Source organism: Echeneis naucrates, chromosome 21 (assembly GCF_900963305.1).
Source record: "Echeneis naucrates chromosome 21, fEcheNa1.1, whole genome shotgun sequence".
Lineage (NCBI taxonomy): Eukaryota > Metazoa > Chordata > Actinopteri > Carangiformes > Echeneidae > Echeneis > Echeneis naucrates.
Genome location: NC_042531.1, coordinates 1,001,508 through 1,073,000, shown reverse-complemented (window position 1 = coordinate 1,073,000; position 71,493 = coordinate 1,001,508). Strand labels below are relative to the sequence as shown.

At 45.8% G+C, this 71,493-nt stretch overlaps 2 protein-coding genes across 2 annotated transcripts in view; both read left to right on the top strand.

The window, feature by feature from the left end:
* Nucleotides 1-17,449, top strand: part of mao (monoamine oxidase) — a 20,960-nt gene extending 3,511 nt beyond the window's left edge. The window contains exons 2-15 of the mRNA XM_029530919.1: nucleotides 3,792-3,886; nucleotides 4,526-4,663; nucleotides 9,517-9,621; nucleotides 9,693-9,784; nucleotides 9,869-10,010; nucleotides 11,257-11,406; nucleotides 11,991-12,150; nucleotides 12,360-12,456; nucleotides 12,897-12,950; nucleotides 13,027-13,084; nucleotides 13,238-13,335; nucleotides 13,656-13,767; nucleotides 14,028-14,090; nucleotides 14,179-17,449. Of these exons, the coding sequence (XP_029386779.1) occupies nucleotides 3,792-3,886; nucleotides 4,526-4,663; nucleotides 9,517-9,621; nucleotides 9,693-9,784; nucleotides 9,869-10,010; nucleotides 11,257-11,406; nucleotides 11,991-12,150; nucleotides 12,360-12,456; nucleotides 12,897-12,950; nucleotides 13,027-13,084; nucleotides 13,238-13,335; nucleotides 13,656-13,767; nucleotides 14,028-14,090; nucleotides 14,179-14,334 (1,520 nt within the window). The 3' untranslated portion in view covers nucleotides 14,335-17,449. The remainder of the gene's footprint in view (nucleotides 1-3,791; nucleotides 3,887-4,525; nucleotides 4,664-9,516; nucleotides 9,622-9,692; nucleotides 9,785-9,868; nucleotides 10,011-11,256; nucleotides 11,407-11,990; nucleotides 12,151-12,359; nucleotides 12,457-12,896; nucleotides 12,951-13,026; nucleotides 13,085-13,237; nucleotides 13,336-13,655; nucleotides 13,768-14,027; nucleotides 14,091-14,178) is intronic.
* Nucleotides 17,450-40,812: 23,363 nt separating this feature from the next.
* On the top strand, nucleotides 40,813-69,082 carry LOC115062079 (uncharacterized). Its single transcript, XM_029530698.1, has 2 exons — nucleotides 40,813-41,666; nucleotides 68,970-69,082. The coding sequence occupies exon 1, from the start codon at nucleotides 40,813-40,815 to the stop codon at nucleotides 41,473-41,475; it is 663 nt and encodes a 220-aa protein (XP_029386558.1). The 3' UTR covers nucleotides 41,476-41,666; nucleotides 68,970-69,082.
* Nucleotides 69,083-71,493: the final 2,411 nt, after the last annotated feature.

Sequence of the window (71,493 nt, the reverse complement as noted above, 5' to 3'; positions counted from 1 at the left end):
GATTATCTTGTCTTATTGTCTGCGTGAAAAAATCATATCATTATTGCAGATTTTTATGCTTTGATAAATTGTGCAGCTTCATTAATGCTGGAAGAAAAATCTGAAGCTTCTTTTGAAACTGTCAAACTGCCGCCGTGACGGCCTCTGCTGGATTCAGCTGCATCTGGATCCGATTTCCAGGACCGTCACACACCAGCAGCTCAGATGCAGGATGGATGAATGAGGACGGAACATGATAAATCAAGCCGGACTTCAGACTCCAGAGCAGCTTCCTAAGAAACCCTGAAACCTCTGATCCGTTTCCGGGTCACGGGGGGTTCTGGAGCCAAACCCAGCTCACCCTGTCCATCACAGAGACAGACAGACCGACGGACAGGATGTCTTTGGAGGCCCCAGGAACAGAACCGCTCTAATTTCACAGACAGAAGCAGGACTGCTGCGTGCGGCTGAACCAACACAGAACAGCAGAATCTGGTGATGACAGATGTTTGTTTCCTCACTGCTGTAAACACAATCAGAGGAGGGAAACGCCCCCAACGTTTCATCAATCACACACAGACACACACATCGATCAGAACACACTTCATTTTATTATCTGCAGCCAATCAACGAACTGATGGAGACTACAGCAGCTTTGGTTAAAGAAGGTACACGTCGCCTTTTTTTACTTATAATTAGTATTGACTAGCATCGATGCCTTAGGACTGTGTGTGTGTGTGTGTGCGCGCACTTTCAAGTGTGAGAACACTAAATTGGATTTTGTGTGTATTCATGTTGAATTATACAGACTGAGTCCAGAAGCAGTGAGAGACAGACAGGGATTTCCAAACACACACACACACACACACACACACACACACACACACACAAACACACACAGTTTGTTCCTGCCAATGGCCTCCATCTTAACAATTACTGTTGTCAAGGAAACTGTGTCTGTCCCCGTCTCTCTTTTTCAGCGAAGAGGCCTGGTGATGAAGAGGAGTGTGTGTGTGTGTGTGTGTGTGTGTGTGTGTGTGTGTGTGTGTGTGCGTGCTGTTCAGGCTGTAATTATGTGTTTGCTTCGACATTCTAATTTGAATTGCGTTGGTTTTATCCAGGATTGGACCTGCAGGTGTTTGAGCTCAGAGATGGGGGGTTAATACGAAATGTGTTTTAAAAGTTAACAGTGGACTGTCTCATGTTGTAAAACAAAACAACAAAGGAAGTTGTGTAATTGTATATTGTATTGTATAAGTCAGTTTCCTGTGTTTGTTTGTTTTTTTTTTTTCCTTTGAAACATTTCAGAGGAAGCAGACAATCAGGTCACCCAGAGCCTGAAGGTGCTGCTGTGGAGGGAATCGCAGCGGCAGATCCAGTGTTTGTGAAGCAGAGAACGTGTTCAGAGGTGTTTTATTGATCAGCAGTTAATCATCTGTACCTGCAGAAAGGCTGCTGAGATGAATGAAGTCAAAGGAGCCTTTAAAGACCTCCGAGGAAATGAGAGCCTGATTAAATGATAGAAAGGTGACTTGGAGCTGCTGGACGTTAGCAGTTTGTGTTTAATGATCAATCTGATCCGATTCAGATTCTCTCTTCTACTTTTGTTTTATTTTCTTTCATGCAGCTCAGTTGCTGTTGTCTGATCCCTCCTTAAATGCATTAAAGCATAAAGAAGGGAGGCGGCCAGCTGAATGCTCGCCGCAGCAGCTGCGCCTCAGATGACAGGAAGACTGCGCTTCAAGGCTGCCGCATCTGTTTGATAAATATCAAGCATGTCTTCAGGTGCAGAAAGAATCTGGAGGAGGAGGAGTTTGTCTTGTTGCTCTCTGATTCCTGGTGGGTTTCCTCCAAAGATGGCTGACCTCTTTCCTCCGTCCGGCGGCCATCAGCCGTCTTCCTCCTGGCTGTGATGGACGGGTCAGACCTGTTCAGAGGCTGTTAGTGAAAGTGACTTTAAAGTTGAACCGTCCAGATAAATGAGCATAAACATGGTTCTCCTGTCACTGGAGCAGAGCCCGCCCTGCTGCGGTGTGATGTCACAACGGAGCAGTCACTGCCACAGCCTGGCTCAGATTTTTGGAGATTTATCAGCTTTTCGGCCACATCTAGGTCTGAACCATCTTCTGGACCTCAGTCCGTCAGTCCTCTGCTCCTCCTCAGACTGAGTCCAGAGGCTCTGATGGTGGCGTTTCTTTAAGAGAGGTAGAACTTTGCTGCCCTGAAGCTGCACCGACGTCTTTCAGTGTCACGTCTGTTTGGATAGAAGCTTTTCCCTCATCCTTCCTCAGGAGCGGCCAGTCCGTCACACGTCTGCGGTGACGGCAGCTTGACCAACCTTCTCACTTTTCCTCTTTATCTTGGTGCCCTTGGTGTTCCTCCCCGCCAATACATGAGCTGAATATCAATCATCTGTGTCCTGCAGTTCAGTTGGGTTCAGGAACAGTCAGCTGATGTTCCAGCAGCCCAGATCTTTCTTTGCTGTTTCTTTGTTTCATGGTGGGAAGCTGGAGGTAAACAACGGGGGCAGAGGGGGCAAACAAAGCTCAGTCTGGGTCCTTTGAACTGATCTCTTGGTCGTATTTATTCAGCGTCGTTTTCCATCAAAGAAAGAAAACAAAGACGGATTCATTGATCCATTAAAGTCCCATCAGGACAGCAGCCTGCTCTGTTGTTGCTTTTATTTTATTTTTCTCAGTGATGGCTTTAGGCATTAACAGGAGATGCAGACAGATGCTCTTTGTTTTCCGAGACAGACTGACCTTTTGAGCCAAGCTCAGGTAATGGCATCAATTTAACAAGAAGATTTGTGAGCATCCTCTGGACCAACTAATGCTGGCAGGCTGGGTGTGTTTGTACGTGGGGGGGGGGGGGCTGCAGCTGGATAAAACAGGACAAACTGTTTATTTTAGTAAAGGCCCGGCTGCCTTTAACGGACCTCAGAGGGATTTGGACGCAGACAGTAAGAGGTGAAGTTTGGGAGGAAAGAAGAGAACTTCGGGTGAAGGGCAGAAAAACATTTGGGTTTATGGACTTTACGGTCTGGTCTGATGTGTGTCCAGCTTTGTGACCACAGGTTTAATGTCAGTGGTGAAAAGGCTCCATTTGGAAAGAGGGAGGCGCCACGTTGGACTCAAAGCGAGGATTGTCTTCACTTTCCCCTGACAGCTTTTAAACTCTCCTGGTTGAACCGTCAGTGCAAAATATTGTTAGACTACAACTACCAAGATGCATTTGGGTAAAAAAAAAAAAAAAAGTTAAGGAGGACAGAAATGATACAACCTGCAGATTGATTCATCCAGGAAGTGTTTTTAACTCACTTTCAATGGACACGGCAGCTGAGGCTCATGGGTAGTGTGGCATCGTACACAGACACATTAACTATCAGAAACAAACTCAGCTTTAGTAATAAGTGACGTCATAATCTGCTGATGTGAAAGTCTTTCTCTACTTTCTGCTCTGTCGTCTCTTTTACTTCACATGATCAACAGATCAGCTGATTAGCTGTTGTGTCCCCCCCCCCAGCCTCCCAACCTTCCCACAGCTCTCTCAAAATCCTGCCAAATAAAAACACAAATGCGAAGTAGTTAATCCGTTTTTTAATCCCCCTTTCAAAGAGACAAGAACACAAAGGCAGACAGGAGTAGTTTGTCTGGAAGTTACGTAACCAAACGGCCTCGCTGAGACACAACAAATGCTCCTTTCCAAGGAGCCATGAGGCTGGACGGCCTCCTCCTGCCCCCCCCACAGTGTGAATACAACAAAGGGAATTGAGTCGAAGGTATGAGGCCTGACTCTCTGTTTGTCTGCAGGGTTAAGTGCAGCCAAGCTGCTGAAGTCCCACGGGCTGAACCCCGTAGTGCTGGAGGCCAGAGAGCGCGTCGGAGGACGAACCTTCACCGTCCGGGTAAGAACCAGCCGAGTCCCAACAAACCACAATGAAATGCAAATGACATTAAAAAGACATTAATAATGCAGAAATCTGACTTTCCTCTGCTACACTTTTACATTTGAAATGAATAGAATAGATAGGACTGATACATGAAATGGGAATCAGACGCTTCAGAAAATCTTTTATGCTAACTGGGAGAGCACAGTTTGTTCCCAGAAGGAGAATTTCATCAGATATCACGATGTGACAAACTGGAAATGACCAAACAAATGCAGGAATAACTGGATTACAGCGCTCACCGACGTCGGTAGCTGCTGATATGACTGATGATGTCACCAACATGTCACCTCTCGTCTCCTAAAGCTCCTGATGTCTCACCGGAGCGCTAATGTAGTTATCCAAACAGGCAGCTATGTATCCCAGAATGCATCGCACACCAAAAGGGAAACAGCATTACACTCAAAGCTGGAGCAGTTTTTTATGTCAGTACCTGATCTGGACTGAAGTAGATGTGAGCTTTGAATTGGAGCAGAACTTCAGACTGAGACTGATAATAAGACCTGAGAAGAATCGAGTTCAGAGACAAATGGCGTTTAGAAACATCCTCGAAGCCAAATCTGATGTAGAAATTCTCCTCTGTTGTGTCTTTTTCAGAATAAGGAGACGAAGTGGGTGGATCTGGGCGGGGCCTACATCGGACCGACCCAGAACCGCATCCTCCGACTGGCCAAAGAATACAACATAAAGACGTACAAAGTGAACGAGCAGGAGAACCTGGTGCATTATGTCAACGTGAGTGCCTCAGCATTTTGTTTTTATGGCTTCGGCCGACGTCAGGTCCGAGCGGGTGGACAGATCCGGGCGTGATCCAGACGTGTTTTCCAGATATCAGATCATTCAGGTCTCCTCTGACGGCTACATGTTGTTCCTGAGAGTCTGTGAAAATGTTCTGACTGACAGTTTATTAGCAACACCAAGCTAAAACTGACAGCAGTCAGCATGAAGGGAATTCATCACGTCAGTCAGCTCAAAGCGGTGAACCGCTAATAATCAGAAGTGACAGGTGATGGATGGAGGAGTGCGATCCAAGCTCAGAGCAAAACCAAACGTTCCCGTCTTCGCTGTGACTTCCTACATGTCCTCCGAGCAGCGAACGCCACTCTGCTGTCCAGCATCAGGGGCTGGAGATGCTAATCTTTGCCTGGGGGGGCTCTGTAATGTAGTTTCTCTTCAATCTGAGTGGTCGAAAGGACAGCAAGAGCAAACAAAGAAGGCAGAAAGAGCAGCCATCGCTCTGCCTCTCCTTCTGCTCTCCTTATTCTTTGCTCTGTATCTCATTAGTGTGGATGCACCGCTGTTTTTAACACAGTTGTTCTTTACCTGATTTGATTTGCTGGCATGTCCACCAGCCAAAGTCCTCCTACTGTTAATCAGTGGATCTCTTCAGATGGCCGGCAACCTTGTGTGTGTGTGTGTGTGTGTGTGTGTGTGTGTGTGTGTATGTGTGTGTATGTGTATGTGTATGTATGTGTGTGTGTGTGTGTGTGTGTGTGTGTGTGTGTGTGTGACAGAGAGACCTTATCTCTGAACAGGCTTTGTTCGAGTAAATAAATGTCAACTTCAGAGATGGACTTTGAGCCTCTGGATGTAGACACAAGCTCACATAGACTCAGACTAGAATCAGAAGCTTTTCCTGTTCTTCATGATCCTCAGCCCCCCCTTTACATGCAGGAGGGGCCGGAGGTTAGAAATAACTATTCATTTGATCAGTTCTATCTGTTTTTAATCTTATAATTTGAAGTTTATCCATCTGCCATCTTGTTTTTAGAAAACAGTAGAAACTATATTTGGAGGAGAAGGTGGGTTCGACCTGCTCTGAACTCTGGCCTGATTGGGTGGTACAGTCTGTCAGTCACACATTAGCCCTGCCCCCCTAACCCTTCCCATCCTTCCTGGTCTGTTTCCTTCTCAATGAATAAACCCATCAGGAAAACATTTACTGAGGAGGAGGAGGGGCATTTTCCCATAGACTTCAAAACAACCTGACTTCTGTTAAAACCAGTAGAGTCGCCCCCTGATGGTCAGGAGATTGAAGGAAGGTTTAAGGCCCTTCAGACCAGAGTCCAGGTCCAAGTTCAGAGACAGTCTGTGGCTCTGGGTTTTCGGTCAGCTGACCTCCGTGTCCTCACGCCGTCCTCACACTGATGTCACACACATTGACCTACTTCAGCAGGACTGTGAAATCTCACCGTCCTGACAGCCAGACAGAGCTCTGACTCCTGACAGGGAGCTCCTGTGTCTCCTTAGCTACTATCTCTGCAAGATCCACTCAAACACACACACACAAACGCCTCTCGTAGCCTCCATGCTGGTTTCCATGGTGGCGTTGCTCATCAAAAGCTGCTTGCTTCTATCACTGTCAGACACTGTGTGGTTGTGCGTTCATGGAGCTCTGTTTAGTGTCACTGTTCTCTCAGCTGACTCTGCAGAAACGCTGCAAATAATTAGAATCTTTGCATCAGCTCTCAGCTGAATGAAGCTCCTCATTAAATTAAAACCACCGTCGATTCTGGTCAGCGACGGGTTCATTCAAATTCCCGAGCTGAGCAGAGCAGAAAGGCAACAGAGTTTATTATTAGCTGCAGTAACCTCCGACATTCATGCGCTGGACACACTGGATCATTGTGATGGCGTGGCGTGATCTCCAGATTTGGCGGCTCGCTTCTTCTTCTTCACGTTTCCGGCAGCAGAAATAAACAGAGAAAAGCGGTACAGCAGCAGTATCACAGAAAACGGGCCGCTGCCGTCCGTGTTTATGGAAAACACAGGTGGTTGAATTCACACTGATCTCACTGATAGTGACATTACTTCACAGGACAGCATGTGAGCTGAGCGTTGGTGTAATTAGGGCTGTAGCTTCCCACCAAGCCGCATAGCTAATCAGCTTTTGTGTGGCAGATTGTAATCCAGAGGGCCAGTTCTCGTCTCCCTTATCAGCAAACTGCTGGCTAACAGGCAGCTGCAGCTCTCAGCACAGGATTCATTAATGAGGCAGCGCTATCAGAGACGAGGAACACACTGTCCCTGTTTATTAGACATTGAGAAAGAGCGGCACATTGTCCACGTCCACTGCTGTGAAAGTTTGAACCCTCATAATTCTTCACCTCTCACTGATAAGGAAGGAAGCATGAAGTTCTGTCAGAGAGCGTGATTCATTTCAGTTCGAGCAGAGTTCATCTGGAGGTTTACCAAAGCTGACAATATTTCTGACCTAAATGTGAGTTCATGGAATACATCAGGAGTATTTACTGCTCGGGTCCACACGGTCTGAAGGTGGATTTGTTCATAAATCTTTTTATGGAGAAGTTAACACATAATGCTTTGAGACGCTGCGGTGAAAGTATAAAACAAAAGATGTTTATTCGAGCTGAAAGCAGCTCTGCACATCTCCGTCTGTATTCACCGGCTGCCGTCGCCATGGAGACAGATCTGTTGTTCGACAGATGCTGGACGGCGGGAGCTGAAACACTGTCATCACTGTGTTCGTTGTTTTCCTGTCAGACTCCAGAGTGAGATAATTAAAACGCTGCAGCGCTCGAAGGACAATGAACTGTCCATTTATTCCTTTTTTTTTTTTTTTTTAAGATAATGAATCAGTAAACAATATTTAATCGACACAGAGGTCATAAAGAAACAACTTCCAAAAAACAATAAAGGATCTGTGAGCCTTTTCAAACCTTCACTTTATTTTTCCAAAAGTTAATCCCATCAGATTCGTATATTGTTGGATGATGAATGGGTTTTCTTGTTTCCTCATGTTTGGTGACTCTAAATTGGCTGGAGGTCATTCAGGACACGATGTTCTGAGTTCATCACAGTGGATTTACATTTGTTTAATCTACCTGCAGTTGGCAGGTTCGATTCCGACCGGCTCACTCTTACCAACAATAATGTGTTTTTATTTTAACACCACTCTTTATGGAAAAGTCAACTTCTTAACTTCCAGATGACAGCTGCAGAACAGACACACAGTCGTGTTCAGGTCGGTTGTTGTGCTCAGCAAAGAATCTCCAACAATACAGCAACAGATTACATAACAGGCCAAAAAGGGATACTTTACATAATAAGAGGCCATTATTGGCTCAATGCTGTTGTCAGACTGACCCCAGAACAGCAGCAGCAGTGATTCACTGTGACAAAGGCCTCATTATACCGAACCACCGGCTGTTTCTTTTCATGGGAAACTGGAGTTTAATGGGGTTTAAAACAAAATGACTTGTCAATCTAAATGTCAATGACGTTGCACTGCAGAGACCATGCTCATCCTGCAGAGCTCAGACATGACGAGTAGACGGCAGAAAAAAGGGGTCTTGGATTGGACTGGACTGGGATACGTGGAGCCTTTAAAATAGCTTCAATATCCAGCTTTATCCAGAGAGTGAAACCTCTAAAGGAGCTGCTGGACCTTTTCCAGTGATGGAGAAATGAGGCACTTGGAGCTGGTTTGGTCCACAATAGACACAAAGCACAGCTCACTCAAACGCAGCCAACAATTAGGTTTCTTTTGTCTCCTTTTCCCGCCCATTATAGGATGTGGTTAAAAGGCTTTTAATGTGAAAGTGCAGACAGAAAATGGGTCCTTAAAGACGTCCCACATCTTTTCAGTTCAGGGAAACATCTGACATAAAGTTTCTACATTAAAGTCCAGAACAAAGCTTCTAGTGTTTGAAGTTGAAGGTGTGAGATTTTACTTGTGTGAGTTCCTGCAGCTGCTAAAGACTTTTGTATCAAATCTAAACAAAGTCTAAACAGTGAAATGTTCTCCTCAGATATGCTTCTGTTCTTGTCTAACTCTCTGCTAACGTGAGTCGGCACATGTAACAGTGATGCCTATAAAAGCATCCACACACACAATCAATCAGTTGTTTGGCTGTGATATGGAGATCCGAGCTTCAGACTCATAAACGGCCACACTGGTTGTAGGTGCCCTGATCAGGACTGACTGGATCTTTTAATCCACTGGAAGATGTTGCGCAACTGGCAATGAACCAAAGTGTTCCTCTGGTTTTGACACACCTTTCTGGATGGAGTTCAGTCATTATGACTAAGCAGTCTGGAGGTCAACAGATTTGGGCTTTCAAAGGCAAATGCTGTCCCTGTTGGGGTTAATAAAGACATTTTTTACGATTCACAGCTGTTTAAATCGGAATAAATCCCAGAGCTCTAGTTTGTGTGTTAGAAAATGAGCATGTTTTAATAATGACGTAACTTTAGCTGAGAAAATAAAACCATATATGTCTGAATGTCAACGGTAAAAAGCTAGTTGTCAGATTGTTTCCTCTCAGGTCTGTCTGAGATCTGGTCTTTTCTTTTAGATAAAAATAAAACCTTTTGGGCTAATGTACCACAGACCATATACTCCTCCTCTGGATGGACTCCAGCCGGAGCTTTCTCTCAGAGTTGGACCAGATGTGGCAGTTTTTTAACTGGATGTGGTCCAGATTTGGCCCGGGCCCAGAAAAGTCCTTCGCCTTTTATTCAGCCAATCAGAATGACCCTCAAACCTGCTACAGAACCAGGCGTTTGTGTGTTCACCGAGTGTGACCTTGTTTGTGTTCTTAATGAGGACGCTGTGTGTCCAACAGGGAAAGTCGTACCCGTTCAAAGGCTCCTTCCCTCCCATGTGGAACCCCTTCGTCCTGATGGACTTCATCAACCTGTGGAGGACGATAGACGAGATGGGCAAGGAGGTAAAAGGACAGTTTGCTTTTACTTTTCTCCAAAAGTGTGGTTGCTGCTAATCTTCCCACTTGTGTTTCAGATTCCCAGAGAGGCTCCCTGGAGAGCTCCGCACGCCGAGGAGTGGGACCACATGACCATGCAGCAGCTCTTTGAGAAGATCTGCTGGACCAGGTAACACAGATTCACCTGCAGTGAAGAGACAGAAGGCTGAACGAAGGCTTTGGGTGGTGACGATGATCCTTCTCTTTCTTCCAGCACCGTCCGTAACTTCGGCAAACTGTTTGTCAACGTGAACGTGACCTCTGAACCCCACGAGGTGTCGGCGCTGTGGTTCCTCTGGTACGTCAAACAGTGTGGAGGAACCATGAGGATCTTCTCCACCTCCAACGGAGGACAGGTAGGTCAAAGACTAGAAGCTAAAAGATGAAATAAGAATTTGTAAATCTTCATCTTTATTTTACAGATGCTGTATTTTTTGTAAAGTTTGCTCTTAATTTTGTGATATTTTTTTATTTAAATTAAAAGAATATTTTCAGAAAGGTTAAATGCACTTTGGAGTTTATGACAAATAAAATGTCACTGTCTTGACTTGAGTTTCATCTGTAGTTTTAAGCTGTCTTGGAAACTTTTCTTCAGGCTGACAGTGACGGACAAAAGGAATGAGTGAATGTGTGGAGCAGTCTGTGAGTCAGCCCGAAGACTTTCACTTTGGTTTCCTGCCGGCATAATGATGAGTTGGACAAAAGCTGGTGGCGCCGCGCACTTTGTTCATCGTACCTTCTGAGGCTGAGTGGCCCGTTGCCATGGTTACTGAGAAACTGGGGTTGTGTTTGGATAAACAGACGATGCTGCAATCTCATTCCAGACACGCACACTTGTTAATGTTTGTTAGTGTGTCTGTGTGCATGATGTTAAGTTTAAAGGTACTGTATCATCTAAAGGGAGACGTCTGCTTCTTCGTTTTATCTTATTTTTTTGTGCTTTTGTGGGTTTTTTGAGACTTTTGGAGCTTTAGTATAATTAGATTCAAAATAAAAGATTCATCGATGAGAGCTGCTTTAAAGGTCCATCCGGTCTGGAGGCAGACCTCCAGCTGGTCTCTGGTCCTAAGTCAGGTCCAGGTTCTGTATTGGTCCAGTTAAACTCTCAGCGGTCTCAGATACTGAACCTTAAAACCAGCCGTCAGGAGTTCCTGAACCTTATGATGTCACAAGAAAGAAGTCACCGCCCTCTGCCATGCCTTAAGCCCCGCCCACTGCGGGAGAAGTTGGAACAGAGGACCTTTAAAGTGCGGCGTTATATAAGTTGAATATTTTCCCCTGAAAGTAAACAAGATTCATGTTGTCGTAGATTAAACAAGACAAGCACAGACTCACCTTACTGCACTGCCAGGACCCATTTAGGTCTATTTACCCAAACGCCACAGTGGAATGTTCAGCATGTGTTTCTGATCAGGGAAACAGAGATGTTGACGCTGACCTGGTGGAAAAGGTCGCTGTCTATCTAATGTAGTGTACCACGGCTTTCTCCGCCTGCAGCAGCAGCCATTAGCCCTTTTTGGTGATTTCATGATCTGAGCAGGGTCAGGACGGCCCTGAGCTCGGTGGCTGATCGCTGCTCTCTCCATCATCATCCTCCTGCAGGAGAGGAAGTTTGTGGGCGGCTCGGGTCAGATCAGTGAGTGCATGGCCAAAGAGCTGGGCGATGGAGTGAAGCTGCAGTCTCCGGTCTACAGGATCGACCAGACCGGCGACATGGTGGTGGTGGAGACGCTGGACAAACAGACTTACATGGTAAACATCAAAGCAGCAACACAATGACACAACATCGTTCACTTCACTGTAATTCAGTGGTATCTATACTTCTCATTTCTACTCCACTGCTTTTATTGGACATTAGCAGTTCAGGTTTACATTTAAAATTTGATTTCAAATGGTGCGGTGCTTCCTCACATCTGATTGGACTGTGCTTGTTTTTTTTTCATTAATCGTTTCACACCTACTCAGATTTATGATCTTTATGAGAGAGAGAGAGAATTAACTGACTAATAATACCATTTTTCTTTTTTCTGAATTTGCCTTTTGCTTTTCAAATGTGTATTCATGTATTTTATGTTTAGTGCTTTGAATCTCGCTGCAGCTGTTTTTATTTAACTATTGTTGGTGGTTTTGTGTTGCTGAGTCAAAGACAAAAACATACACACACACTGTTGGTACATGTTGTCTGGATGCAGCAGAAATAAATTGGTGAGATAAAAGTGCCATCTTCTCCACCAACTCGGTCTGAAGCTCCAACTTCATCTGGTTATCTGCTGCCATCCTCTGGCTGCTCCGGACGCAGCTCACACCGACCTGCTTCTGTCCTCCCTCTCTCTCAGGCCAAGTACGTGATCGTGGCCACCCCCCCTGGTCTGAACCTGAAGATGCACTTTAACCCCGAGCTGCCGCCGCTCAGGAACCAGCTGATTCACCGCGTCCCGATGGGCTCGGTCATCAAGTGCATGGTTTACTACAAAGAGAACTTCTGGAGGAAAAAGGGTGAGCGGGAGGAACAATATCAGACCCACAGAAAATAACTCGGCTCAGTCAGACTCAGTCAGATTTAGTTTGAAGCCGCGCTGCTGGTTTTTCCTGAATCCCACTCATAGATGACCAAACTTCAGTTCCTCCTCCAGAGCAGCGTTGTCTATCTATCATTGATTATTTCCTCTGTTGTTGTCGTTGTTGTTGTTGATGTGTGTATTCAGGTTACTGCGGCAGCATGGTGATTGAGGAGGAGGGCGCTCCCATTGGTCTGACTCTGGATGACACAAAGCCTGATGGGAGTGTTCCTGCTATAATGGGGTGAATACAGAACTACAGCCAGTTCAAAATGACATTAACACGATAGAAGTCAGGATGCATTGAAGTGTATGGGCTTCTGCTCTTACAACACAAGTGGCCCTTCTGTCCTGACGTAGTGAAGCAGATAATGAGTTTATCTCTAATCTGGAGAAATAGCAGCGGTCTCAATACGGATCAGGGGCAAACGAAACGAACATAATGAAGCTCAATCAGAGTAAACCCCCCCCAGTCCACTTTTATGTGATTCAACCAAGAGGACACTATTGATGTGTGGAAGAATACTCTGACGCTGGGAACAGTATTTTTAACAAACATGACTAAAGGACAGAGAATCTCAGGACGTCTTCTGAAGGTTGGACTTGTGTGTCCAGATGTGTGGGTGTAGTTCACAGTGGTGGTTTCTTCAGTGGATCATTTTCTGTCTCTTCTCCGTCTTACAGATTCATTCTCGCCCGTAAGTGCAGAAAACTGTCGGGGCTGAGCAAAAAAGAGAGGTGGGTGACGTCAGAGCAACTGTGTCAGACTCAGACTGCAGGACCGGTCTAATCCAAACTGTCTCTGTGTCCTCAGACTGAAGATGATCTGTGAGATCTATTCCAGAGTTCTGGGCTCAGACGAGGCTCTGCATGTGCGTTTCAATCACACACCAGTGTGAACAAATTTACAACCAACTTTGTTTATTTCACACATCAGTCATCAAAGTGATGAACTGTTTTTATCAACTTCTGCAGCTCCTCAGTTGACTGCAGGTTAACTTCACCCTTTCACTTGTGTCTTTCAGCCGGTGCACTATGAGGAGAAGAACTGGTGTGAGGAAGAATACTCTGGAGGCTGCTACACAGCTTATTTCCCCCCTGGGATCCTGACCCAGTATGGGAGGTGAGCCACACACAGACACATCTACAGATGGCAGATATTTAGGACAGTATTTTAACTCAGCTCTTTTAATTTGAAGGCTTCATCCATAGGAAGATTTATTATGAGTTTCTTAAACTAAAAACCATCTCGGGGTAGTTTTCTATCTCCACTCTGGAGCTGTAGAAACAGCCAATCAGGAGAGAGCAGCTGATGGTGTCTCTCAGAGTTTATTTCTGCAGTTATTTTAGTTTACACACATAAACCCAGAGATGAAATCAAAGTCCACCTCTGAAGCTCATAAATCAGCTGCGACCTCAGACGCTCTCTGTGTTTGTCACCAGGGTGCTGAGGGAGCCGGTCGGCAGGTTGTACTTCGCCGGCACTGAGACCGCCACCGAGTGGAGCGGCTACATGGAGGGGGCGGTGCAGGCTGGAGAGAGAGCCGCCAGAGAGGTCAGAGCGCCGGCTGCCTCCAGTCTGTAGATGTCATGTGCACACAGATTTTATAGATGCTGCTCCTCCTCCGTGTGTATCTTGAAAACATCCCCCCGCTGATGGATGCTGCTTATAAACCCTTCATGCTGCTCAGTGATCCTGCACCACCTGCTGCCTTTCCCTTTATCTCCCTCCATCGAGTCCTCGCCGGCTCTGTTTGCCAGATAATAAATGATGTGAGTGTCCTGACTGACCCCGCCCACTCTGTTCTGCTGCAGGTCATGTATGAGATGGGTAAAATCCACCAGAGTCAGATCTGGCAGACGGAGCCTCAGAGCGTGGTGAGGACCGTTTCTCGAAAAGTTTACCTGCTCACACAACACAAAGGCTTCAAAAATGTAACCGCCTCCTTCCCTCCTCCCCTGCCAGGAAGTTCCAGCGCTCCCCTTTGTCACCACCTTCTGGGAGAGGAACCTGCCTTCAGTCGGGGGGTTCCTCAAGTTCATGGGCGTCTCCACCTTCCTGTCCGCCGCTGCCGCCGCCGGCCTGCTGGCCTACAAGAAGGGCCTCCTCCCCCGGTGTTAACCGCCACACAGTCACCTCACTCTGCATCTAAAGTGGGACGGGAGCACGTCAACAGACACTCTGCTTTCTAGTGCACTACTTTCTGCTCCACATAAACGAAGTAGTGAACTATGGAGGGTTCAGGGTGTAGACTGTTCCGCTCCATCAGCCACCATCACTGAGCACAAGAGCGAGTGAGACAAACAGATACGAGCTGATTGACAGGAGACAGGAGCGAAGTCGACTTTGGGTTCAAACTAATGAAGGGAAATAATGAAATAATCCAATTATCTTTAAGTCACTATCACTATTTCATTCATTGCCAACAACATTCCCATCCCAGATTCTATGAGAGTGAAATAACTCGTCATGCTCTCTGTGAGTGTGAACACATGCTTTGGTGAGCATGCATTTGTGAATGTGTTTGTCAGTTGTGTGCACAGTGTGCGTGTGTGTGTGTTCACTGTGTCTAATTACCTCTGCTGATTTTAGGTGCTGATTTATTCTGGCCAAGCAGCTGTGGCTGTTTGCTGAGATCTAGTGACGTAACAACAGAGTTGTGCCATTTTCACAGTGGAGGTTCAGGGATGAAGCTGGTCCTCTTCTACGCTTTTTTCTCACTGTCAGCTAATCCCATGAAGAACCCCAACCAACCATGAATTGATCCTGTTATCAGGTATTCATCTGCAGCCTGATATAGCTTCTTCCTCCGGCCCACAAAAGCCACATTGTTTTTGGAAACCTGTTAAAAACACAGCAGTGCGTCACGGCGTGGCACCGCTTCACTACGACCAACGTGGGCGCTGCTGTTTATTTTACGTCAGTCCCACACACACACACACACACCGTCCTGCTGCTATTAATACTCACAATGCCTCAAATATGGATCACTCCATTCAGGGACGCTGGTTTATAGAAAATAACACGACATATTTGTTAATTTGGAGGAAACTTGAGCAGAAACAGCATCAAATGAACAGAAAAACTGGATGTATTTAATTTTTTACAGCTCAAACTCAGTGACACAAACTTCACTTCATATAATCATCATTACACTGTCAGTGCTGAGGCCCTGCCCCCGATTTCTTGATTTTTGGGCTTGAATTCATCAATCGGGCCTCTGATTTTTGACCAATGAGCCGACAGACTGTTGGTACATTGAGCTGCTGCTGTTCAGGACACACCATCCAAACAGTGTTCAAGTACAACACTGTTAGTTTGCAGTAATTTGGTCCCTCACAACAGGCCTGATGATGACACACCACCATCCGCCGCGTAAAGTAGTCCCCAGATACAGTCCGGTCCATTTAAAGGCACGGCTCCAGTTTTTGCCTCTCTGCATGATGATGAAAACGAAGAATCGATCAGCTTTTAACGTTAAGTATGTTTATTTGATTGAACTTCATTTCTACATCCAACAAATCTGCCCCAACGACCTCCATGAATTTATTTTAAATGATCCCAACAGATCCAGTTCACTCCTATTCAACTACCGTTTGACAGGAAATGACCAGATTTTATATTTGTGAGGGGCGTTTAAACATTTGGATGAATGACTGAGGGTCGGGAGGAGATCATTTCATTGGTAGTGTTCATGGGATTGTTTGACATTTAAAAAGAAAATGTTAAAATGCAGACAGAAGAATAACCAGCTTTGTTCTTCAGATTCTAGCCTGTACTTAGTGGAAACATAGCTCTGCTAAGCAGCTCAATGTTTCTCTTTGAGTTGCTGTAAAGAGAGCATTCGAATGTATTTTACAACACAAACTACTTGTTGCTGTTATGTGATAAACTGATTTTTTTACTTGTATATTTTACTTTTTTCATATTAAATACACAGATCAGATTCTCTCTGAGCTGTAAAGGTCTCAGAGTCACTGATTTAGATCAACAGCAGAGGAAGAACTGTGGCAGACAAACACAATGAGTGTTAAAAAAAAGAAAAGAAAGACCCACAACACTGATGTGCGTCGTAGGAAACAGTTTCAGGCCACCGCTGTTCCTCTGAAGGAGACACTGTGTCACAGTTCAGGAGCTGAATCCTTCAGGCTTCCTTATTTTTCATAAAACAACACACAAGTGGAGCTGAGCTCAAACAAACAGCAACCCTCGGCCTCTGCAGTTTGCTGCCGTGTTAGTTTCATTACTTGCAATGAATCTTGGGATATGTTGGCGAAGGCCTGGTTTCCAGATGCAGCCTCTGAACTGCGACACAGCCAGAGCGTTGGATTTGATTGGTTTTACCTTATTGCACCTAATAGATGCTTTATTGTTTTACTTACTTCTAAAGAATCTAATGAGTTTGAATCATGAGCTGTCGCTTCTGTTTGTAAAAAAAAGTGTAAATTTTTTCCTAAAACTTAAATCACAGATGAATAAATGAAAGTTTATTCTCAGAGAGATTTTAGAGACATCTGGCGAGACGAAGTTCATGTTTCGTGGCTGAAAGCCGACTCACTGTTGGCTGAGCTCAGCAGCGCCCCCACAGAGTCTGAAGGAGACACAGGACCGGCTGAAATGGGCTCCTGCTGTTTGTGGGTCTGTTGTTGTGGGGTGTTGTGTGTTGTGTGTGTGTGTGTGTGTGTGTGTGTGTGTGCTCACTGAGAGAATCAAGCTGTTCCTGTCCCAAAGACTGGTGTGTTTGTGTCTGTCGTGCCTTAACAGAACTTGTAGTGTTTTTGTCATTTCTCTCAAGTGCCTGTGTGACTCCGCCTGTGTGACTCCGCCCTCAGCCCCGCCCCCTCACTCCCTGTCAATAGACCAGGTCTCATCTGAGCAGCATCATTTTGAACTTGACTCAGGTGAAGTCGGGGGGGTTAACTTCACTGCTCATGTCCAGTGAAGTGTGTGTTTGTGAGTTTGTGTTGTGATTGTCCTGCTCGTTGTGATGCCCTTGTGTCTCTGTAGCTGCTTAACCCCCCCGTTAGCACCGACCTTTGCCCCCCCATCCCTCGTCGTCCCAGCAGGCCGATCGGACACTGAAGGTTTTTGTGTTTGTGGTTGCTCCTGAAACAAACCTGGAATCCGTCACATGAGCCTCCTTCATTCTTCCCGTTCCTTGATGTCTTTGATTCCTCAAACTAAGCTGGTGATATTTAAAAGAGAAAAAAATGTGAAATAAATCTTTTACTCGTATCAAACAGTTTTTGCTGCATCGTTGTGTTTCTTTCTGTTGTGCGTCTATATCTAATGAGTCGTGCTTCAAAAATTAGTTTGTAATTTCAGTCACGGTGAGATCATTTTAAAATTGGCCAGAGGATGTTTTCAAAATAAAGGTCATTCCTTCAGGAGGGAAATATGAAATATAAAGAGTTTATCTGCGTGAAGAACTTCTGAGGATTTAAAAGGTCAGAACCTCAGAGTTCGGCCTGAGAAGATACACGAGGTCGAAATTAAAGCTGCTATCTGTCAGATTTTGTTGTATAGCTAGCTTTAGCAACAACAGCTGATTGCCTTTCTTCTGTTAAATTTATGATGCTGATGGTGGCTGCTGAATAATTTAACAGCTATCATTTGGCTCTGAACCGCAAACATCAACCTAATGGAGGCGCTTGGGGAGAAATAATCCTCCTGGGATTAGTCCTTCCTTCCTACCCTAGGTCCTTTCCTCTTCTCCTTCCCTCTCTTAAAGGATCCTTCATGGACTCCAAATGAAAAATTCATCCATCAACATTTCCCAACAAGACATTCAAACGAACTCTTGATGGTCTTCGCTATCAAACGTTGATGGATGCTCATTTTGGGCACCATGAGAGAGTTAGTTGGAGCAGCACAGAGTCCGAGGCCTAAAATAAAAGATATATTATTTCTGTTTGCATGTGTGACTCAGTACAAACGAGCGTGTTGTTGTCTGGGTTCCTCTGTCGTGTTTAAAGGTCCAACGAGAACAGAAAGCAGCCGAGAGATGATCCGTCTCCTGAAGTTAATGAAAAGTTCCAGTCGAATCCCATTAAGGCTCATGAATTAGTGATTTACATGAAACTCATTCAGGGAAGTTTCCAAAGCAGCCCTGCAGCCTCACCTTTGTGTGTGTGTGTGTGTCTAAAAGCCATCAAGATGTCTGCTGCTGCCAATACAGCGGCTGCAGAGTTAATTAGTTTAGAAAGACCAGAGCAGGAAGAGGGCGGAGCTTAATGACACCACCTCCACTCACCAGAGATGGAAGCTGTGTTTCTGATGTACGAAGATAATCTGCAGCCTGAGACCAAACACACAACATCCTCTGTCCCGTGTGTGTGTGTGGATCCATGCCAGGACTCTTCTGTCTTCCTCTTTCATCTCCTCTGTCTAATTTAATCTCCCCTCTGAGCTCTGAGCTTCAGGGCCGTTCACACACATTCATCTGCTGTAAAATTCAATAGAAATCCGAACTGTTTGGATGTGAGCGTTGAGATAATGTGCCCCAACTCTTTTTTTGTTTTGGTCTGATGACGGCCACCAGGGGGCAGGTGAGCCCCACGAAAGGGCCTGGTTTACTGTGGTTGTGTAGCTGTAGTTGTGTAGCTCAGTGCTGCTATGGTTGTGTAGCTGTAGTTGTGTAGCTCAGTGCTGCTATAGTTGTGTAGCTGTAGTTGTGTAGCTCAGTGCTGCTATGGTTGTGTAGCTGTAGTTGTGTAGCTCAGTGCTGCTGGGGTTGTGTAGCTGTAGTTGTGTACCTCAGTGCTGCTGGGGTTGTGTGGCTGTAGTTGTGTAGCTGTGGTTGTGTAGCTCAGTGCTGCTGGGGTTGTGTAGCTGTAGTTGTGTAGCTCAGTGCTGCTGGGGTTGTGTAGCTGTAGTTGTGTAGCTGGGGTTGTGTAGCTGTGGTTGTGTAGCTGTAGTTGTGTAGCTCAGTTCTGCTGGGGTTGTGTAGCTGTAGTTGTGTAGCTGGGGTTGTGTAGCTGTAGTTGTGTAGCTCAGTGCTGCTGGGGTTGTGTAGCTGTAGTTGTGTAGCTCAGTGCTGCTGGGGTTGTGTAGCTGTGGTTGTGTAGCTGTAGTTGTGTAGCTCAGTGCTGCTGGGGTTGTGTAGCTGTAGTTGTGTAGCTGGGGTTGTGTAGCTGTGGTTGTGTAGCTGTAGTTGTGTAGCTCAGTGCTGCTGGGGTTGTGTAGCTGGGGTTGTGTAGCTGTAGTTGTGTAGCTGGGGTTGTGTAGCTGTAGTTGTGTAGCTCAGTGCTGCTGGGGTTGTGTAGCTGTGGTTGTGTAGCTGTAGTTGTGTAGCTCAGTGCTGCTGGGGTTGTGTAGCTGTAGTTGTGTAGCTGGGGTTGTGTAGCTGTGGTTGTGTAGCTGTAGTTGTGTAGCTCAGTGCTGCTGGGGTTGTGTAGCTGTAGTTGTGTAGCTGTGGTTGTGTAGCTGTAGTTGTGTAGCTCAGTGCTGCTGGGGTTGTGTAGCTGTGGTTGTGTAGCTGTAGTTGTGTAGCTCAGTGCTGCTGGGGTTGTGTAGCTGGGGTTGTGTAGCTGTGGTTGTGTAGCTGTAGTTGTGTAGCTCAGTGCTGCTGGGGTTGTGTAGCTGTAGTTGTGTAGCTGTAGTTGTGTAGCTGTAGTTGTGTAGCTCAGTGCTGCTGGGGTTGTGTAGCTGTAGTTGTGTAGCTCAGTGCTGCTGGGGTTGTGTAGCTGTGGTTGTGTAGCTGTAGTTGTGTAGCTCAGTGCTGCTGGGGTTGTGTAGCTGTGGTTGTGTAGCTGTAGTTGTGTAGCTCAGTGCTGCTGGGGTTGTGTAGCTGTAGTTGTGTAGCTGGGGTTGTGTAGCTGTGGTTGTGTAGCTGTAGTTGTGTAGCTCAGTGCTGCTGGGGTTGTGTAGCTGTAGTTGTGTAGCTGTAGTTGTGTAGCTGTAGTTGTGTAGCTCAGTGCTGCTGGGGTTGTGTAGCTGTAGTTGTGTAGCTCAGTGCTGCTGGGGTTGTGTAGCTGTAGTTGTGTAGCTGTGGTTGTGTAGCTGTAGTTGTGTAGCTGTAGTTGTGTAGCTGTAGTTGTGTAGCTCAGTGCTGCTGGGGTTGTGTAGCTGTAGTTGTGTAGCTCAGTGCTGCTGGGGTTGTGTAGCTGTAGTTGTGTAGCTGTGGTTGTGTAGCTGTAGTTGTGTAGCTGTGGTTGTGTAGCTGTAGTTGTGTAGCTCAGTGCTGCTGGGGTTGTGTAGCTGTAGTTGTGTAGCTGTAGTTGTGTAGCTGTGGTTGTGTAGCTCAGTGCTGCTGGGGTTGTGTAGCTGTAGTTGTGTAGCTGTAGTTGTGTAGCTCAGTGCTGCTGGGGTTGTGTAGCTGTAGTTGTGTAGCTGGGGTTGTGTAGCTGTGGTTGTGTAGCTGTAGTTGTGTAGCTCAGTGCTGCTGGGGTTGTGTAGCTGTAGTTGTGTAGCTCAGTGCTGCTGGGGTTGTGTAGCTGTGGTTGTGTAGCTGTAGTTGTGTAGCTCAGTGCTGCTGGGGTTGTGTAGCTGTGGTTGTGTAGCTGTAGTTGTGTAGCTCAGTGCTGCTGGGGTTGTGTAGCTGTAGTTGTGTAGCTCAGTGCTGCTGGGGTTGTGTAGCTGTAGTTGTGTAGCTCAGTGCTGCTGGGGTTGTGTAGCTGTAGTTGTGTAGCTCAGTGCTGCTGGGGTTGTGTAGCTGTAGTTGTGTAGCTGGGGTTGTGTAGCTGTGGTTGTGTAGCTGTAGTTGTGTAGCTCAGTGCTGCTGGGGTTGTGTAGCTGTAGTTGTGTAGCTCAGTGCTGCTGGGGTTGTGTAGCTGTAGTTGTGTAGCTGGGGTTGTGTAGCTGTGGTTGTGTAGCTGTAGTTGTGTAGCTCAGTGCTGCTGGGGTTGTGTAGCTGTAGTTGTGTAGCTCAGTGCTGCTGGGGTTGCTGTTTTTCCTCATTTAATAATTCATCTACATGCAGCTGCAGGAAAGCGTCCGTCCTCTGATATGAAATCTGACACTGTCAGTTTGTCCCCCCATCCATCAGACTCTGGACTGGATTCAGATGTTGGTGTGTTCGGGGGGGGGGGGCCCAGAGGGGGGGCCCAGAGGGGTGGGGGGGCAGAGGGGGGGGGCCCAGGGACTCTGAGCCGTGGCCTAGACAACCGCTGCAGCCGTGAGTTCCCTCAACAGTGAAATCGGCTGCAATCTGCCGTTAAATGGTCTCTCTGCCAGACCAGAGTGTTTTCAGGTGTGTGTGTGTGTGTGTGTCTGTTTGTGTGTGTGTGTGTCAGTGTGTGTCTCTGTGTGTGTGTTTGTGTGTCTGTGTGTCTGTTTGTGTGTGTGTGTGTGTCAGTGTGTGTGTCTGTTTGTGTGTCTGTGTGTGTGTGTCTGTGTGTGTGTGTCTGTTTGTGTGTGTCTGTGTGTATGTCTGTGTGTCTGTTTGTGTGTGTCAGTGTGTGTGTGTGTGTGTCAGTTTGTGTGTCAGTGTGTGTGTGTGTGTGTGTCAGTGTGATTGTGTCTGTGTGTGTGTCAGTGTGTCTGTGTGTGTCTGTGTGTGTGTGTCTGTGTGTGTGTCAGTGTGTCTGTGTCTGTCTGTGTGTGTGTGTGTGTGTCAGTGTGTGTCTGTGTGTGTGTGTGTGTGTCTGTGTGTGTCTCTGTGTGTGTGTCAGTGTGTCTGTGTGTCTGTGTGTGTGTGTCTGTGTCTGTCTGTGTGTGTGTGTGTGTGTGTGTGTGTGTTTGTGTGTCAGTGTGTGTCTGTGTGTGTGTGTGTGTGTGTCTGTTTGTGTGTCAGTGTGTGTGTGTGTGTGTGTGTGTCTGTGTGTATGTCAGTGTGTGTGTGTCTGTGTGTGTGTGTCTGTGTGTGTGTGTGTGTGTGTGTCTGTGTGTGTGTGTCTGTTTGTGTGTCAGTGTGTGTGTGTGTCTGTGTGTGTGTCAGTGTGTGTGTCTGTGTGTGTGTGTCTGTGTGTGTGTGTCTGTGTGTGTGTCTGTGTGTGTGTGTGTGTGTGTGTGTGTGTGTGTGTGTCTGTGTGTGTGTGTCTGTGTGTGTGTGTGTGTGTGTGTGTCTGTGTGTGTGTGTGTGTCTGTGTGTGTTGGGGACGATCGGAGTAAGTTCCTGGTTTTATTAGTTTGAGTTCCCTCTGAGGGGGCGTGGCCAACATGACAAACCCTGTGAAGTGATAAACTTCCTGAAACTTCCTTCCTGTCAAATCTGCAGCTCAAAGGTTTCTTTGTGATTTCTTCCCATAAATGTGGTTTGTGAAAACTGCAGCAGCTTCTCCTGCCTCGGCGGGGGACGTTATTGTCCGCGGCGTCTTCTCTGGTCAGGATGGAGGAGGAGACATTCTCCTCACCGTGTGCAGACAGGTGGAACGTCTGGTGGTTTTAACTGCACCGTGTTTCTCAGAGACTTTTAAAAAGAGCTCCTTTCTGGATCTGAAGCGGATTCATAAACAGGACAGCAGCTCAGTGATTTCACACAAACAGAGGCCGCTGAAAACAGCTGGACACGCTCTGTGTGATCATTGAGGGATTTTAGGCCTAAAAGGTATTTCACTGCCGCTGACGGAGCGCCGAGGTGGATTTCATCATGAAGAGCCGAATAATGATCCACATCAGTCACTCTGTTGGAGCACGCGGACAGAAGACAGGAAGTTAGCAGCAGCTAAGATCTAAGGAGGCTGAAACTTTAAGGTCACGTTCCTCCAAACCTGAGCCAGAAGGCGGCCTTCTAATCAAAGTACACAACTTAGAATTCCTCTGCGGCCCCACAGGCCTTCCATCACAGCTCCACACGGATACTAACTGGGGTAAACAGCAAAGCCCCCCCGCAGTGGGAGGGACGAAGCCCGTTACGGCCTCCTGCCCGCACAGGAAAATGGCTCCATCACAGTGAAAGCTGACAGATAAACACTCAAGTGCAGCACTTAGAGGAATCAGCTGCCAGCGTCATATTCCCAGCTCCCATTCAGAGAGTGTGGAAATAAGATAATCACAATTCATTGGGAATTAGCCTGCGAATGGCAACCTGGCTTAATCACATTGGAACGCTAACTGTGTAGAATGGTATCTGATTATTCCAGCTCAGTGAGGAGCCAGTGTGAGCGCTCACCTCTGCAGGGGAAGTCCGCGGCGTTGGATGGCGCTCACACAGACGCATCGGGATGAAAGAATCACTGAATTTCCTCTGAACCCCCAACGGCACCAAAAGACATGCGTGGCAGAGTGAGGTTTTTTTTTTCCCAAACTTGAACGAGCTGAAATAAGATCTCTGAAGTGAATAATGTGAGAGAAGCGGAGCATGTGGAGCTGCTGCTGCTGCTTTGGGCCGAATCTTCCAGCAAGAAAATCATCCGACGAATCGAAGGAGTTCACACTTGGTTTGGCAGGACGTCGTTCTTAATTCAACACCCACTAAACCAAGAAAGCTGGTTTATTTTACAGCCATCCCTTTTCTCTGTGTGTCTGTTTGTGTTATTGCAGCTAACGTCCTGTTGTGCGTGTGGATTGTCGTACTGTGTGGTCTCCATGAAGCCCTTTAATCTGCAGCTAACATCCTGACCTGCCGCCATGTTGGCTCCTCTCACCTTTTTGTCCCGCCCACCGCCATCCCATCTGCTTCATCAGCCCCATTTATGGACAAAACACCTCAGCAGTGCTGCTGTGCTGAACTGTGTGTGTGTGTGTGTGTGTGTGTGTGTGTGTGTGCGTGTGTGTGTGTGTGTGTGTTAAACGATTGTCTGAAATTAGCTGCCGTCACTTTTCCTGAATCGTCTTCACAGACGTTTGTCATAATTTGATGCTTTCGGTCACATTTACTGCTCAACACACACTTTTTAACACACAACAGCGCTGGAAACGTCCAGCAGCCGCAGTGGAAGTTATTAGTCAGCAGATAAAAAACTGGGAGGTCTGAGAGAAAACTGTAGAGAGACGGAGTCTATTTCTGGACTTGATGGTAAAACATGAGAAATCTCCATTTGAGCATTACGAGCTTATATGTCTCGACTTTTCTCATCATCAGAGTGGATTCATTTAAATCAAGGCCCCGGAGGTGAGACGAGTGAGTGTTGAATCTGAAATTAGGAAGGCGCTGCAGCAGGAGAGTCCAGTACCTACCTGAACCGGGCCAGGACTGATTGTCAGATAACAGTTTTCTCACTCAGGAAGTGAGCTGCTCACAACAAGTTTTTATTGATTTGTCACCATCAGAGGCTGATCCGGTCTGATCGGATCAGCTCACAGTGAGTTTCACCAGTTAACCTCCAGATGCCACCTGTTTTATTCCACTTTAACAGAGAATTAGAAACCTCTGCGAGGCCACTTTCTCTTGAACTGTGCGGTGTGATGTCAGACTGGCTGTAAGATCACAGTTTCTTTTCTGTGTCACGACTGGAAACATGTTTTTTTCAAACACAGGCTCTTTCATCAGAACCATAAGTGGCATTTATTCATGCACAATTTGGATTTACTTACAGTTTCACGCCAGCAGTGTTAATCATTCTTAAAGCCTTATGTTATGCAAGTGACCCCATTTCTGAGGCAGCAAAAGCATCCTCTCTGCTCAGCCTCTGCCTCCATCTGCTCCTCCTGGATCCTCAGATCGGAGGCTGATTCAAACAGCGAGGCCAGCCATCTGATTGTGTGTGTGTGACGGGGACAGATAAGTTGTGGTCCTGTGGCTGATCCTTCTCGCTGCAGCTGTTGATGTTCTGTGTTTCAAACCAAACTATGAATTGATCCTGTTACGTCTGATCTCAGAAAGGAGCCACTCAGCTGCTTCAGGGTGATAAATATGACCCCGTACACCAGAGCGCCATGTTCCCCTCCAGAGACTGTTGCATTATGGGAAATGGTAGCGTTAATGTTGCTGGATTGTCTGTTTATATTCAGTGACAGACTACGGAACCACTGGCAGACGCTACAATTGACGGGTGACACCTGAATGCATCACACATTTACAGAAGTTCCCTGAAGTGTTTTTGACCTAATTTCAACAAACCATTTGTAGCGTTTGGTTAAAAATGTGTTAAAAACGGCAGCCAGCTGTTTCCATCTTAAACCACATGGACACAGAAGCTCCAGGGTTTCTGTTCGATTCCCGACTGTTTCCTGTCCTGATTCTCTCCACCATCATTAAATGATCAGAATCTAAAAAAATAATGTGTTAAACTGTCAGAGATCTCCGTTTAAGATCTCTGACAGTTCTCACATCGGAGGTTTTTTGCAGTTGTTGTTTCCTAGCTGGTTGTGTTGTGCTGAAGGAGACCAAAGATTGTGTTTTCAATCAGAATCTGCCTTCTGTGAATAAGGAAGAGAGGGACCCTCTGGGTTATTCCATAAGGTCCTCCAGTGGTTGACCCCATGGGGGGCATCCAGAACAGCCAGTGCACACATGCATCATCACCGCTGAATGGATGGAGCTGAGAGCCTCCGTGAACTCGATATGAGGAAAACATTTTCATATTCAGTCGGCTGCTTCCTCCACTTGGATTCAATTAACGTGGTAATGGATGCATTCAGCTTCCCTCACAGGTTTTGAATTAGAAATTTCAATTGGGTTTATAATTGAGTGCAAATGAATCTGCTGGTCTCCGGGGGGGGGGCAGAGCTCAAGGGATATGTATGTGTGTGCGTATGAACGGAGAATATTCACCAGAATTACCTTTTACCCCTTTAGGTCAAACTGTCCAGCTGTAGTTGTGCTGTGATTGTGCTGTTTTCTGGTCAGTTGTGGGTTTATGAGTTTTTTGTCACAACAGCGGCTCAAATATATCTTCAGATATTGGATGGGCTGTCACAGATTCATGTTCCCCTGAGGCTGAATCATGAAGACTTCTCCAGAACTTGTCCAACTTCGGCCTCGACCTCAGAGCGGCCAACGCTGCAGAAAACCTGAAGATGTCCGTCAGTGAATCACAACATCTCTGACTGAACTTTCCCTCGTCCTCTGTCTCCGACGGATTCACCAAAATGTCTCCTGATTTTGTCCTGTCTGGACTTCCTCTGGGTGGCGCTATAGAAATGGTGTCTCTCTCTCTCTCTTTCTCTCGCTCTCATTATGTTGAATGATTGAGAAACGTTTATTTATTCTGTATTATAACTGCATTTCTCCTCTTCTGCTGTTTCTGGATGTAACGTTCTTTTCCGTCATCATGGAGCTTTGGAATGTGCCGTCTGACAGACTGACAGATTCTCTCTCAGAGAAGAGCAGCTACAGGAGCTGTGACTCGGGTGATCGTGTTTATGGATTCGGCCTCTGAGATGATGAGTCGCTGGAGGCCAAGCCTCAGATATCAGTCTGGTTTGACAGGTTTGACCTCCGAGCAGTAAATCCTCTCATTGTCATTTCTGCTTTAGAAGGTTCAGACTCTTCTGTTTGTGTTTCTAATAAACAACATTTGCTGTGTTTGCATATTTTTCATGGCTCGGAAACAGAAAGCGCGTGCACGTGCGCTCTCTTCCTGCTGCAACCTGCAGCTTCCAACCCAAATGTTGCCTCGTCACGCCCACAGTTGAGCTGCCAACAACCAGCTGCTGCCTTAATTTGCACCAGCAGCGTTTGCCAGCAAAGCAACAGTTTCAGCCAGTCAAAAGGAAACTGCAGCACAGTTAGCACGAAAGTCAACGTTTACGTCCACCATATTGTTTCATAAAATTGGCCGACAGGTTGAAACCGTCGTTATAAAGGACATAAGAAACACTAAACTCTATGAAAGGGATTTTTTACTGGCCTGCTTTACGCACAGCAAAAACCCTGAGTACAAATAATGAATGTAAAAAACAGCACAGCAGAACATTGGCTGAGGTGGAAAAGTTTTTGTATCAATACAGGCAAAGTGCATTTTTTATGACTGCTGCTCGTTTAATTGGCTCTTTTTTCCAGTCATTTTCCTTCACACTGGTTTAATGGTACCCAATAGCAAAACCAGCTGCACCAGCTGTTTATCTCCACGCACCATCTCCTAATATTTGCATAATGGTGGAGGATGGAAACGCTCATTAATTCATACTTTTCCTCTGATGATTTTCTTCGGTTCATGCCAGATTTGGTTAGAAACCTGAAATTAGGACGACTGAGTTGGTCACTGTACAATTCAGAATCTCTACTATCTCTAAATCGAGAGGTTCTTACTGGACAGAAGCTTGTTAACAGATTTGTTAAAGCTTGACAAGTTGAATTTCTGAGAATAAGAATGAACTCCCTTCTCTTGTGGTGAAAAAAATAGTGCTACTGAAAAAGGTTTGGTAGGTGGAGAAATAACAAAGACCAGGATGGATGGATGGTGTGAACGGAGGTGAAGGGATGACGACAAGGCTGCAAGAACCAAGACCAAGGAGTGACTGAATAGGAGATGGAAAGTGGGAGGGAGGGATGCAGTTTCCATAGTAACCTGTAGTTGTGTGAGTCTGGGATGAGGTGGGAGGAGACGGCCGGGCGGAGAGAGACAGAGATAGAGAGTTGTGTCGTGGTTTAATTGCTGCTCTCCGGCCTGAACTCCCAAACAGCTGAAGACCGGTGTGAGGACAGAGGTGAGAAAGTCTGAGGCCCTGCAGGACCTCGCTGCTGATAACAGAAAGAAGGAGGCTGTCACCAAATGCCACACACATCACAATCACAAAGGTTTGATGTGTTGTCACAGACTCATTCACACAGAAATTACAGGAATTAAGTGAAACTTTCCCTCCTCAGGCATCCTTCCCACTCCTCCACCTTTTGTTAGCATGAAGCTAACCGTAGCCTTCTGTGAACTAAGTGGACTGGTGACGACTTCTCTTCTTTGGTGCTGTAATCAATGACACAGTGAGACTAAAGACAGATCGGTGTCTCCACACGCACAGAGGATCCATTTGTATTAGTTGGAAGTTAATGGCGAGGGGCCCCTGTGGATTTTCACCCGGAAGGCACGTTAGACCTAACGAGGTCGCTGCAAATGCACCACAATTTGGCAGTGTGTGTGTGTGTGTGTGTACACAGTGTGTGGGTCCAGCATGCATGATTGTGTGTGCATGCATGTGTGTGGTTTTTAATAGCCTAATTCCCTTCAGAGGGGTAGAGAGGCAGTTGCCCAGGCAGTGGAGGAGATAAAGCAGTCGGAGATGGTTTTACTGCAGCACCCAAATCCAATCCTGACTTACTGCCGTCTCCCCTTTGAAGCCCCGGCAGAGGCGGTTGAATATTCCAGCGTGGGGAATCTCCTTAGCTGCTCTGTTTTCACTGCTGACCTGAATCCCCTGTTGTTGATGCTTTCAGCTCTGTGATTGACCAGTAAGTAAAATGACAACCCTTTCTGTGTGTGTGTGTGTGTGTGTGTGTGTGTGTGTGTTGCAGACAGATTACTTTTTGTGTCCTGAGAGTCACACTCGGAACAACTCAATATTACAATTGTGGATTTATTCGCACTACAAAAAAAAAAAAAAAATGGCAGAAACCGTATTTGCTTTCCTGCTGAGAGTCTGATGATAAATTCTAATATGAAGCTGCAGCCTGAAAAAATGAGCTCACAAAATATAAACGATCCAAACCTAACAACGGCCTCTGCCCAGCTGGAGATGTGCTGGACTATTTCCTGGACAGAGTTCCGGGTCTTCATGCTAAGCTAACATCACCAAAGACAGAAGAGAGACTGATCTGGTCTGTCTGTTGTCCGCCGGTTGTCACTCTCAGGCCGACGCCATGCTGTCTTCCTGATGTCACGTTGGCGTCAGACAGAAGTTTGTGGTGTCGATGACGTGAAATATGTTCCAAACAGTATATCAGTAATGAATGAAGAGAGAGAGAGAAGTTCAAACCTTGCTCTCTCGCCCACCTCAGCCTCACACTGACATGAGAAAGGAGTGGGAGGAAGTTTTCCCATCAGGTCCTCCTGCAGCTTCCTCGGTTTTATTTGTTGCCTCCTGGTAACAAACTTTATTCTACGCTGTGGATGCAGTAAATTTCTTTTCCTTTAACCCGCCCACCTTCGAGTCACACTCGCTGCCTGTAAAAGTGAACATTTACTAACCTCCCAGTCAGGAAACACTGACCCAAACCCCAGACCTGCTTCAGACCCAGCAGAGGTAAAGCTGCATTCTCCTCCATCTGGATGATTTTCAGCGTACAGTAAGAAGGATGCTGAGAAGATGGAGGAAGGAATAATGAAGTCACGGGGGGGGGGCAGCGGTAGGAAGCAGAGAGGAACAGAGAGGGAGGAGAGCTGCCTGGAGGCTGAAATCACCAGGGATGAAAATGATGAGCTCATCTGAAGCAGCCTCTTCCTTTGTGTGCTCTGTATCAGGAACATACGACGGTCCCGCCGGGCCCCGAAGTGACGTCTCCACAGGGTTTATGGAGATGTCAGCCTGTTCACAGAAGTTTGGATTATAGCTGTCCAAATACAGAAGGCAGAGGGGACATTTTCCCATAGACTTCCAGGTCCAGGTCTGTGGTTCAACTACAATCTTCATGATAAAAATCACAAACTCCTCTGACTTCATTCTGTGACCCGTTGGCCCAACACTACACTTCTGGCAGTAAAATGTGTTCACACAATACAACAAGTCAAAAAGGAAAATCCATAATTTAGTATAACCCAAGGAGAGGATCTCCCCCTCCATCAACATTTAAACCCACAGCTAGTGTCACACTGACGGGCGGGAAAGAAATAAAGAAAAGAAAGTGAAATGAAAAGAGCAGCCTCAGATCGAGGTGTGCATCAGCTGGAACCTGCAGACCGCCTACGGCTGTAGCTCTCCCCCCGCCAGAGCGCCGCAGAGGCTTCATGACTGAGGTGGGGGGGGCAGGAAGCCCAATCCTGCTGAAAGACACCACTGACATCAGGGAATACCGCTTCCATGAAGACCTGGACTTGGTCTGGACCAGATTTGGGTCGAAGTAACTTCCACATGAATGGAGGACCGAAGGTCTGCTTCCCATAATGCACCCTGATTCTATAAACCTGCTCCATCAGTCCGGACCACCTCCTCCCATGTCTCTCTAATATTGTGTTTTCCTTCTTTAATATCTGAAGCGGCGTTCATAAAGGAGCTTTAACTGTTGACTTGTGGCCAAACAGATTGATCCCTCACTCTGTTAATGGTGTTCATAAATACTCAGTAAAACCTCCCACCTTTAATACCTGAGCTCCTGCTCTGACGTTCATCTGCATATTCAGAGCAATAACTGCTGAGGGATCTCAGCCATGTCGTCCCGTGGTGGGCCCTGAAAATGAGGTCATTATAGATTATAGAGGACCCAGTCCTCTATAATCCACCTAACTCTGACTCCTTAAGCCTTTGACATTAAGTCAAGACAGTGCAGGCAACAATATGTACAAGACATGTTTACCAAAACTGGAATTTTCTGACTTAAATTGTCAACACACTGAGTGCTTACTCAGTAATCTGAGCAGGAGGTTTCCTGGGTCGAGGCTCTCAGACGTTCACTCCCGTAATGTTCATGTGTCATTCTGTCATTTAGCTTAAATCTGCTGATGTCTGCATCTGAATCTGCTCTGGGCTCCAAATTCAAATATGTGTATGAAACACAAAAGAACGAAGAGCGACAGCTCAAACAGTCAAAACAGCAGAAATGGAAATATATATAATGTCAACATTTATTTCACAGCAGCTGTAAATGGATCTATTTCCTGTCAAAATGTATTCAAACACAAACCTTTGTGTTGTCTGTCTCACACTTAAGTTGTTGTGCTGTGTTTTTATTTTGTTTATGTTATTCTGAATAAATGGGAGTGGAATGCTGAAACTAAAACTATTTTCTCAGAGAGATGGTGAGAGAAAGATTGTCGGCACATTAAAGATTTATTTGGCCTGAAAAACATAACTCATGATGTTTCAGACATGTTTTAATGCACTTCCTTTGACAGAGACCATGCACAGTTAATTAATGTCATTGCTGAATATAGACTTCCTGTAATAGATCCTCTTTTTTACAGGAAATGTAATCATTAATAAACGATGTGTCCTGACACTTTTTAAATCCGAATTCATTCTCATCCATCTGCAGCACAACTCTCTGTTTTCTCTGTTTTTATTAATGTCTGCTGTCTAACTTTCACAATAAGATTATTTCCAATAAGCTCTGGAAACAGGCAGATAAGGCCTGCTGCCGGCGTTGCCATGGTGATTCAGGTCATCTCCGACACGAAGACTGACAGGAAGTCACCTGAACAGCATCCAAGATTCAGGATTCAAGAAAACCTACCTGCTCAGATGGGCGGAGCCAAAGGGGGCTGGGGTCGGCCAATTAGAGGAGAAAGGGTCATAAAGCTGGGGGTGGCTGAGAGGGGCGTGGCCACTGTGTGACTGACAGACTGTACAGAGTAGGTCAGATCCACCTTCTCCTCCAAACGCAGTTTCTACTGGTTCAAAAAAAAAAACCAAGACATTCAAATGACATACTGGAGGCTTCAAAATGGTGTTGAGTGTTGACATCATAGTACGTAAAGGCTCTAACATGTCTAACATGTCCTGGTGCAGCAGCTGCAGGCTGCATCGACAATGAACGCAGCACGTCATTCCAGCATGTTCTGAGCTGCAGCAAACCTGCACATTTTTAATGCCTGTTTGCATCACACGTTAAAATTTCATGATGATTAGTCAAATGAAGTTTTACAGGCTTTGAATGGTCTCCTCTGGTTAAAAGCACACACTGATGATTCCCACGTTACTCATCATAAACCTCAGAATATTCTCCCAACTGTTTCTCACAGATGCACCTCAAGGAGGAACAGGGCACATGATTGCGTTTCCTCCTCCTTCGTCTCCGCCGCAGAGCAACAATGCATTAAAAATGTGTCAGTTTCATTCCTTCAGCGTGTCGTTCACCTCGTCTGTCTGGGGACGGAGCACAGAGGGCCAGATGAAATGAGCAAACGTTAAAAGATCTATTTCAAACAGCATATTCATTCTGAGAGCTCAGCTCGGCACAACATCCAAAACACACACACTCAGCCCAGTGCAAAGAATTTTTAATTTCCTTAATTAGGTTTTAAGAGCTGTGTGAATATATACAGCATATTGAGTGGAGTCTCACACACACACACACACACACTTCAGTTCAGCACACCATGAAGAAGAAAAAAAGGACTTCAACAAACATGGTGGAAAAAAGACCTGGTGGTCCCACACAAGTTAAATTAAATCCACACCAAAATAAAGTCGCTCCATCCCAGTTAAGTAAAAGTGTCATCAGCAAAATGAACTGAAAGTGTCTCCAGCAGAAAATGGCCCTTATCTGGAGCGTTATTCAGTTTCAGAGAGTGAAAAGTGCTCCAGGTGGAGGAGCTTTTAGTTTAGTCTTCTGCTTTCTGTTGTGGGAGTATTAAGTTCAGGGCATGGAGGACAAAGTATTGGTTCAATGTTCAATCATTTTGTCCTAGTCCGGTTCCCGGCCTGGGTGAGCTGGGGTTGGCTCCAGAACCCCCCGTGACCCGGAAACAGATCAGAGGAGAAGATGGACGGATGGATTGTTTAAAGGCATGAACGCCCCCCACAGGAGCACAAAAACACCTCAGCACAGTACGAACACGTCACTGAATTTGGAACGAATGTTAGGTTAGCTGAGCCGTCACATAAAAGACCAACAAAAACAATATTTCCCTCCCAGCCTGGTGAAGATGGATTACATAAAGCCGAGCAAAGACAATAAAACATGACTACATGTGGTATTTGCCTTCAAGTGGCTGCCTGTGATGCAAAAGTACCAACAGACATGCAGCTTCTCGGGTGGAAGAAAGAGAAAGTGTTTTTCCTCTGGACTTCTCTAACATTTACCATTCATCTCATACCTCCTCCTCCCTGCTGCTTCAACGTCCCTGATAAGGACTCTGCAGACGGCACCTCTGCTGCATTCAGCCTGACAGATGAGCCTCCTCCTCCTCTTACTCACGCACAGACACACACCTTGGCTTTCATTCATTGTGTCAGCCCCACCAGTAACCACGTTATTCATCCATCCTGTGGACCGTGAAGTCCATTGATCCCGCCCATGTTAACCAGCATTGATTTGTGCTTTGTTAATAACATTAGAGGAGTCCAGAGTCAGTGTGACGGCAGCACCAGGCAGCTCTGTGTGTTTTTGTGATGGAGCACATCAGTCTCAGGTCCACAGAGGAGAACGGACAGACTTTTTGTTGGCATTTGTTGTGAGCAAAACAGAGAGAAAAAAAACAGGCTCCAATTACAGGAAACGTCCTTTACACAACTATTATAATATTGTCTGGTTATTAAATAACTGATCATTGGATGCAGATGACTTGATTTTACATTTTGAGTCTATACAGCCTGTTTCTCTGCAGAAGGCATCTACTGACTACAGAATTTAATCAGTAGATTAATGCGGTTCATAAGCTAAGAAAGTTCATTTGGGCACCAGGTGCAGAAAGTAGAGTCTCAGTCCTGGATGGCCTATTTAAAGCTCCAGACCAGAGTCCAGGTCCAGGTCTATATAGAGTCTGAACCCACAGCACCACATTTAACTATCCATTCCTTCTCATCTTCTTCTTTGGTGTTCAGAAACGGTCGTAAAAAGGTTGAAGCTGCATCACAAACTGGACCGGAGTGGGAAACCAGACATTAATGTAGCACTGTGCTTTTGAATCTTAACATTTCTGAACATAATAATAGTTTTTTTTTCCTGGTTGATTTGGTATTTATGACACTTTGTTTGTTTTTTTCCTGCTTATGTGACTGAACATGATGGGCCACCTCGTGAGAGAATAAATAAAGGTTGATGATAAAGCACAGTGACAAATGAGCGTCCTGAAACGAAAACAGCAAAAAGAGAGGCACAAGGAGGTGAAATCGGGGGTGAGTGTAACTGTGGACGAAGGTATCAGATGGAGAGACTGCAGGGTTCTGTCAGAGTATTACAGGAGAGACACAAACAGCTCCTAAATGGATTCCTGCAGCAAAAGGATGATGTATTCTACACGCAATACTTTTCCTAAAGCCTCCTACCGGGGAGGTTCAGTTTACTCCGCTCTTCAAAAATGGAACAAGCTTTGCTTTAGACTCAGCTTGGGGCGAGACTTAATACTCCAAAACCAAAACCAGTAGAGGATATCATTAGGCAGCACAGTCAGGATCTGCCTGTGTGATGTGCACCAGTGAGGCTGGGGAGGTTGAATCACACATCAGAAACCGTCCTCTGCTTAAAGAGACGTGTACCGAGCAAATACAGTTGTTTCCAGAGCAAACATATCAGCAAATGTTTTTCCATGTGTTCAGGGTCTAACAATCCTCTGCTACAAACAGTCCACACTCAAGACGTACTTCAAGCCGCACGATTCAAATCAAATGAGAAGTGGTCAGTCGCAGTGTCGACAGACAGTCGGCCCAAACTCTGGTGTTTCATCTTCCATCTCTGTCTCAGGCTCACTGCACTTCTTCATCCGCAGCAGAAACACTCAGATAGACCCTCTGTTCTCTAAACCGGCCCAGATCCAGGCCGACTGAGCTGGAGACCTGCTGCGGAAAGAAGAGAATACAGCCGATGAAACAGATATTCAAGTCAGGAGTCAGAGGAAGAAGAAGAAGGATGTTTGATTTGCATCTGTCCATCAAATGGAATAATATTTCTCCAGATCTCCTGGAAAATGACTTGCTTCATCACATCAACTAAATAATGCCATAACTTGATAATGCTAAAGGTTTAAAGGTCCATCCACAGCAGCCACTTCTCTCAGCCACGCACACAAGAATTTGACTGACAATGCAGTTGTGTTGAATATAAATACATATTTGTGGTTTCAAACTGCTGTTTTGTATCTCGGCATCTGAGCCTCTGCTCTGATTGGCCAACCTCTCTCTGAGAAATGCAGGTCAGCCAGGTAATGGAAAAGTGAAACTCATCAGTAAATGCAAACGATGATGGTCAGTCGGTGCGGATTGAATTCAGGCTGAACTGCTCTGGTATCTCAGCCATATTACTGAATATCATTGGGAGGGCTGTCCAATGATATATTGACTTTCTGTCTAATAGCTAGCTGGCTCAGTAAAGGACCTTCTGAATTCAGCCCCCATATATCATCCCAGAAATCCTCCACTCTGGACTCACCAAGGTCACTGTGCCAGCTTCCATCTGTCAGCGGATCGCCCACTTCCTGCCAGACAGGAGGCAGCAGGGGAGGCTGAGGAAAACCATATCCACAGTCAGTCCATCAGGACTGGAGCCCCCCCCAGGCTTCATGATGATCCAACTGACCTGGCCTTCCACCAAATCCTGCCTTCAGTTTTACTTTGCTCAGTTTGCCCTTTTGCCCCCAAACCTGTTGTTTCCTGCCCCAGCCACCTCATCCCCTGCTCTGGAGCTCTGGTCCTGGATCACCATCTCACCTCTACACACTGGATTCATCCTCCACCATCTCCCAGCGTCCCCCTCCCCCCACCGACCACAACACAGACAGAAAGCTTCTGCTTGTTCTGCCTCATTGCCCCGCTCCCCTCTTTCACCCCACCCACTTTCCATTATTCAAGCTGTGCGAAGAAACTTTATTTCTCTGTTTGCATTGTGGGCCCACTTACATGAATTGCAAACCTGTACGAGTTCTTTAATGGAAAAAAGGCAATAGTAGTTATAATGTTTGTGTTACTTTTACATTTTGGGCTACACAATTTTCAGACAGTTGTGTTCATATCACACTGCGCAGCCAGAGGAAACAGAAGGTGGTACATCATAAAGTCTCAGAAAATGGAAATGAAGTGTAGACAGAACATACATCTGAGTTAAATAATGAACCATGACAAGGAGGACACAGTCTGAGCTTCTCTGATCGAACTCACAGGAGAGTGAGATCATGTCGCCCTTCAGCTGATGACTTCCATGAGATCACAGAAACAATGAAGACTACACACTCTGTGATCATCCAGTCTCCATCACTCAAACACTTCGTGGGAAACAACTTTTAGAAACACACTTGTGGCTCTGACTGTTGTAACTGCGCACACTTTAATATCTCTAGTTTGTTGGAGTCAACGTAGAAGAAACTGACAGTTATTCTGGAGACCAAAGAGAAAGCAGTTGAGTCGATCTCGACATGTTAGTGTCTCACCTTTGATCAGACTGTGAAGTGTCTGAGGCATTTTTGCTATGAATTGTAATTACACCCAGCGCTGCAACACTGGCTGCTTCCTGAAGCAGAAGCCTCCTGTCTTTGATTCACAAATTACCTGATTACCTCCACAGAGGACGGTCTTCGCCGCAGCACGCCGTATTAGCCCCCCGCTGAGAGGACAGCCAGCTGAGAGCATACAGTGTGTTAAACGGATCAAACAATAGAATCACTGAGGCCGAGAGCAACTTTTTTACTCAACATTACAACGTCTCCCCTGGAAATGACTGCTGTTAATGAAAATTTAATCAAGAAAATAAAATTCCAGCTGTATAATTCTGCCATCTTTAAATGCAGAAGATTAAAACACATAATTTTATCCTGCTAAAATATTAAGAATAGTATTTCACGTTAATGTTGCTTAGAGGAAAGAGGATGGTACTTTACTGTATTTTTTTCAATGTGTTTTGGGAAAACAACGAGTGAGCAATGTTTTGACTGAACAGTAACATTTTTCATTCTGCCAGTAAATAAATGACGGCCTTTTAGCTTTACTTGCTATTATTGGCAAAACAAATCATAGTTTAATTCAGTTTACGATGCTCTGCAGTTAGACTTGAAAAGTAGAAAAAAGATCTTTACTGTATTTAAAAAACAGTAAAAACTGCAAAGACAGAAAAATAACAGAAAAACAGTGTTGATTTTAAAATAGCACGATGCCAACCCTGTTCTGATGTTTTCAGGAGGAAACATGATGCTGCCAAGATTTGTTTTTCTAAATAATGAGAAATGCCATCAATGACTGTGCTCAGCTACCCGTAAAATGTTGATCCTTCAGAGATGGTTAAACACACTGTAGGAGAGCCCCTCCTACTGTTTAAGCCCTCAGACACAGTTTCATCATTCACCAACACCACCATCGTTCAATAAACTGAACCAAAGGCCTGTTCTAACCTGAACCTGATCACAGGCAACAAATGCAGTGTGAACATCCTGCATGCCGGATAGAAACATGATGCCAACCAACCAAACAAACAATCAAAAAAACCAACAACAACATGGCTTGTGAAAACAACAAAGACAGCAGATAATTCAGCAGCACACTTACTTTATTAAAGATATTGTCGGGTTACAGCAGAATCCTGCACTGAAAGGTGGAACCTGTTAAACAGAGAACTCAGACACTGCAGCTCAGGCTGAGTACTGAAGCTTACAGGAAATAACAAACCGTATACATCAGAGATTTATTTATATAGCATATAACAGACCAGCACGCAGCCTGGAAAGACTCATTCCAAACAAAACGAGGAAAACCTTCGCCTTGACACTGTTCAAGTGTCTGCTGAAGACGTTTTAATGACATAGATCATGATGGTTTTCCAAATGGATGCCATTACAGAAGGAACATTTGCTGACAGATAAAAACTTCCCTGTAATATTTCAATATTCAGTCATTTCAATCATTTCTCATTCTATTGATTCGAATAAGCAAAAGAAAAAACAGATGGATGTGTAACACACAATCTACAGTGAATCCGCCACGGTTTGGGATAAAAACAACTGTTAAACACAAACATGTACACTCACACACACAGACACACACTGGGCCACCGGCTGGGTTTAGAATGTGTTAGTTGGAGATAAGACTTTCCCTGATGTCCTGATTTCTCTTATTCCTCAGCCAAATTGCATCCTGCTCATCACCTCCTGCCCCCTCACCCCGTCACATCCACTCACAGAAGCTCACATGACTGCACTCTTTGTTACGCTTTCCAATGGCCCAAACTAAAGATTTGTGTGCCACATATGAGCGGAGAAAAACAATACCTGCCGTATCTGCTGTGGGGCTTATTTAATAACACCAATTTTTTTCTGTTGGAAAATTATAAATTAAAGAACAAGCTCATCATCTCGGGTTTGCTTACTCTGCTTAATTATTCACCATTAATTAGGCAGTCATCTGGCAATGCATTTATCCCACCAGAGCCCATAAAATATGGATAAATAGCACTTGTCTGAGTGTTGTGCTCACATGTCGACAGCGTCTGTGTTTTTTGTTTGGTTTTTGTTATGTCTTTTTTGGTGGTTGTGGGGGTAGTAACACAGTTTCTGAAAAAAGAGCATCGCCTCTGAATAAAAAATCACACGTAAGCTGATGGGGCATCCTGATATTTCACTTAATGCTGTTTTATAATTTTGCATCCAAAAGTCACTCACCCCAAAAACCTCCACGGTGAATCCATACTGGTCCAGTTTTTTTCTGAAGCAAATGAAATGGTGTCAATAGGACGAGATGTTCCTGTTTCCACTGGACATTGTCCTGTAAAAAACCAGCCCACTGGTCTTCTATCAGCAGGTCATTATGACCTCATAGTTAAGGTCTGTTGCCAGGCAACATCTAGTGGCCATAGTATTTATCAAATGAGCAAAGGGAATAGTGTGATGATGTAATTCATAGAGCAACGAACTCCAAATCAGGAGGATGTCAAGGTGGACACGAATCAACAAAACTCAGGAATACGACACCAGATATTAAAGTTCGATTCCCAAATGAAGGCAGCAGTGTATGTTGTTTCAGGAATCTCCAGTCAGGAGACCCAGGCTGAGAAAAATAACCTCATGGTTGGTCAGGTTAGAACTTTGGACATTTAACAGATTCACAGTGGTTTGTAAGTTTTATGGTCAAGGTGAACTCCACCAGTTTCACACATGTAGGAGTTTCCAGGAAGAAGAGCTAAACATACAGTAGGCACAGAAAGTATTCAAACCTCCTTCAGTTTTTCACTCTTTGGTACATTGCAGTCATTTGGTAAAATAATTTTTTATGTACATAACAACACAACAAAAAAATAGACATTTTGCCAACTGAAATATCACATGGCTACAAGTATTCAGACCCTTTGCTGTGACACTCGTCTATTTAACTCTGCTGCTGTCCATTTCTTCTAATCATCCCTGAGATGGTTCTACACCTTCATTGGAGTCCAGCTGTGTTTAATTAAAGTGATTGGCCTTGATTAGGAAAGGAACACACCTGTCAGCTCACAGTCAGAGAAAATGAGAATCATGAGGTTGAAGGAACTGCCTGAAGAGCTCAGTGACAGAATTGTGGCACAACACAACTCTGGCCAAGATTACAACAAAATTTGTGCTGCACAGTGGCCTCCATAATCATAAGATATTTGGGACAACCAGAACTCTTCCTACTGCTGACTGTCTTGCCAAACTGAGCAACTGAGGGAGAAGAGCCTTGGTGAGAGAGATAAAGAAGAACTCGGAGATCACTGAGGCTGAGCTTCAGAGATGCAGTGGGGAGATGGAAGAAAGTTTGAGAAAGTAAACCATCACTGCAGCCCTCCACCAATCGGACCTTTATGGCAGAGTGGCCTGACAGAAGCCCTGAAATCCAGCTGTGGAAAACTTATTGCCTCATTCCCAAGAAGACTTATGGCTGTATTGGCTCAAAGGGGTGCTTCTACGCAAGACTGAGCAAAGGGTCACTCAACTTATGGCCATGTGATATTTCAGTTTTGGTTCTAAATTTGCCAAAATGTCTATATTTCTATTGTATCAAAATGGGCTGCTGTGTGTACAGTAATGAGAAATTAAATCACTTTCATTATTTTAGCAAATGGCTGTAACGTAACAGTGAAAAATTTAAGGGGGTCTGAATACTTTCTGTACTCATTGTATATGAAAGAGTGGAACAAAGCCTTTCCTGTCTCCAGAGGGAGCTGTGTGATGTCTGAATATCCTCAGGCAAGTTGGCCATAGCTTGGTTTGAAGACTGGAAAGTCAAATGACCAGGGGGTGTGGAATAAAGGTTTGATGACTAAAACTATATAATGTATCCCATCGGCCTGTTAAAACCACCAGAGTGGGTTTAGCAGAAAGTTTGGCCACCAAGAGGAGGATAAATTCTCAGCTGTAATGGGGTCACTCAGTTTATAGCAATGAACTCAAACAGGAAAAGCTTTAACCCCTTGGCTGACATTTCTGCTGCAAGAATTCCTTAAACCACTCACCACACCACCATCTCAATAACCACGGGTTAATTTTCTGTCAATCATCTTGTCAATGAGTTGACTGTTCTTTGGCCCCGTGCTTAAGACTCGCCACAAAAATCCATCAATCAGGGACCCAGCCAACCTTTATTTGTATGCACCTTTTCATTCATTTGGATTCGTGCAAGGGTTCAAATTGAACCAAATCAAATTTTTTATACAACACCAAATTATTCCAGTCACTTTGAGGGAATGTACATTTAGAGCAGGAGAAACCTGGCAGAACGGGATTGAGCCAATGATAACAAAAACTACAGTTTAGGCAGATAGAAGAAGGTGAAAATTTATTTAAGGGAACAGAACAGTTCTTAAAATGACTAAAATAGAGTAACTAGTCATGAGAACTCTCTCTATGAAAAAGAAGCCTCGTTAATTTGGACTCAGTCGTCCTGCTGCTCCGGTCCATTCAGAAAGTCCGAGGAAACTGCCTTTCAGGAGAAGCCTTCACGGCGCCGCCGCTCCGCCATGTTGGCTCAGAGCCTCATAGGCCTCCGCTGAGAACCCTGGGTAACGGCTCGGAGCCAAGATGGCGGACGGCAGGGCAGATGCATAACCTCCGAGTGGGCGGAGCTTGTGTTTCTGGAAGCTCCGCGGAGAGAGACGTCCGGGCAGACGGAGCGGCGGAGCGGGGAGGAAGGCGCACACCGACGGCTGGAAGTGTCTCCGAGCCCCGGAGAAGGAGACGGAGACCCGGGGGATTTATTTGTCCTTTTTCCCAAAGTGTTCGCCGGACACCGGTCAGTCACCGCCGGACCGTGTGTGCCTGTGTGTCCGTCCGGGGATGTGAAGATCTGCCGGTCCACCTGGAACGGTGCTGTAACCCGAGCCTGGCTGACGGTCCCCGGGTCTGTCCGGGCAGAGTGACCGGCGGCAGACCACCCACCGGCGGAGTTCCTCACTGCTATGTCCGCCTTCTGAGAGCCGGAGGCTGGGGGGTAAGATACCGGGAAGCCGCGGGAAAGGCGGGGCCGAACCGGTGGACTCCCCAAACTGGATTATTGACCCCCCACCCCCCCTACAGGGGGCCGATTCACCGACTCACTCTCCGCTACGCAGCCGTTTTTCTCCCCCGGAGAGCGGGGGTGCCGGTGGTGGTGGTCGGGGCGGGTCGGGGGTCGACGGAAGGAGGCGACAGCGGGGATTGCGAACCGGCTCTTCGGAACTCTCCACCGACCGCCCTGCCGCTGACGACACCGGCGGTGTGGTGACCGCCGTCCCCGCCTAACGGTCAGCTGCCCCCCCTCCGGCCTCCGCCGCCTCTCGCCGTCTTCAGGGAGCTTACAGCCGCTTTAGGGACGCATATTTTCGGGGATAATTCTCCCCCCAGCCGGGGTCGGACTATGGCGGACGACGACATCCTCTTTGAAGATGTGTACGAGCTCTGCGAAGTCATTGGCAAGTAAGTGGCCGAACGGTTCTGTTGTCATTTCATTTATTCAGCTTTGTAACGTCGGTTCCCAGCCAGCTCTCATTAATATCCCGTCACCAACACAGTTAACCGTGAAATGAGCTTGATCGTTAAATCTGTATTTATTTTGATGTTGTGTCACGGACTGCGGTGAGCAGCTCCGGTCCCCATGAGTTGTGTTACAGTTACACACTTACTGTACTTTTGCTTTGACCAAGTGGCAGTTGGCAGCACACTGCAGAGATTAAAGGGCAGGGCACACACACACACATATATAATATATATATACACACACACCATCGTTGAGTCATGCACATCTGGTCATCGTTAGAGCCTGTGAAGGTTTCATCCAGGCCACTTGGAAAAACATCCACAGTAACAGGATAGCTGTGCGGTGTGTTTTTGCACTGAGAGCTTCCTGCCTCATCCCTGCAGGAAGACATAATTGAACTTTATTATGAAAAATTGTGAAGTATGAACAGACTGCAGGTGAATCTCTCGTTTTGTAACCCTGCTTTAGAAGTCAGGGCGGCAACAAAGCCTGGTATATCATTAACATTTATCCACATAATTAAGAGCTGTTGCTGCCAATGAGTTGTAGTGCTGTGACAGTGCAGTGTGCGTGTGAAAGGGTGAATATTCCCTTGATGCTTCTGCTGCTGCTCTGATGACTAATAGCCAGCAGTATCAGTCCATGTAGGACCCATCCTCTCCAGTCGTTAGCCTTTATGTGACTGCGCTTGCCTTTGTTCTGATGAATAGCTGTCTTCCCTGCACCACACCTGGGACTTTCCGACCTGATATAGGCCAATGTGAGTGCATGTGGCGGGAGATGGTCCACTTTGTGTTGATATTGTGCCAAGGTGTCTGACTGGGTGGTGGGGGCTGTTTCTGCTTTGACCGACACATGAATAACAGCCTGTGTCATCCAAACTGCTGGTCTTGAATAAAGCACTTCATTGAGCGTTCAAACAGCAGCTCCATGTGAATCAGGGAGCTTGGCAGGCCCTGACAGATGAAGTCAGTCATAGCGGGCCGACTGGTTTGTGAGACTTGTGTCACAGAGATGGTTGACTGTTTGAAAGGGTGATAAGACCTGTACCACAAAGAACATGTTTAGGCAAGCCTGAAAACAGCACTATTTTTTCTCCTCCAAATCTCAACATAATCACAAGCGATTTCTTTGTCTCTCACTCAGAGGCACACAAGCTAAGACTCAAAGGGGTCCTCCTTCTCCATCTGTCCTCTTCCTCCATGTGAGCATGTAAAAGTCTGAAAATCAGCAGTTTTAAATAAGTGTACAGGCAGGGCTTCTGGTCAAAAGCACCAAGTCTGCCACACACACACACACACACGCACACGCGCACGCGCACACTCACTCTTGGACTAAGTTTCTGAATCAGAGCTGCGCTCATTGTGTTCAACAGATTGTCTGTGATTTACGCTTTGCAGAGGGAGAGAGCGGCCTTTTATCAGCCGACCTGCTGCTGTCTGAGAGCTTCAGCAGAGTATTTTAAAGATTTTTTTTGACCAATGTGGGCCTTTTATCATTTGATAGACCAAGTTTGGAGAGGAAAGAAATGGGACAAATTTGAACAGGTTCCTTTGCTTTGAATTTTTTTCCTGAATTAAGAATAAAATGAAATAAAAGAAAATCCCCCACGCACTTGATCTTGGATAGGTGTATGTATGTGTGTGTGTGGCACAGATACAGGCCCATATTTAGGTCATCAGGAGCTGTTCTTGGAAAGCAGTGTAGGGATCACTGCTCCGAGTGTGATCGCAGGATTTAGTTGGATTTATGTTTGGTCTTGGCCCTTATGGACAACACAATCCACACTAGGTTAGGGTTTGTGTGCAGATCTGTGCAGACGTATCATCTGACGACAAGTGGACAGGACCCCCCCCCCTGCACGATTTCCCTTTGCATGTATTTTTAGAGCACCGACTTGGGCCGAAAAGCCCGTCTTGTCACCCACATGTGTGTGACGGTGTTTTGTTGTGTTGCATACATCTGTCTTGTTGCTGTCAGACTGATCCTGCCCGTTGTGTCACTACATCCCCCGAGGCGCCAAAACAAAGAGGAAGAGGCAAGGGGTGGGAGAAGGCAAAGAGAGGTTAGGACCGACAATGAGGAGGGGTGGAAGATGAGAGGAGGAGAAAGGTTGAATTGTAGATGGGATGAGTGCAGCACTAAGAGAGGTCAGGGACACAGTGGAGGGAGGCAGTCCATTAGTTACACTCACATTAGGAGACGTCTTCTGCCTGCAGGCCATGCTTTTTCCTCAAGCATCCTTAGGAAGAAAAAAAGTTGTTCATGTGGGCCTGTGTGTCTCTTACAGCAGGGGATGTGACACAGCACTGTGCATGAAGATCTGCAATGAAGAAAAATGGCGTTCCTAATCCTTGCTGGTGTTAAACTGTTATGCAGAGAATTGCAATTTCAGTGAATCACACCAAAAACTGCACAGTCTCCCAGATTTAGGTTAAAGTGATGATGTCATGGTCGTAACATCACAATGCAGCCGGCACACTGAGAGGTTGTGCAATGATCCATGGTGTGCATATCCATGTGCTGCCATCTCTTCTGTTAATGGAGCCAAAAACTGGAGTTAATATTACTGGCTGAACGGACCAACGTTGGGTTTAACGCTGTATATTGTCGTGAATATCCCAAACATGGCTGTAGAGCTGAGCCCTAGCTGCTCCACTGCAAATAAAATAAATTATCCTCCATTTGCATACCTCCTGCCCTTCCAGGACACCCAGGGGTGCTCCGCAAAGCCTGAATGTCATTATAACTTGGCCCAAGGATGTGTGTGTGGGTCAGCTCTTACATCTGTGTGTTGGATCCATTGTGTCCATTTTCCGAGAAGTGACAAGGCATATAAGCCTGAGGCCCAGCTCCATCTCCTGTGCATATGTCCCATTCACCTCATGGAGGGAGGTGACATCATCCTTTACTCCACAGGGAGCTGAGCTGCAGCTCTCGGCCCACTGCTGTCTCTCTCAGCTCAGCATGGAGGTAAATTATGGTGAGGAAGGTCCGTGAGTGCAGGTCCTTCCCCCAACCTTCTCCTTTCCCTGAGTTGGAGCCGAGTATTGTACTTTACCAAGGTGCAAAATGCCACTTCACCTAAATGTGTATTTGCCGTGCTGAGGTTTTGTGTATTCATGTGTGTGAGTCTGCCCTGGCACAGATTGGTAAAAGGTGTTTGACCTATGTCAGGACGAGCGGCTCTACCACAGGGGCCATGTTTGGCCCCAGGGCTCGGTTTGTTAATGGCCATAAGTGAGTTTAGCTTTTGCTAGCTGAGTGTGAGTGCTGGGTGGTTGACGGGTCTCAGTGAATTAGCTATTCTACTCTGAAACCAGCTCAGACTAAGGCATCATCAGCCCCGTGGGCTGTGGGTCAGTGGGTTAATCACTGCTGAGTTTCCATTGAAGACAAAGGTCGGCTTTTTAAAGGCAGGAGCACTGAACTTGGCATCCTGGAAAAGGCATGTTCAATAATTTACAACTGGAATGGCCTAAACTCACGGGAGCACGGGCATCATGTTTACAGTTCAACGTTTCCTTCTCAACTTGTTGTCTTGTTCTATATTTTGGCTTATTTGCTTTGGGTGCTTGCTAAGGCTGAAGGTTTAAGTTTTGTGATCTCAGGTTTCAGATGTGGCTCAGTTCAATACTGAGAGCTGGAGAACTATAAATGTGAATATGGGTCAATACTGTGAATGGAAAACAACTTTTGTAAACCTAAATACTCGCTAACAGCAGGTAGTCGATACTCTAATGAAAACAGGCCACATGGTGGGTGTTATTTGTCCTGCTAATGATGCCACTCCCACAGACCCAGGGCCTGTATATAATTCTAGTTAATCAACCCCGAATCTTTAAAGATGCCTCTAGATGTGTCAGTCTGCTGTTCATGTTATTGGCATTCAGGCAGAAATGGTTCATATAATTCAGAGGAAAAACTGATTCATTATAATTTTTATTCGCTAGATTTTACCAATTTGTCGTAGTATGATATTAAATTAGATCTGTCGGAGATTGAATTTGCTTTTCAGCATCTATGGTGGTATTTTGTGAACTGTGGTGTCCCTTCTCAGAGGCTGTTGGCAGGGATGGCAGTTTGGAGACCCAGGATGTTCCCTCTCTAACAAGGACACTTTAGCACCATCCTAATAAATCCACCTTAATTGGGACTCCGTAGTGGTTGCTGAATAACCTCCAATTAAGAAATGCAAGTTTTTGAAGCTGTAATGCGTCAACAGACTCGTTGCGGTTTGTGACTAAATGGGGTCCAAAGTCTCAGGAGAAAACAGGCTCAGTGTTCTGCTCTTCAGGGCCTTCGCCAGCATTGTCTGTGTGTGTGTTTGTGTGTATGCAGGCAGTTTGTGCTACATGATCCTAGCCTCTCCCGGGATTTGGAGGAGAAAATCTGCTGAAAAGCTGGTTCCTGCACGCACAATTACACATAGATGATACAGCAGAGGATCTCACACTCCACCACTAAAATATTTATTCACCCTCATCAGTCTGGAGAAAACACCCCGAGCAGACCCCTGCAGCTCTCCATGAAAAATACACTTAGCTTGTTGAGTCTTGTCGAGATCCTCACAAGAACATGCTGCGTTCAAGTCGCACGAGAACTTCCTGCCGAAGTCACCCCCTCCCCATTTGTTTGTTGTTTTTAAAGTAAAGTGGCATGTGGCTCATTTAACTCACCGAGTCATTCCAGCTTCTTAAGTGGCTTTATGTTGTGTAGAATTTTTAAAACACTTTTGGACTTTTACTTGTCTGTCTAAAAGGAGACTGGTTTTCTGACATTTTACAATTACATTACTAATCAATGAGTTGACAGAATAACCAATAGATCAGTCAATAATTAAAGTAGTTGACAGTGATTGGAAATCAATCAGTCAGTTGACAGTATACAATTTTATGGTATATTATGGAAAAACTCATTAAAGTCGATTATGGCCAACCAAGATTTAGCACATTTATAATTCAGTTTGACTCTGCAACACAACACCAGTTAGACGTACTGCCAGTTGTCTGATTCCAAACCAGCGTGAGATGTTTTTGTTTCTTTTTTGAGTTGAGTCGTAAACAGAGCTGTTATCCAGACTATAATTTCCTTCTTTCCACTGCATGCTTAGAGAAAAAACACCTGTAACACCTGACCTTTATAAGAATGGAGCCATCAGTCATGTTCTGCAGATGATGCACGTTTCATACAATATATTTCACTGTAAGCAGGCAGATTCTTTACATTTTTTTTTTAGTTTCCTTCCAGGACATGGACACTCTGAGCCTCATCGCAGGTAAATTCTCTCCACGGCTAATCCATGAAGGGTGACTGGAATTGGTTAGTTAGAATCAGATCAGCAGTGTCTAAGTATTCCTCCACTTCCCAGTACCAGAAAAGTTTTTGGAAATGCTTGCACACATTTGGTACAAAAAGACAGTGCATTTAAAAAAAGGCTGAGAGATGGTGCAGCTACTGAAAGCATCTAGTCAGGAGAGGGCCCTTGATGTTCATCCAGCTCTGTTGTCCCCCGTACCTGCTTTGAGCTGGAAACAGCTCCACTGAAGCGTGGCAGACACTGCGGGCACACACACACATTGCTTATCCACCAGTATTCCTTTATATCTGAACACATGTGTCCGGGGTTTGTGTCTCTGGTCACAGCAGGCTCCTGCTCGTCAACAAGGTGATACAGTCTTTTTCATCACTGCATTATTAATGAATGAATTCCCTGCTGGCCCCGTGTGTGTCTGAACACTCTCCCACAGAGATGTCATGTGTATGTGATTATATTCAACAGCACAAAATGGCATTTAAAGTCCCATTCTGTTCACCGAGGCCTTTATGGATAAGTATGACATCATCACAGACCAGAATCCATGTCTGTTTATAGCAGCTGATGGTTTTTTGGTTTGACAGTCGAGGATTCAGTTTCCAAATGTTGCCATGCAGCCAATCACGTTTTAGCTCTATTTCTGTATCTTACTCCTCCTTGCTCTTGTTCCTCCACTGTTCCTTCTTATATAAAGTTTTTGCCCTGCTGTCGCTCCACTTGAGCCGCCTCAGTCTAAACTGATTTCCATGCCGAAGCACACATTGTCACTTGAGCTACAGCTGAGGATGCTTGGAAAAAACAACACATGCCATATAACACACCACAAAAAGACATTTCTATTCTCACACCCCTTGAAAATTGCTTTTGAGAGTTTTTGGAGCAGCTGAAGTGCAGATGACATGGTTCATGTCGTCCACACGGAGCTGTGGCTGTTAACAACATCTCTGTCATGTGAGAGGTGACTGGGCTTCATGCTGTTCCCTGTCCGACAAGATGAAAAAAGTTATGTTGGTGTTACGAGGTTAATGTAACTTGTGTTCTGGATGGTTTGCAGATGTTTCCACTGCACTGAACCATCAGTGCCATGTGTTTATGGCTTCAGAAGTGTCTGGTCTTTGTCTCTAATGACTGTGTCACCAATCGGCTGCTGCTGTTGCTTTGGATGTGGACTCAGATCCTTGTCCGCAATTTGTTGCAGTTTCCATAGATTGCTTTTTGTAAAGCAGCTGGTTTAGTGAGTGATGAAGTTTAACTAAAGGTGTCAAGGCAGCAATTAGAGTCCAGATGTCCCGAGGCCATCAGGGATCGGGGCTGATCCAGAACATTTATTTTTTTTATGGATCTCCTTTGGCAAGACAAAGCCAGATCGAATTATTCCTGTGTTTGTTTGTTTTTTTTTCATTATTTTTTCATTTTATTTTGAAAAAGGAATGCATTAATGAGCAGAGTAAGGGCTGCAGACTGTAGCTTCGTCATATGAGAGGACTGTGTTTTGAATATTTTTAGCTAGAGTCTGTTTTGCTGCCACTTAGTTATTTACTAACCTATAAAAACTTCAAGGTACCAGCTCATTAAAGCTTATTGGCTGTTTAAGCGGAGGGCAACAGCACCAACACCTGATGAACCAAGTTAATTCAGATCTGCTGCTCTCCTTCTGTGTGTTATCCGTCCATTCTCATCCTCCATCTTTGATAGTGAAGTCTCTATATCGAACGCTATTATTGGCTCCGCTGGGTGATGTCACAGCCAATCGGAGTGTCTTATTCAGAGGCCTTGCTGTCTGCTGCTTGTATATCCAAAATGAATGAGGTTGTGCTGATTTTGAATATGTGGCGTCTTTTAAAACGACAACTGTTCATGGAAAAAAACACCAATTGCGCTAACCTCTAATTGAATCTTTTGTCTGTCCTGGTTGCTTTGTATTTGTTGGTTAATCGGCTCTCTCTTCACTGCTGACTGGAGCATTTACACACAAACATGACCACAGGCTGCGCTTCTGCTGCACGTGCAGCCTTTCCACATGCATCTCTGCTCTGTGACTGTGTGCATTCTGATGTCTCTAATGTATTATGATTGCGGCCTCTTGAGAAATCCAGAATAGATGCATTTCATTTATTCCCTCCAGTATCTCATCATGGTTTTTGTGTTTAACATGTTATTGAATGGCCATAATGGGCTCTTCAGAGAGATGTGTTTGTCTCACACAGCACTTCCAAACCTTGATCATAGTCTAGACTCCTAAACAATGCCTCATATTGATTTGAAGATGTGTGCGCTGGCACACAGAAGACATAGAAGCTCAGTAAATGACGGCGCTTGCTTTGGCAGTCATTCAGTACATGATGTCGATGTATAGCAAGTTGAATACGTTGACAGAACAAGCAGCACACAATTTGACAGCTTTGAGCATCAACCTGCACCGAGTTCAATTGTTTATTACCAGTCTTTGAAACGGGGGTTTAAATCATTTATAGTGGCTGTGGAGGAGAAGCGGCATGTTGTAACAGAGCCAGGGTCTGCATGTAGATGGAATATCTCACCTTGAAACCGGTCGTTTTAATGATGCATGTGTGTTTGCTCCTGTTTGAGTCAGATTTCAAGAAAGGAAGATGTTTAGCAGTCTGCTGCTGGATGTAGACCAACCAACCACCCGCAGAGACATGAAAAGATACCAAAGAAGAGAAGTAAAGTACTGCGACAGAGGTGCAGGCAAAGTGAGGCAGTTGGGGGATTATGTGAGGAAATGGAGAATAATTACAGAAGCATGGATGTTAAGGGCATGATCAGGCTGGGGCCACATTTAGCTGGAGTGTTATGGCTGTTTTGACATATTATCTGACAGATGGGTGACACATGCTCTGTGTCCCAGCCCCATTCTAAGTGCAACTGGGGCCGTGACAGACACGGACCAGGACTCGCTGTGGCGAGCCGGCTGGGAGAAAAACGCCTCCCGACTCCGCCACAATCTCACAGTATAATTCACATTTACCACCTTGATTTCCTCCTTATCTCACTTCCTGCTCTGTCTCTCAGAGCTGCCTCAATGCTCACCTTTTGTTATCTACGATTGTGTGTCAATATAACACCAGTATTGTGTCATTGTTTCAACAAATCTCCCAGCTCATTGGATGTGGAGCGAGATCAGCAAACAACTTGTGTATTCCATGTCCAGTAACAGGGATCTGGTTTTGCTCGGCCCCCATTTTCCTCTTAAAGAACACGCTGTTATTACAGATACATGTTTAATTAACACCCAGGTATTTCAGAGTAACAAGATACAGCTGACACTAAGTATTGAAAGTCCCCCCTTTTATATTAGTGGTCCCGTATTTGAACTTCTTGATTAGAAGAAGAAAAATTTTTTGGTTTTAAAAACCAAAAGCAACCTCAGTGTCGTTTTAGATCTCTTCTGTCAGGCTTCTCTCTGGATCTCTGGCCAGTCATCCAATCAGAAGAGTGGATCTGACCATCTCTTACAGTTTGTGTGATTCTACTTTCCACCTGCAACATTCAAGATGTCTTCAACGATGAACAGATCATCAGAAAATGGCAAAAAAAGTCATGTGGGCTCAGGCAGTGCAATCACACCGACTCTTTTCAGTCGCTCCCACTCACACCCTTGAACAATGACTCTGCTCACATTTACTGTGTGGATGTGTGTAGAAGGAGCCGTTGTTACTCATTACCTCAGTGCAGGTTGAAATGGCAGTGTTTGTTCTTGAAGGGGAGTTAAATGAAGTCTGAGCAGCAGCAACAACAACAGGGCGGAGAGTGACTGAAAGTGGTGCCACTGTCACTTTGTGGCCTTCCTGCCCCGCCATCTGGAGCTCTGTGGGGAGCTGACGGCCTTCGCCTGCATGTGCTCTGAGTGTGGGTGGGTGTGGTGAGCAAATATGTTTGGAAATATCCCGCGTCTAAATCTGTCAGCCAGAGACAGGAGCAGCAGTGGGGCTCGGCATCACCTTCCTCCAGAACGATGTTCGCTTTGAGGAGAGCTAGCTCTGTAGAATGGTTGCTCATTTGGCCACTTTGTCGGGGATGGAGGTGTCAGTGTGCAACTGGCCGAGTGTATCACGCAGTCAAAGATTACTGATTTCATTCTCCAAGTCTGCGGACACACCCTCTTGCAGGTTGTTGCCGGAGGCTGGACAAGCAGGAGCAATGAGAGGATGAACGGAGCTCAGGTGTGCTCTGAAATCATGAGTCATTGAGACAACGAGGAGGAGGATCACACATGCTGGTGCTCCAGGCAACTGAAGTGTTACTACTGATGTTTGCTGTTGGATCAGCTGTCATTGTGTGTGGGGGAAGACACACACTCTGACAGGTGTAAGAGATGTTATCTCATCCAGCTGGTTTCTGAACAACAGAGACCGAAAGAATAAAAATACTTGGATTAGAAAGTGACAAAGACTTTAATGTAATGGTTGATATAAATGCTGTTTTGGTGGAGGTGAGGTAGTTTGAAACTAATTTGCTTCGTATTTTGAGTTTTGCGTTGAGTGTGGGGAAAATGGCTCTGTAGCGCCACCTATTGTTGTGCCCCTTGCTTCAACCGTAAGTATGGAATTTGTCAGGCGTCGGTACCGTGATAAATTTTTGACCTCATATTTCCTCATCAGGAAGAAACGACTTTCAGAGACTTTGGTTTATTGCGGTCTGGTCTCCTGACTGTCGGGTTCTTCTCCCCGCTGACGAACCATCGAGTCACTAATTTGTATTTCGGCTTAAGTGTTTATCATTTCTCAGATGGGTTTTAATCTGTGCAAACAAATCTGATTTCAGCAGACGCTGTGCTGTTGTCAAATATAGCCATGCTAACAGTAGCTCCTGCAGAGCCTGTCTACCCACTGCAGTTTAATCCATCTGGCCATTTTGTGTATCTGCTGTCAAATCATCTGAGCACAAATTACAAACCCCCATCTTGATCTTGGTCACCTCACTAATCCCAGGAGCCTCAGATTCAGATCTGATGATCTCCCAAAATAAACTGATTTGTCCCAGCAGGAGGACAAACGTTACACACCTGTAGTAGGATCATGCTCAGTTGTGCTGTTCACTCACAACACATGCAACAAAAATAGGTGACTCTTAAAGTGTAAAAACTTTATCTTTTTTAACAATGAAGCACCTAAAGGTGGAGCCTTCTCGGGCCAACCTATCCCAGGATTCTGATGCACACCAGTAATTTTTTACAACTCAAAGTTAAGTAAAGTGTCATTTCGAGACACAGGAAACGAGGAAATGGGGAACCAGAGTGACATGCAAGAAGCAGCTCCTCCACAGGTCAGACCGTCTCACTTCAGTTCCTTAACCCCCGACCCGGTCCTCGGTGGTCCAGGTCCTCTGAAAGATCAGCTAGCTTTGTTACAGAGTAGAAGAAATGATTTATCAGGAACTTGGGCTTTACAAAGTGATATAAACTGCACTGTACAAGCACACACACACACACACAGTTGGATTCATCTGTCTTGTAAAGCTTTGACCTTAGTTGTGTTAATGTTGAACTGAGACAGTTTAAAACGCTTCACAACTCTTCAGTTTGGTGAATAAACAACACAAACATTGACGCCCAGAAAGCAACATGACACAGCACCTGGTCCAGCCATACCTTCACTGATGTGTGTGAGTGTGTGTTTGTGTATCCACTGTGTGATGGTGTTTATACACAATGGGCCAACATTAATAATTGTGTGTAAGCAGCGTCCAGCTACATCCTCGTGTCTGGATAAGTCTGTTGATGCCTGCGGCCCCTTAGACTTATGGGAAGGGCCCACGCTCCTTTGCAGGCTGTGACCCTCAAGGTTCAGTGTGATTATGCACATTCAGAAATGCGTTAACACTTTCTCAGGCTTACACAGCCTCACTGTGTAAAATCACTTAACATAAATTATCTTTAATCTGGAAGAGACGTGGACTCTGTTTCTGTCTCTCTCTGTCCGAGGCGTCCTCTCCCTGGTTGGTAGCAGATGGTGTAATCAGGACATTGGCGCTGAAATAAAGGTGAACGCCGTCCGTCATGCAGTTGAAAATAGAGGAAACAGACATCTTCTATATAAAGATATCTTCCACGCGAAGATGCTCAGTGTTTAACTGCAGAAAGAAGTCACTGATCAGACTCCTGTTTTCATCTGCTGGGCTTGTGTTTTGACAGCGTTCATCTCACACACTTGACGCTTTGGCCTCTCAGCAACGCTCTGCTCTGATTAGCTGTCAGAGGGCTTTCCTGTCAGAAAGGATCTCATGTTGTTGGGGTGACCCAAGTGGCGTCCCCTGTTTGATTTCCGGTGAGAGCAGACTGTTTTAAGGCAAAAATAAATAGCAGGTGGAAACTGTATGAACACGTCAACCTAAAAATAGGCACTCGCACATTTTCACACTTACAGTGTGCAGAGTTTCATACACACTTCCATATGTCCCTCTGTAGTCTGTTTTTCTTTCACAGCGTGTGGCGGATCGTTACTGAGGACCAGGACTCAGAGTCTGTCTGGTCTGGATCAGCACTTGTTGTTAGTTAGGCCTCATTAATGGAGTGAGATGAAGTTCATTAAACGTCATTAAACATCGACATGAAGCTTCACCAACTTCACTTCAGCTCGGCCTGGTCAGCACAGCCGCCTCACAGCAGCAAGCTCTGATGTCAGCCGTGTGTTTGTGAGCTGCCGCTTTAGAACCAGAAGAAACCAACAGACCTGCAGACAGAACAGATAATTTACTCCCTTTGGAAAAAGTTGTGCATTAACTTTCCTCTGGAGCTCAGCTGTGTGACCAAATCGAATCAGATTTATTTATGAAACGCCAAATCATAACAAAATTACATCAAGGCACTTTACATAGAGAGCAGATCTAGACCAAAGTCTTTATAAACTCATTTAAAGAGACACAACAGATCCCAGACGAGCAGGAAAAACTTCCTTCAAGAGGCAGAAACCTCGGGCAGAACCAGGCTGGGGGGATCTGCCTCGACCGATTGGGGCAGAGAGGCAGCGAGAGAGACGAGGTGTCGAAGCTACAGCATGGCGTCACTCAGTGGTCCTGTAGCTGCGCAGAAGACGGGCAGCACTTTGGTGCACGTGTGTGTGTGTGTTTATAAGTTGGTGTCACCCTGTTTATGCAAGGTGTATGTGATCTCTTAGTTTGTAACAGCGTGTGTGTGTATGTGGGCTAATCTTGGCTTTAGTGCTGGCTTCAGCTCACAGTGAGGATTAAGAGACATAAGCACACAGTGAGTGTGACTGGACGGAGCAGAGCGGGACAAAGACCTGACAGACGCTCCATTAAGATGCAACAAAAGAATCAGTGTCAACAAAATCATCACTCAGCCAGTTAATATTTTAAACATCTGTGACCTTGACAGCTGCTGCTAGATGCTGTCAGAGTTACTCAGCTCCCAGGGAGGTTTCTTTTTTGAACATAAGATCATTTTATTTCCTTGTACAATAATTGAATTGATTGAACATTGATTCAATTCTGATCATGTGACACATTTTGTGTTATATTCTTATTTTTGTGTATCTTAGGAACAAGAATGTAACTTTGACATTGCGATGGTTCTTTGTGGTCGACTTTTTAGATTTAAGGTTTGCCATATTTAGATATTCCTTCTTTTTAGAGCTTTTTGGCTTTTAGAACAATGACAGAGAAAGAGAGAGGAATCCTTAAACCTGGCCTGGTGCTGTTAGGCCTGAGCCTCGCTGGCACCCTGTCGGTATTTGATTTCATTTAAAAAATTAATAGCAGCTCATAAATGGATAACATGTTCTGCCTGAACAAACTGAGGATAGACAGTGATTGGCTGGGGCATCAGTTTGTAAACAGACAACACAACGTCTATTTCACAATGAAATCAGATTAAAAACAGGATGTAGAAGCCTTTGAGTTGAGAGAATAGTTCAGTTGTTTGACAAAACTTTAAGATATAAAAACAAAGACCCAGCTTAGGTAATCAGGTAACTGTAAAATATAATCCAGTTAAATAATAAAAAACAGATAATTTTTATATTATTGATTAAAGATTATTTTGCGACTGACATTGTGATTTCAATATGTGCGACATTGCAGTTATAATAATCAGAGTATTGCAACCTGTAGGCTGGAGCGTCTCTGCGGCAACACAGTGAACAATATGTTGATCACGTTGCTGTTTTGATTAAACTTTGATTAATTGTGCCGTTTTAATTTTTATCAATACATTTCTTCAAGTAAATTTTAATTATCTTCTGAATTAGAGTAAAATTGAAGTTATCATATTGCTGCTGTGATGAGCTCCGGTTCTTCACAGGAGTCTGCACAGAGCGAGTGTTGTCTGAGAAACTGAACCTTAAGTTGTGGCTTCATTACAAGATGATAGGCTCAGTGCGGGTGCCCTTTGACCCTGCCATGGCGTGAAATGGCGAGTGGGTGCAGCGTTGCACTTTCAGACGCCCACAGCAGATGAGTTAAAGGTCAGTGCTTTTCTCTCAGCCTGCCGTCCTGCCAGAGTGGTAAGCAGTTTGGGTACTTCATGTGCCCTGGACTTTGTGTGTGTGTGTGTGGACTGTAACTGCGCTGCATTCAGGATCACAACTCCTTTACAAGCACACAGCAACTCATTGTAGGCCAGAGACTTTCCTCTGAGCTTTCTTCCACAGCACTGACTTCCCTTCATGCGACACACACACACTTTCTTTAAGGCTGCACTCGCAGACAATTGACTATGTGCCATAGATTTTAGTGTATTTTGTGCAGGGCTGATTGGAGCCTGGGCCCCCGAGAAGCTTTGCTGACATGTAGATCAATGCAGACTAGCAGGAGTAATCAGATACAGGCCTGGAGGAAGGAGCTGGGGAGTTGGACGTGAGCAGGCTATGGTTAGGTGGCGTGTCAGGATGCAGACTAATGCTCTAAGAGCAGTCGGCAAGTGAGCAACAGGAGACGGGGAACAAGGTGGGAGTGAACAAGGACTGTCAGTGTGTCCATGTGTGCAAAGACCAGACAGCAATGGCTGAACCTGTCTGCCCTGAGGGGGGGTAGGCAGAGAGGAGGGAGATGGCAGTTTGCAGAGTTACAGATATATTTTTAACCCTTTGCATTTTAACGTTAGCTTATGTTTTCAGTCGATCACTGATCCTCACATAAAGTCTCTCCTTTCATTAGATTTCTCTGTGTCCACTGCCTCTCTGTCTGTCAGTGTTTATTTCTCACCGTTTGGCCTGGAGGCCACTAAATCTCCTCTCTCAGGTAGAAAAGCACAGAGCTGCAGCTCATTTCCTTTTAAGTCTGCTGGCAGAAACTGGCAGACTGAGTTCCTGCTCTTTGGCAGAAGGTGTGGAGCTGGCAGAAAGCAGAGATGCTCTCAGTGTCAGGAAAACAGGCCGAGTCAGGGTGGTGCTGAATGTTCCTCTACAGCTTTAGAGCTGTGTTTGAGCTGGAGTCGTGCTGTTTTCCTCCCTATACGGCAGAATCAGCTGACCTGTCCGATCTGAAACTAACTTCAGACTGGATCCGTCTGACTCGTCTTCTGTGTGTTTATCTGTCCATTCTCATCCTCCATCTTTGATAATGACGTCTAGGGTCACCTCTCTACATCGGAAGCTCCTATTAGCTCCGGTGGGTGATGTCACAACCAATCAGAGCGTCTCATTCGGAGGTCCAGCTGTTGAGACTAATGAGACAGTGAATCAACAGAAGAGTGATTGGAGCTCAGATGTGTCTGTTCATATTTTCATTCAGAGAGATGAACGTGATAAAGAAACAGACCTTAGTTTGCTCCATGATCAGAAATCCTCACACTGACAAAATATTTGACATTCTGACAAACCATATTATTAAACTAATCATGCTTAGCATCAACATCGTCACCATCCTTTTAAAGAGAAACCCACACATTCATCATCGTCGTCATCAATGCAGAGTGTTACGCACCCTGGATCAGCTGATCAGCTGCAGGTTTCTCTCTGAGTGGCACTCATTGTGGATGGCGTGTTGCCATGACGCTGCACAGCTACAGACGGGAAGGACGCCCAGACTGACGACAGGTAGGATCAGCGGTTGGATGATGATGTTGATGTCTCAGTGCATTTACCCCTTCAGGAAGTCTATGGTAGCATTACTACGGAGTGTGTGTGTGCCATGTATGCACACAAGGCCACTGTCAGCCTGCAGCTCAGGTCTTGTGTTTGCAGAGCAGAGAAATGAGTGGTAAAGGAGATGGTTTGTTGGAAGAAGGATGAACATTAAACATCAGGAGACTAATGAAGACACATTAGAGAGGCTGGAGCTTCTCAGCCATGTGACGGTGTGATGTGGCATCTGTTAGCAACTCTGCTGCTCTCTTATGCTTAAAAAATTCTTCAGAACACACACTCATTAGACCAAATCTGCAGTTGGTGTGTGTGTGTTAGTGTTAGTGCGTCCGTCCTCTCCTTCCTCAACTTTCACTGTCACTGCTTTTTATTCTCAGCCACTATCAAACTGATTTATTCTTTAACAATATCTGTCAATCTCTCTTTTCATCAGCTTCAACTTTCATTCTTCTACCTGTACCTGTCTGTGTGTGTGTGTGTGTGTGTGTGTGTGTGTGTGTGTGTGTGTGTGTGTGTGTGAGATTCTCACTCCTTCCTTTTATGTCTCCTTGTTTTCAGCTATCGTTTAGAACAGTGATTACTGACCAGTGAACTGATCCTCATGGCCCAGTGAATCACACACACACACACACACACATCTCTGGCAGTGTGGTGGAAGTTGGGCAGTGTTATGTAAGGAAGCTTACAACTGAAGTGTTTGTGAAATTTGAGGCGATAAGGAGAAAACCTTGTGCCCCCAACTCCTCTGAGTCTGGAAACGCTGGCCTGCAGGGGTGTGTGTGTGTGTGGGAGGGAGGGGGATTTACCGTGCACTGTGTGCACAGTCACAGGCCTCTGTATTCATACAGACACACTGATGTGTGCAGGTGCAGGTTTACGTGCTCAGGCTGAGTTCAGCAGGATCATTAACTTTTATAGACTTGGCCTGAGCCGAGGAGGAAACGGCCCGGCCAATATGCTGACCACTGTGCAGATCCTCACACACCATTTTCTCTCCCGTATCCTCTCCCCCTGTCCCGGCCCAGGACCTGATTAATTACTCTGAGAAACAGGAAGGGACTCTTCATCAGTGAAAAGACAAATTAAAAATCCCCCCCCCTTCAGAAGTCAGTTGATTTCATTGATCTGTGCTGAATCTCTGCAGCTCAGAGCTCTCTTCAGTTCAGTTTATTTATTGATATCAATTCATAGATTCATAGTACAGAAATAAAACAATAGACTGGAGTGGCAGCTTGTATCTCCTCTGTTCAACAGCCTATCATGATATATCTCAGTCACAGGAGAAAGAGCAGGGGGGAAGAAAACACACTATCCATCCTCAGGACTTCAAATAGCTCTCACTTCTCAGAGCTCCTCGCCCTGCGGATTCTTTCACTCACTGTCCGGAGCTCACGACCTCAGGTGAAGGTTAGAATAAAGGTCGAGTGGCACACAGCTCAGCTCCAGTCACAAGGTGCATTTAGTGAAGCCAGACCCTCCAAGACCAGACACTGGACCTCTAAGACTCAGATTTCAAACAGCTCCACAGTTTTGGAGTGAATGATATCTGCAGCGTTACGGTCAACACTCATTAAATTTTAAAACATGTGAATGAAAATTTGGTTTGCTGGTTCGTAATAACCTGATGTCTCATCACGGTATGTGATGATGAGAGAGTGCACTGCGGTGTCTGTGGCGGTTTCTGGTCATAAAGGTGTTGGCTTTGTGCAGCACTGCAGCACTGTTTGGTACAGGGATCCAGGTCCCGATGCGTTTGGTCATGAGCGGTGGCTGAGTCGAGGCTTCAGCCTTTGGGGAGGTCTGGCTCGGTGTAATGACCCTTCAGAGATAGTGTTTCTGCTCTGAAAACGAGCCTGTGGTGCTGACCGCTCTTTTGTGGCCGTGAATATAGACGCAGGACTCAGGTATTTACCCATGAACTCACACAGCTAATTTAGAAACCTGTTTTTCCAACCGGAACAGTGAAGAGTAGAGACCTCTCTGTTGTTGGGGTTTTCTCTCTGTAGCTGAATTATTTGGATTTGAACTGCTATGACAGTTTCATAGTCATCTCAGGCTATTTATTTATTGGCAGAATGTATTATTTCCCTCCTCTTTGCTTTTGATGCAAAACTATTCTGCTCTGGGAATCGAGCCTGAGAGCTCTCAAACGAGACCAAACAAACAAAAAACCCAAAACCAACAAGAGCAAGCAGATCATTTTAATGAGAAAATCCTCCAAAAAAAAGGGGATCTTCATAATTCTTTGCTCTTTAAAAGTGATATGTGTAACACTTTTAAGTCTCATTATATTCCAGATAATACTGATTAGTTTTAATTAGTCTCATTACCAGAGACAAACACCATTTTTCAGTGCCGGCTTTCATGCCTGTGGTTTGTTTGTGCTGATATTAAGATAAAAAACATGTTGCCCATACATTCCTCTGTTTCCTGTAATTAAGACACTTCTTCTTCAGGATTGTTTTGCTCTGCTGAAGAAGGTAAATATTTTGCACGTGATATTTTCACCAGTTTGTCTCTCCAACGGTCTGAGGAAGTCTGAGGAGCTTCTTCTTTGAGAGATGATCAGGGTCTCCACATACATGGTTTTATAAAAAATCTACAGGGGCCCATCAAGGTCAACACAAATATAACGTGTGTGTGTGAGAGGAAGCGTGGATTTCTTCCAGTAAAGAATGAGCATTTTTCATAGTGCTGATTGGGCACTTACTCACCGTTAGGCAACAAATCAGCCAGTTAATCCAGAGAGTGCCTCCTCTCTGTCTGCAGATGGTCCCCAAACAGCTTCCGGCAGCAAATCTCACATTTGGCTCTCGACCCAAAACACTCAGAAGATTAGGCCGGAGAGTTTCCCTTCCTCTGGTGAACTTCATTCTTTTCCTCCTCTCGCCATCCTGCCATGCTGTTACTTCTCCTGCTTTTTTTCTGAGGTGTGTTTGTGTTTGCATGCAGAGGGATATCGCTGCAGATATGTCCGTAGAGCTCAGCCTCCTCATCAAACAGGAAATGAGATGGAATTGGATTAAACATCATCATTCACCAGGTTTTTGTCACAGATGACTCGTACTTGTGATATTGACCCATCGGCTTTAAAATGTTTGTGTATTAATGTCTCCATCACTGACTCTGATGTGACAAACCTGTGAGAGAACTCATTAAGTGATCAACATTGATCAACAGGAATTACAAGAAATTATTCACTGTTATGAACTTTAATGCCAAAACTATAATAAACTTAAACAGGCCTTAAAACCAGATTGTGATCCCAAATGGATCTTGGAAGGCCTAACTGAAGTTCTGGGGCTGTTGGGGTCTCCAGCCCCGCCCAACAGGGGTCAATACTGTGGTATCTGGATGAGTCACTCCTCACCTCTGAGGTGGGACTTGCTTCTCTCCACCCCCTCCATCTGTCCGTCTATGGTCGTTCTTGTCCTCCCAATGTCTTCATCTTCACCTGCATGTCCCCAGACAGACTGGACCAGACCGGACCAAAGCCTCTGCTTCAGTACTCTGGTTATCTTCCTGCATGGCTCCTGCAGTGATGGAGCTCAGTCTGGATGGTTGGGGGGTTGGATACGTGGGTGGTGCTTGTACAGCCGGGGGGGTCTCAGTCTCTGAACACCAGGCTGAACAGACTTTTTCTTTGCTGTTGTGCTGGAACTCAGGTTATTAACTGTTGAGTTAAAGTTGATGCTGGAAACCTCCATTGTGTGCTGGTGTGTGGGTGTGTGTTTGTGTGTGTGGAGGTTTAAAGGCTGAGGTGAGAGGATGAAAAGGATGGTTCTCTAAAGCTGGTGGATAATGTCTTGTCTCGTCCCATCGTGCTTTCATTGTGGCTGCTCTATAAGCTCCCACAGACATAGCAGAGGAGCTGTTACCTTCATCTGTGTCCTCGTCGTCTGTGTGACTACACAGACTGAATCCTAACATGCCACCCCCCCACCCCCCCCAAAACCACCACCACCACACTTTATCTGCCATTCACTGTGATCCCACATTAACACGCCAGAGCCAAGGGGCTTCGTAAACTCCTTCGTCTCAATCCGCTCGAGGACGTGGGCTCTTTTGAAATATCGAATACAACAGCGGCCCCAGCCCAAAGAGAGAGACTAATCAGACAGAAGTTAGTGTTGTGGGAATTTAATGAGGATGAACTGAACTGTGATGGCAGCAGCATCGGCAGGGTGAGATCTGCTGACAATACACTAATAATACAGTGTGGTCTGTGGAGGAGCAGTGGGAGATCTGATGCTGCCACGTACAGACTGGAACTGTGGACATCAGATGACGGGAGCTTATTGGCTGGTCTCGGCTCAGCGCATCACAATTAGACGGCACAAGTAATTAAAATATATAACGAATAGGAAAACATTGGAATAGAAAAGCAGCATCCTCTTTTGGCCGTTAATGCCGTGCCATGGTTTGAGTTTCTTTCTAAATCTTGTGTAAGAAAAGGCTTTATGAGTTACTCTCATCTTGGCAGAGATGTGGCTGCACCAATCCACCACCCCCCACAACGTGGAAATCCGATGCATCAAACACAATCTGCAGCTGATTCTGCAAGATTTGGATTTAGATTTATTATAGAGAAGTAAAACAACTGCTAAGTTAATTAGCTGGAGTGGAATAAGGCTGTAATGAAATGGCTGGGTTAGGTTGGAGTGAATCAAGGAAAGTCGGAGCAGAGAGAGAGGGGACGATGCAGGATTTGGTCTTCAGGGAACTGGTCTCTGACTTGACGTGTTTTTTATATGTGTGCTCCAGGTGACCTGCTGCCCCTGAATCTTTACATCAGACATCTTACAACACCACTTCTCTTTGTTTCCACCTCTGTTCCTCCACAGGGACGAGACGACAGAGATGTCCTGGTCTCCGGTTTTAACTTTAACATTTTTACTCCCCGAAATTATTTCTGAACATAAACTGCCCAGGAAATAGACATTGGTTCTCTGATTTCTTCTGATAAAGAAAAAATAAAAAGTCCATGACTGCCTCTGGACCGCCAATCTGAGTTTGGATGGTAGGTCCATGGGGCAAGGCCTTGGGGGCGGGGACTGCCTTGTTGTGACATCACAAAGTTGTAACAGTCCTAACGTCTGTTTTTATGGCTCAATTTGTGAATACCAATAATTTCATTGTATTAATACAGAACCTAAACATTTTTAGACTCGAGGACCACATGAAGGTCCACCTTTAAATGGTATGGTCCTTTTTAATATTTATGCCTTCATTGTAGGAAATGACTGCACACAGAAATGAAGTCCACATCTTCTCAACAGTTTTCGTTATTCATGAAAGCACCAAAATCTGTCTGAAATATTAAACAGGTCTTTGATCATAGACCCAGACTGAGGAATGTGACCTGGCCTCTAATCTCCAACACATTTAATCTGCGTAAGACTGGTAGCTGCTGGACCAGGACCGCATCAGACCAAATCTTACTGCCCGAGCTGCTTCTCCCAGTGGGTTTTGTTTCATCTTCTCTGCAGTGCCCTGTGTGTGTTTGTGTGTGCGCGTGTGTGTATTTATAGACTGGCAATGAGCATTGCAGGTGCTGGCATGTCCAGGCTTCGGCCTAATCCCCATGGGAGCGTAAATAAGCTGCCTAGCTCTGCCTGCTTACATAACCGGTGTGCCAGAGAGGAGAGAGATGACGACATGTATGCAGGGAGAGGAGGAGGCGAGCTGGACCAGTAATGAGAACATTTTTTGGGGGGGGTGATGGATGGATGAAAGGATGTTGGAAGTGGAAGTAAAGGTCCACACAGGTCGATGGTATTCCTTCATTATTTCTTTTTCTTGTCCACTGTAGCCGATGAAGCTGAGAAACCGTTCGCTCACTCTCTCTCTGTTTCTCCTGGTTTTCCATTTTCTGCTCCTCTTGCATCTGTACAGTGAACCCCCGGGCAGATGCTGAGAAATATCAGACATTTAATTGAATTTGTGGCACGCGCCTACACGTGCACACACACACACACACTCTCTCACTCACTCACTCACTCACTCTCTTGTCTAGAGCCTTCGTTTGTTGAAATATTGGTAGCTGCTCTCAGAGACTCACATGAATACACTGCTATAATGTAAAAGCTGTGTGTCTGTGTGTGTGAGAGTTGTAATGTGATGCTGTGATTTTCTGCAGCTCTTCAGGAGGCGTTGTTTCCCAGCTGCATCACCTCCAACATCACCAGAGTCAAGTCTGTGAACTCATGGAGTTGTGTGTACAGATCTGAAATGTCAATAACTTGATCTAAATATTTTGTTAATCAATGGATCGCTTTTTAGACACATTTTGAGTAATCAATCACATTACGATCACTTCCTGGTTGATTGACCCAGACCAGGCCTTAAGCCCCACCCACTGACTGCAGTCGGACCCATACTCAGATCAGGACTCTGAGACCAGAACTGTGGAGCAAAGAATGCTGGAAGTAGCTCATCACTAATTTCCAAAACTGAAACCTACTCCACTTAATAATTGAACATTCATTGTAAAATGAAAGCCGGGTTAAAGTCTGGATCTTTAATCATCTGATTTAGACAGAAAGTGAAAGTGAATCAGCACTTTAACACAGAAGACAGTGAAGGTATTCAGGGTGGCCGAACCACTTATTATGAGTCGTCATCATTCTCAGCATTCCGGCATTTAACAACAGGCCTATTGTTGTGTCCGGCCTGAGGCCCTCTTCCTGCCTCTCTGTGTGTATTCATGTTCTCTGACTCTTATTCACGTGGGGGCAGGTGGGGGCAGGTAGGGGCAGGTAGGCCCTGCTGTGTTTTCTGTCTGCTTTGTTTCTGCTTTGTTCACTTCACAGACTGCAGACTGTGTGCCTGATGTATATACACACTTTTGTTTTTGTTTTATCTGAGTCTGAAGCATCAGCAGCCATTCATTGTCAACACCCCCCATCTTAGCCCCCTGCTGTGGCTCACAGAGCTTCAGGATGGTCAGTTAATCAATGTCTCATCCTGCAGTCTGGACTGGACACAAGTTTGTGTCAATTTGCCGTGATGTCACACATTGGTTTGCGAGTTTCCATCTTGGCTTTTTCAAACTAGAGGACACCATATTTGACGGACTGTACCACCCAATCAGGATAGAGGAAAGAGCAGGTCAGATCCACCTTCTCCAATCACACAGGATAGAATGTAGCTCACCTTTACAGTGAAAATACGGACTGACTGACACACTTCTGTGGCAGAGATTGATCCGTCCCCTGAGCGTGAATGATGCTGCGCTCCAGCGTGTCTCGTAAAGCCGGTGACATTTATGGAATGAGATGCGCCAAGATTGATGCACTGTGAAGTTGGGGAGGAATGTGCCCCACAAATCACCTCTTCACCACAGCAACACACACAAAGATGCAGATAGATGCTCAGAAATATAGGACAGCATAACTTTTTGATGCCTCTGTAAATCCCACTCGCTTACCCTGATGGGGGAATGCAGCATGCAGCAAATGCTCTCCGGACCCCACCGTCCTGACACAGGGTCATTCATCGTATCAACAGATTAAGGTCCCAGGTTACGGCGGCCCCTCCCACCTGTGAGGTCAGCTGAAGTGGAGGGAATAAAGGTCAGGGTCTGTCTGTTCATTAAGTGCTTTCTGCTGTGAACTGTGCATGTAAAGGTCACACACATTTACTTTTTACACCTCAGTCGTTCACTTCTTCGTCCACCTCTCAGGCAGCAGAGGAACAAACTGTGCCTTGGGGTTTGGCCTGATCAGCAGAACATAATGTGAGGTCAGATCAAAGATAACCAAAATGAAGAAACTGACCAAATCCAACACGTACCTTCGGTCAAGCCTAATAAGAGTCAAATCAGGGTGAGGGAAGACTGCAGGAGGCATCACCCTTCTCCGCCACTTCCCTTCCTCTTCATGTTTCTCTTCTTTCTTTCCACCTCCTCTCTCTCTTTCACCCTCTTCCTGTTATTTTACTGAAGTTGGCTGAAGTGCAGGAATCATTCGAGCGGCCCGTGTGCAGCTGACTTCTTATTCAGAGCCATAATGGCAGACGCCGTGTGCAGCTGAGGCCCATTCAGAGGCAGAATGCCTCCTCCATGCACAGTTGATTTCTTCCAAGACGCCCAGTTCCGCCACTTGAGCCGTCTGGTTCAAAGGAGCCCCCCCACCCCCCCAATCATCATCACCATCATGCCTCCCCTCACCTCGTCTCTCCTGGCAGATTTCTAACGTTAATCTTTCCTTCTCTACGGTACTGTAGCCTGATGTGTGCAGGAGATTGTGCTTCTGAAAGCCTTTTTCTTTGTGTCTGCCCAGACTGCTGCGAATAATCCTCTCATCTGCTCCAGAGTGCTTCACATAAAACACTGAAATGTTCTTATCTGTTAGAAGAAATATTTGTTTATTTAAAAATAAAACTACAGCTACAACTTTCAGGCAGAAGGTTGGATGGTGAGTCCGGGTGGGCGGGGCCAGGGGCGGTAATTTCTTTGTTGTGACATCACAAAGGTAGAGAAGAGGTCACGGCTCGTTTTCATGGGTGATTTGTCTTACTTTTAATTTCCCTGTCGACCTTTGTTCCAGCTCACTGTGGTAATGAACTCTGGGTAGTGACTGAAAGAACAAGGTGGCTGAACTGGGTCTCCTCCGTTGGGGGGAGGTAACTACCATAGAAGCTCTGCTTCTGCCTAGACTTTTAAAGCTGCCAGCTTCTGCTGGTCTCATCAACCTTTTATTGTCACGTTTGCTTTTTTTCGTCTGTCCCAGCTCCTTGTTCATCGCTGTACAGAGCGCTACCCTGAGCTAGTCCTGACATTTGCTGTGCTGCAAAGCGAAGTTGGGGGTGCAGAGGTGAAGTGACTGCTCTGTAGCATGGAGGGAGATAACGCAGCAGAGGAGGACTCCCCTGCATCACTAATAAGAGCCTCTGTGACCCAATGTTCCCGCTCCAGCAAAGTTTGGGTAGAAGTGTATTCCTGCCGGAGTCTGACTTCAGACTCTTTATTTGGCTCAGTATCAACTTCCTGAAATGGACAAATTCAGTGTTTTCATGCTGGTGTTTTATTTATTTTTGGGTTAGAGCCAGAGATTTCCCCGCAGATTGCAGCTCTTCTCAGTCCAAGCGGCTTTAGCAAAGCTGGAAGAGAGCTATCATTCCCATCTTTCATTTCTTTCCAACCACTGAGCACGGGGAGTGAAAGGTCCCGTATTCAAACTTCTCCCAGGGTTTTATTTTGAATTGTTGATAACCACGCGGAGATATTTGTGGTTTTTCTAACTAACTGTTCTCTGGGTGATAAAATGCAAAAGTAGCAGATTTCAAGTAACCAACTCCTTCAAGGATGGATGGCTGAATTAAAGTATGCATTGGGGGCGTGGCTACTGTGTGACTGGCTGACTGTACTACACAGTCAGGATGACATACAAGACAGGTGGGCTCCGCCCCACAGTCCTCCTCGAAACATGGCTTCCACCTTCAGGCCGTACAGACCTGTAAAAACACCAACGTGTCTGACTGTTAGTTTGTGTCAGAGAAGAGGAAGCCATGTTTGTCTGCGCAGGGCTGATGTCAGTTTAAGGTGGAATTTACCGTCTTCCTCTGTGTCGTGCTGCCCCTGAGAAATAAAAGGCCGTCATGTGACGATGAACTGGGGAAACAGGAATGTTTCTGCTCATTTAACTGGTGACCCAGTGGCCTGTGTTTATGAACACACACACACACACACACACACACACACTGTACAATCCCTCTGGTCAAAGTGACAGTTTACACAGCAACACTGCACAAAGTGTTTATTTCAGTCTGAGTGTGATCTGTGTTTATATTTTGTGTGTTTGTGTGTGTGTCTCCTACATTTTTGGGCATGATGCCGTCCTACCTCACCCTTCTGACGCTAAGCAGCTTTAGTTTGATCACCATCTGCTCAACCAGCCTGTGTTTGTGCACAAAGACACCTCACACACACACACACACACACTTCAGCAGGTTAGTATTGGGTTTTCTGCTGCAGCCAGGAGTAGTGTTTTTGTTTTGCTGTGAAATTGGTGCTTTCACGTTCCCACTGAGGTTGTGCTGAAGTGTAATTTGCTGTGGGATGGGTAACACACAGAGGGCTGCAGGGTTGTGTCTGGGGTTTGCCAGTCTTTGTTGGAGGTTGCGTCTCTGTGCTCGTTAAAAGGTGCCCCGCTGGTGAACCCAGCTGACTGCAGTCTTTCCCAGTTCACCCACAGGACAGGAAGGAGAACATGAAAGAGATGAAAAGCAGCAGAAACACAGGGAGGTAAAAGGCCTGTATCCTCCCTGGAACATAACAGCTTTTATTCACTGCACTTCACTGGCCTCTACAGAGAAACGTCGACCTGGGCCTGTGTGTGTGTGTGGCGACAGTCAACAGGCAGATTTGATTCTTTGTGAGCATAAATTGCACAAGAAGAATTTATCTTGGAAATCCAAATCTCAAGAAAAATGAAAAGATAGGTCCTCGGAATGATCCCCAGCCTGATGTCCATCCACCCAGCGTTAAATACTTTGACTGCTGATCATGTCGTGGCCTAATAATCCAGATCCTTAAAGTCATTAACGTCCATAAATAACTTAATGACAGCTAAATACAGCTGTGGTTCACAGTTCCCTGGACATTAATCTACCTGAGACTGTGCATGCTGCTTCCTTTCCAGGAACAGGTGGCTGTAGAGGGTGTGTCTTCTGCTGCCGCCATCTCATCTTTAGCTCTGTCTGTTCTTACATAACAGCCAACGCTTTGAAGCTCACCTTTACTTTCTCACACTCGTACCGACACTGTGTGCTATTCTCCTGCGTGAACAGGCCAGTTCAGGCCTCTTACCCCGGCGCTGTGAGTGCAGCTGTAGCCAGCAGATTTATTTAGGAGGCCTGTTCCTGCTGTGCTGCTCCACAACTCCGACCTGCTGGCTTGTTAATTCCACCCCTCAGCCCTTGAGTGGTGGACCTGTGTGTATCCCATTGATACGCTGATGATACAGTCCCTCCACCAGGAGGTATGATTCAGTGTGTGAACCAACAGCAGCTCCGGCCTCTCTGCATGCACTGACGGGCCTGAAGCTCATAATGTTGTGTAGGGAACAGGCTCTAGCTGCACTTAGCTGCTGTGTGATCTTCTGTTTTCATGAGCGGCCATTTGAACAGAACCTGGATACATCCGGCAGGAGGGAGTGAAAGAAAGAGGGACGGGGGCGCAGAATAAAGACTCTAGCCTGGGAAGATGTGATGTTTGTGCAGCCGTCACATCTCAATGATGTGATCGTACTGTCTGGAAAAAAAAAAAAACAATTTCAAATAAACCTAATTAAAAACCCATTAATGTCATTAAAGTTGCAGTTACAGGGCCAGTGTGTTCCACCCACACTGAACTGCTCTGAGCATCCTTTGGATTATTTTTGTCACCTTTTCACCACTTTCACCACACACTCGATGGTGAAAAACATTTGGGGTCCCTGTCTTTAAACCTTTGGTCATACTATGTCAGTTTTAGTTTTTTATCTTTTTACAATTGTTCTTTATTTGATACTGTGTTGCTTCATGCTATATGTTTTTAATGACTCATTTAAGGTTTAAAGTTCATTGTGTTGGTTCCTCAGAACAGGACTTTGATGATGTTGTTCAGACTCTGTATCTGTTTCATTTCCCTGACTGACCAGATGACTTTGACCGGTTCATTCATTAAAGTCACGTTTCTTCCACAGTACAAACTAACATACCGCAGCATTCACAGTGGGAGCTATTCTCATCTCCTAAACACATTAAACACAATAAATACAAACAGGAAGTAAAAACTGTGTGTGACCTGGGTGTTGGTTTAAGGTTGGGTGTCCCCCCACCATGGTTGGTGCTGACTGTCAGTCTGTTCTTCCCTCCAGGGGTCCCTTCAGCGTGGTGAGAAGATGCATCAACAGAGAGACGGGGCAGCAGTTCGCTGTCAAGATTGTGGATGTGGCCCAGTTCACCTCCAGTCCAGGCCTCAGCACCGAGGGTAGGAATCTCTCTGACGGTTGTCTGTTCCTCGTTCAGCCGTTTCAGCTGCTCATAAATGTGATTGCAGATAATTAGTTTTTGTTTCTGTTAAACACCAAAAGATGAAGTGTGGGGGAGAGGTCACATTCTTCTCCCTGTCAATGTGTAACCAGGATTTTTCTTTCTGTTTCACTTTGACACTGTCCCACCTCTCATCCAGTCCGTCCACCATCCTCTGCTGGTGAAGCTCTTCATTATCAACTTTAGCCTCAGGCTTTAGTTTAACATGACCCTTTCCCTCCGCTGTAGGCTGACTCTTTAGTTTAAAAAAAGTCAGTGTGTAACACAGTGTGTAATAGACTCAAAATGTTTTATTTTGTCAGCCAATCAGAAAAGATTATTTTTTTCTCCCATTGTCTATTTTCTGAGTGATCCAATAAAGAATATACCTGGTCCAATGTAAACACTCAGAGAACCAAAGTGACGGTGGGCTGGACTTTGGGACGGGGTCTGCTTTGTTGTGACATCACAAAGTCCTGCCGTCTTTTTTTAAGGCTGAATTTTTCTGAATGAAGGCCTTCTAATTGGTGGGCCTTTAAACCTGTAGACTGGATGGGGGCTTGATGTGTTACTTATCCAGGTCAGCTGAGTCTCATCCAGAGGAGCCAGGCCAAAGTCTGATCACATATCTCTCTCTGGAGCAGGGCGAGGGGGGGCAAGGGAGGAGGGAGATTGAATTAAAGATATTTGGAGACAGAAGGTATTAGATGACCAGAGCAGGATGAGAGGAGGGCAGGACTCTGATAGAAAACAGGTTTACTACAGTCTGGCAGACAAACGGACCCACAATGCATCACTCCTGCCCAACATCTGCTACACAGATACCGATCACAGAGTTTCCACTTTAATGTTTCCTCAGGAAGAGGACAACCGTCTATTTTAATGTCTCACACACTCACATCCAGGATCAGCTGCCGATACACTGATGAAGAACAGGTGGAGAACCTGAGAGCTGGACAAGACAGGAGGGTTACGATGGACTAAAGGACTGAAGGACTGGTGGACTGACGGACTGACGGACTGGTGGACTGACGGACTGAAGGACTGAAGGACTGAAGGACTGGTGGACTGACGGACTGAAGGACTGGTGGACTGACGGACAGAAGGACAGAAGGACAGAAGGACAGACGGACTGACGGACTGGTGGACTGACGGACTGGTGGACTGACGGACTGGTGGACTGACGGACTGACGGACTGACGGACTGACGGACTGACGGACTGGTGGACTGACGGACTGGTGGACTGACGGACTGACGGACTGACGGACTGACGGACTGACGGACTGGTGGACTGACGGACTGACGGACTGGTGGACTGACGGACTGACGGACTGGTGGACTGACGGACAGAAGGACAGAAGGACTGACGGACTGACGGACTGGTGGACTGGTGGACTGGTGGACTGACGGACTGACGGACTGGTGGACTGGTGGACTGACGGACTGACGGACTGGTGGACTGGTGGACTGATGGACTGACGGACTGGTGGACTGACGGACTGACGGACTGACGGACTGGTGGACTGACGGACTGGTGGACTGACGGACTGGTGGACTGACGGACTGACGGACAGAAGAGCTGTTTGTCAACCACATTGGAAATAAAGTCTAAACTGCTAATATCCATTCATCAGCCGTTAGCTTGAGTTGCCCGGTCCCTCATACTGGTCTGTCCTCATGGATGTCCTGCTCCCCCTCTAGTCTCCATCAGGGGTCCCTCCACAGGAACTGTGTGTTCAGTGGAAGTTGTGATGAAAATCTGACGGATTACAGAAAACAATGAAATGAAAGTTTTTCATTGTGGCTCGTGTTACGCTGCACGAAAGCCATTTTTCTTCATTTCCGGTCTTTCCGCTTGTGTGTGTGTGTGTGTGTGTGTGCATGGTCAGCACACTGCCCAGTCATTTATATCTAATCACACCCCGTCCTCTGCGGCGTTCAGGAATCCATCACACTGCTCCAGACAGCAGCCGCCTGCTCACACTGTTGATTTCTTTTTATTTTTTGTAGAAAGCCGTGCAGTCTCACTTGAGCAGGCAGCTGTAACACAACCCCGCAATAATCAGGCAGACACACACAGCTTAGACCTGGGGAAGTGGGTCAAATGGTTCATGTGTCGGCAATGGACTCTCTCTCTCACACACACACACACACCAGCCAGTCTCCTTGCAGCCTGTCCGGAGGTCTGTCTGACGAATAGGTCACCCTCTGAGGGCTGACGGAGGAATGCCGGCCAGAGAACGGCAAAATTCATCGTGCGCCATCGTCTCCTCTGTTCTCCGTCCTCCCATTCATCCTTCTTCTTGGTTTCCTTCCCTGTCTCCTCTCCCCTCCTCTCTTCTCTCTCCGGTCTCCTCTTGGCCATAAAA

Coding starts and splice junctions, on each gene's coding strand:
- LOC115062079 (XM_029530698.1), top strand. CDS start 40,813: ATGCATAACCTCCGAGTGGGCGGAGCTTGTGTTTCTGGAAGCTCCGCG.